This window comes from Somniosus microcephalus, unplaced genomic scaffold (assembly GCF_052327205.1).
Source record: "Somniosus microcephalus isolate GS21.2 unplaced genomic scaffold, FLI_Smic_1.0 scaffold443, whole genome shotgun sequence".
Taxonomy (NCBI): domain Eukaryota; kingdom Metazoa; phylum Chordata; class Chondrichthyes; order Squaliformes; family Somniosidae; genus Somniosus; species Somniosus microcephalus.
Genome location: NW_028225630.1, coordinates 8,722 through 80,810, shown reverse-complemented (window position 1 = coordinate 80,810; position 72,089 = coordinate 8,722). Strand labels below are relative to the sequence as shown.

The 72,089-nt window shown below is 47.8% G+C and overlaps 1 protein-coding gene across 1 annotated transcript; it reads left to right on the top strand.

Moving 5' to 3' along the window:
• The first annotated feature begins 54,518 nt into the window (after nucleotides 1-54,518).
• On the top strand, nucleotides 54,519-69,368 carry LOC147081747 (uncharacterized). The gene is made up of 3 exons (XM_085980724.1): nucleotides 54,519-55,003; nucleotides 65,648-65,827; nucleotides 68,899-69,368. Exons 1-3 carry the CDS (start codon nucleotides 54,577-54,579, stop codon nucleotides 69,036-69,038), a joined length of 747 nt encoding a protein of 248 aa, XP_085836850.1. The 5' UTR covers nucleotides 54,519-54,576; the 3' UTR covers nucleotides 69,039-69,368.
• The last annotated feature ends 2,721 nt before the right edge of the window (nucleotides 69,369-72,089 follow it).

Sequence of the window (72,089 nt, the reverse complement as noted above, 5' to 3'; positions counted from 1 at the left end):
GGCTAGTGGGGATGGGTGCTTTCGATGGTCCTGTGGGGGAGTAAAGGAAAGAATTAGAGATGTGAGGTCAAGGTTACATGCACACTGAATAGTGCAGATGATAAGTCAATCTGTTAGAGCATCAGATTCATTATCAGTGACTCATGCAATGTCAATGAGAGAGATGCCAAACTATTCTGTCATCAGCTTGCTGCGATGCGCCCGTCTGCCCGTGCCTCACTTGGGAATCCTCCTCGAGCCTGGCGATTTCCAGGGCCGCTTCCTCCCAGGGGTGAGCTGGGCTAATGAGGGTGGCCCTCCTCCTGTCATGGCTCTTTCCCTCTTATTGTGGGCTTTATTTTCCTGCAATAAGGGACACAAGTGGAGTTTGAGTGAGAATGGAGGACTGAGTGTAGAGAATCCATAGCATAGGTGCTTAGAAGGAGACAAAGGGCTCTGCTTGTGTGTTGTAAGTTGTTGTTGTTGTTACATCACAGTGATAGGGAGTGTGAGGGCTACATGGTCAAATAGTTAAGTGAATGTGACCATAGAGAGAGAGGCAATGGGTAAGGGTGCAGGGATGTAAGTGTCAAGTGGGATGTGGAGGAAGAGGTTAGCAAAGCAGAGTGCTGGTGGGGAGAGGCAATGGGGATCAGATTGAGGGAGATGGGAAAGTCATACTCAGTTTTCCTGTGCGGAGAAGGTCATGAAACCTCTTCCTGCATTGCAGCCAGGTTCTGGGGCTCATCGATATGGAGTTGACCACCTGGGCCACTTGCAGCCACACAGCTGGGGTGGCTTTTTTCTCCCTGAGGAAGAGACGAGCACCTCCTTATTGGATCTTGCTCCCTCCGCCAGAGCTTGGAGGGAGGGCTCATTGAAGCGTGGAGCACACTTTTGCCTGCTGGTGGACATAGTCGATCAATGAATTCCTTACTACAATCACCATAAAGTTTGCAGTCTCCAGAAGAAGCAAGGCTGCTTGCAGGCCTTAAATCCAGCAGCATTGATGATGTCATCGGAGGCGACTTTCTGTATGAAAAGACTCATTAGGCCAGGGGTCCCCACACGCTGGATATCAATTTCCCAATTAGGGGACAATCACACTTTTTCCCCACTTCACTTCAGAGTCGGGGTCCTGACACGAATGCCACCTGACACGCCCCAGCCCGCCCACACTAGCAAAATCGAGCCCTAAATGTCTTACAAAGCATTTTGCTCTCTTCCTCTACTGCTGCTCAGCCATCTCTTCCTAGTTGGCTGTGCTTCCAAGTGACAGTCCAAATGGAATGACAATGAACTGCTATTGCATCAATGCACCTGCCCTTTAAGTAGTGCAGAAAGTCTAGGCCAAAGATGACTTGGAATTAGACTGCACCCGATATTGGCCCACCTGTTGAGCGGTATGCCAATCAGTATCAGTTTTAGCACTGAGATCAGAACCATAATCATGCAAATGAGCACTGAATTTTAGAAGCATAGAAACATAGAAGATAGGAGCAGGAGTAGGCCATTCGGCCCCTCGAGTCTGTTCTGTCAGTTAATGAGATCATGGCTGATCATCCAAATTCAGTACCCGGTCCCTGCTTTCTCCCCATATTCCTTGAGCCCTTTAGCCTTAAGAAAAATATCTAACTCCTTCTTGAATACATTTAATAAGTTGGCCTCAACTGCCTTCTGTGGTAGAGAATTCCACAGGTTCACCACTCTCTGGGTGAAGAAATTCCTCCTCATCTCAGTCCTAAATGGCTTACCCCTTATTCTTAGACAGTGACCCCTGGTTCTGGACTCCCCCGCCATCGGGAACATCCTTCCTGCATCTAGTCTGTCTAGTCCTGTTACAATTTTATAAGTTTCAATGAGATCCCCTCTCATTCTTCTAAACTCCAGCGAATATAAGCCTAATCGACCCAATCTCTCTTCATACGTCATTCCTGCCATCCCAGGTATCAGTCTGGTGAATCTTCGCTGCACTCCCTCCATGGCAAGAACATCCTTTCTCAGATAAGGCAACCAAAACTGCACACAATACTCAAGGTGTGGTCTCACCAAGGTCCTGTACAACTGCAGCAAGACATCTTTGCTGCTGTACTCGAATCCTCTCGCTATGAAGGCCAACATACCATTTGCCTTCTTAACCGCCTGCTGCACCTGCATGCTTACCTTCAGCGACTGGTGCACAGGTACACCCAGGTCTCGTTGCACTTCCCCTTTTCCCAATCTATTGCGGTTCAGATAATAAACTGTCTTCCTGTTTTTGCCACCAAAGTGGATAACCTTGCATTTATTCACATTTTACTGCATCTGCCATGCATCTGACCAATCACCCAACCTGTCCAAATCATACTGGTGTTTCTCTGCATCCTCCTCACAGCACACATGCCCACCCAGCTTTGTGTCATCTGCAAACTTGGAGATATTACATCTAGTTCCCTTGTCTAGATCATTAATATATATTGTGAATAGCTGGGGTCCTAGCACTGCTCCCTGCGGTACCCCACTAGTCACTGCCTGCCACTCGGAAAAAGACCCGTTTATTCCAACTCTTTGCTTCCTGTCTGCCAACCAGTTCTCTATCCAAGTCAGTACCTTACCCCCAATCCCATGTGCTTTAACTTTACACGCTAATCTCCTATGCCGGACCTTATCGAAAGCCTTCTGAAAGTCCAAATACACCACATCCACTCGTTCTCCCTTATCTATTCTACCAGTTACATCCTCAAAAAATACCAGTAGATTAGTCAAGCATGATTTACCTTTTGTAAATCCATGTTGACTTTGTCCAATCCTGTCACTGTTTTCCAAGTGCTCTGCTATTACATCTATAATGGGCTCTAGCATTTACCCCACTACCGATGTCAGGCTTACTGGTCTATAATTCAGTTTTCTCTCTACCACCTTTTTTAAATAGTGGGGTTACATTAGCTACCCTGCAATCCATGGGAACTATTCCAGAGTCTATAGAATTTTGGAAGATGACCAGCAATGCAGCTACTGTATCTAGGGCCACTTCCTTAAGTACCCTAGGATGTAGATTATCAGGCCCTGGGGATTTATTGGCCTTCAATGCCGCCAATTTCCCTAACACCATTTTCCTACAAATACTGATTTCATTCAATTTCCCTCTCATTAGACCCTATGTTCACCAACATATCTGGAACGTTATTTTTGTCCTCCTTTGTGAAGACAGAACTAAAGTACGTATTTAATTGGTCTGCCATTTCTTTGTTCCCCATTATAAATTGCCCTCAATCTGAGGGCAAGGGACCTATGCTTGACTTCACCAAGCTTCTTCTTCTCTTCAGATATCTATAGAAGCTTTTACAGTCAATTTTTTTGTTCTCTGAAAGCTTACTCTCATATTCTATTTCCCCCCTCTTAATTAAGCCCTTTGTCCTCCTTTTCTGAATCCTAAACTGCTCCCAATCCTCAGGTTTGCTGCTTTTTCTGGCCAATTTATATGTCCTCTCCTCGGATCTTATGCTATCCCTAATTTCCCTTGTTAGCCACGGTTGAGTCACCTTTTTTGTTTTATTTTTATGCCAAACAGTGATGAACAAATTCTGTAGTTCCTCAATGCGATCTTTAAATGTTTGCCATTGCCTATCCACCATCAACCCTTTAAGTAACGTTCCCCAATCCATCCTAGCCAACTCGCACCTCATACCATCGTAGTTTCCTTTATTTAAATTCAGGACCCTCGTCTCTGAGTCAACGACTTCACTCTCCATCTTAATGAAGAATTCTATCATATTATGATTGCTCTTCCCCAAGGGGCCTCGCACAACAACATTGCTAATTAATCCTTTCTCATTACATAATACCCAGTCTAAGATGGCCGGATCTCCAGTTGGTTCCTCGACATATTGGTCCAGGAAACCATCCCATATACATTCTAAGAATTCCTCCTCCACTGTATTGTTACTAATTTGGTTAGCCCAATCTATATGTAGATTAAAGTCACCCATGATATCTGCTGTGCCCTCATTGCATACGTCTCTAATTTCCCATTTAATGCCAACCCCAAACTCAGCATTACTGTTTGGGGGTCTGTATACAACTCCCAATAACATTTTCTGCCCCTTGGTATTGCTCAGCTCTACCCTTACAGATTCCACATCATCAGAGCTAATATCCTTCCTTACTATTGTGTTAATCTCCTCTTTAACCAGCAATGCTACCCCACCTCCTTTTCCTTTTTGCTTGTCCTTCCTGAATATTGAATACCCCTGGATGTTGAATTCCCAGCCTTGGTCACCCTGGAGCCATGTCTCCATAATTCCAATTATATCTTATCCGTTTACATCTATTTGTGCCGTTAATTCATCCACCTTATTACGAATGCTCCTCGCATTAAGACACAAAGCCTTCAGGCTTGTTTTTTTAACACTCTTAATCCTTTTAGAATTATAATTTCTGTACCCTGTTTGATTTACACCCTTGATTTCTCTGCCTTCCACTTCTGCTTTTCTCCTTCCTGTCTTTTGTTTCTATCTTTGCTTCCATTTCCTCTGTCTCGCTGCACAGGTTCCCAACCCCCTGCCATTTCAGTTTAAACCCTCCCCAACAGCACTAGCAAACACTCCCCCTAGGACATCAGTCCCGGTCCCGCCCAGGTGCAAACCGTCCAGTTTGTACTGGTCCCACCTCCCCCAGAACCGGTTCCAATATCCCAGGAATTTGAATCCCTCCCCCTTGCACCATTCCTCTAGCCACGTATTCATCTGAAATATCCTTCTATTTCTACTCTGACTATCATGTGACACTGGTAGCAATCCTGAGATTACTACCTTTGAGGTCCTATTTTTTAATTTACCTCCTAACTCCCTATATTCAGCTTTTAGGACCTCATCCCAATTGTTACCTATATCGTTGGTACCTATATGCACCACGACAACTGGTTGTTCACCCTCCCCCTCCAGAACGCCCTGCAGCCGCCCCGAGACATCCTTGACCCTTGCACCAGGGAGGCAACATACCATCCTGGAGTCTCGTTTGCGGCCGCAGAAACACCTATCTATTCCCCTTACAATAGAATCCCCTAGCACTATAGCTCTCCCACTCTTTTTCCTCCCGTCCTGTGCAGCAGAACCACCCATGGTGCCAGGAAGTTGGCTGCTGCTGCCTTCCCCTGATAAGCCATCTCCCTCAACAATATCCAAAGTAGTATATCTGTTTGAGAGGGGATGGCCACAGGGGACCCCTGCACTACCTGCCTGCACCTGCTACTCTGCCTGGCATTCACCCATTCCCTTCCTGCCTGTGCTGCCTTTACCTGCGGTGTGACCAACTCCCTTAATGTGCTATCCACAATGTCCTCAGCATCACGAATGCTCCAGTATATATCCATTCATAGCTCCCGCGCCGCAATGCGGTCTGTCTGTAGCTGCAGCTGGATACACTTCCTGCACACATGGTTGTCAGGGACACAGTAAGTGTGATTTCCCACATAGCGCAGGAGGAGCATGCCACAGGGCCAAGCTGTCCTACCATGAATTACCCTTTAATTAATTTAAATTAAATTAAATCAAATCAATACCACTAATTACACTACAATTAAATGATATACTCAAGGGCCCTTGGTTACTAGCACTCCCCGATACACAACAGAGATCTTAGAAACTATAACCACAAAAATTAAAACCTTCTAACTTTTATAAACTATTAATCTTAACTGTCAAACTGTAGAGTAGTGTAACTACTCAACTGGCCGTACTCACCCAATCAGCTGCTTCCTCTTGCCCGCGTCACTTTTTGAATCGTGACGTGGCTCCGGAATGCGGCCGCCGGTCTGTGAGATTGGTAAGCCTCTGTAAAAAAGCCCGCGCAAGTGAGTTTAAGTACTCACTGTAACGCCGCTCTCTGCTCCTCCTGACACTCGCCTCTGAAAGAAAGCCTGCGAAAGTGAGTTTAAGTACTCACTGTACCGCCGCTCTCTGCTCCTCCTGACACTGGCCTCTGAAAGAAAGCCCGTGAAAGTGAGTTTAAGAATTTTGCGTGCTACCTGGACCACATTGACCCGGTGCTGGGCTATGACACCGCCCGTTTTGGGGCCTTATCCAATTTCTAGGTCTTAATTATTTGAAGCAAAGCTTGATGACAAATTTTATAAACTGTATGCAGGTAAACTTTATGTAGATTTTTTTAAATGGAGAGACTGTAAGAGAATGTGAAGCACAAAAGAAATTTGCTGATTATACACCTGTTGCAGCTTTTCATAGAATCATAGAAACTTACAGCACAGAAGGAGGCCATTCAGCCTCTCGTATCTTTGCTGGCTTTTTGGAAGATCAGTCGTGCTTAGTCCCACACTCATGCTTTTTGTCTATAACCCTGTAAGTTCCTCATCCTCAAGTACCTGTGTAACTCCCTTTTGAAATTATTTATGAAATCAGCTTCCACCACCTTGTCAGGTGGAGTGTTCCAGATCCCGACAACTCTCTGAGTGAAAACATTTCTCCTCCTCTCCCCTCTAGATCTTTTGCCAATGATTATAAATCTATGACCTCTGGTTATTGACCCACTTGCCAGAGGGAATAGTTTTTTTCTGTGTACTCAATCAAAACTATCATCACCTTGAAAACCTCTATTAGGTCACCCCTTAACCTTCTATGTTCCAAGGGGAACAGTCCTAACTTTTCCAACTTCAAATAACTGAAGTCCCTCATCCCTGGTAACATTCAGGTAAACCTCCTCTGTACCATTTCATATCATAGAATCACAGAAAGTTTCAGCACAGTTGGAGGTCATTCAGCCCATCGTGTCTGTGCCGGACGAAAAGAGCTATCCAGCTTAATCCCACTTTCCTGCTCTTGGTCCGTAGTCCTGTAGGTTACGGCACTTCAAGTGCATATCCAAGTACTTCTTAAATGTGATGAGGGTTTCTGCCTCTACCACCAGTTGGCATTGAGTTCCAGACCCCCACCACCCTCTGGGTGAAAAGAGTTCTTCTCAACTCCCCTCTAATCCTTCGTCCAATTACTTTAAATCTATGCCCCCCTGGTTATTGACCTCTTGCTAAGGGAAATCGGTCCTTCCTATCCACTCTATCTAGGCTCTTCATAATTTTATACACCTCAATTAAATCTCCCCTCAGCCTCCTCTGTTCCAAAGAAAACCACCCCAGCCTATCCAATCTTTCCTTATAGCTAAAATTCTCCAGTCCAAGCAACTTCCTCATGAATCTCCTTTGTACCCTTTCTAGCACAATCACATCTTTCCTGTAATGTAGTGGCCAGAACTGTATGCAGTACTCTAGCTGTGGTCTAACTAGTGTTTTATACAGTTCAACCATAACCTCCCTGCTCTTATATTCTATGCCTCGGCTAAGAAAGGAAAGTAACCTCTATGCCTTTCTAACCACTTTTATCTACCTGTCCTGCTACTTTCAGGGATCTCTGGACATGCACTCCAAGGTTCCTCTGTTCCTCTACACGTCTCAATATCCTACCATTTATTGTGTATTCCCTTGCCTTGTTAGCCTTCCCCAAATGCATTACCTCACACTTCTCTGGATTGAATTCCATTCGCCACCTTTGTGCCCACCTGACCAGTCCATTGATATCTTCCTGGAGTCTACAGCTATCTTCCTCACTATCAACCACATGGCCAAATTTTGTATCATCTGCAAATTGATATATACCACAAAAAGCAAGGGGCCTAGTACTGAGCCCTGCGGAACCCCACTGGAAACAGCCTTCCATTCACAAAAACACCCATTGACCATTATCCTTTGCTTCCTGCCACTGAGCCAATTTTAGATCCAGCTTGCCACTTTCACTTGGATTCCATGAGCTTTTACTTTTCTGACCAGTCTGCCATGTGGGGCCTTGTCAAAAGCCTTGCTAATATCCTTGTAGACTACATCAAATGTGCTACCCTCATCAACCCTCCTTGGTACCGCCTCTCAAAATTCAATCAAGTTAGTCAGATATGACCTTCCCTTAACAAATCCATGCTGACTATCCTTGATTAATCCATGCCTTTCTAAATGATGATTAATACTGTCCCTCAGAATTTTTTCCAATAATTTTCCCACCACCGAGGTTAGGCTGACTAACCTGTAATTACTTGGTCTATCCCTTCACAGGCTAAGGCCTTCACACGTTTGCTGAAGTGTGGTGCCCAGAATTGTCCATAATACTCGAGCTGAAGCCTAACCAGTGACTTATAAAGTTCTAGCATGATCTCTTTGCTTTTATATTCTATGCCTCTATTTATAAACCCAAGTACCCATATGTTTTTTAACCACCTTATAAACTTGCCCTGCCACCTTTAAGGATTTGTTTATATGGACACCAAGGTCTCTCTGCTCATCTACACTTTTGAAAATTGTGCCATTTATAGTGTACTGTCCTTCCTTATTAGTTCTCCCAAAGAGCATCACTTCACACTTCTCCGCATTTGAACTCCAGCTTTTATGTTCTATGAACTTCAGAAACTGAGAGAAATATCAGTGGGATGAATCTTTCTTCATGATAATATGTTTAATTTTTTATTTGAATGTTGACGTCAGTAAACTATCCGCCTGTAATTTCTGACTAAAGATGAATACTAATGGACTACACTAATGAGACAGAGGCTTTCCTCATTCTAATTGGTGTCTGCTTTCCCTGTTACATCACGCCATGCCATCCACCACCTTCCACCCAAAAGAAGAAAAAGACAAAAAAGCAAAAAGATGAGTTAGGGAGAGAGAACGGACAACAAAGAGAGGTAAGAAACCATGGCCCCAATTTTTACAGCCACTGCCTGGCCTGAATAGGGCAACTGCGGCCAAAATGGCAGTGCACCAATTACTGCCCTGATCCCATTAACAGCTGGCCTGCTGTGATTTTGCAGTTGGCTGGAACACGGGAAAATTGTCCTCCTGGCCAAACAGGTGGGAGCCTACTTACAATTTGCAAACCGGGGTCCTACAATGGTTGTAGGACTTTGATGCAATTTTAAGGTACCAATGTAAGGAAATAAATATTTAGGAGGGTATTTGGAGGGATTTGGCTCAAAAGGGTTTCATAATTAAAGCTTTGGCAGGAACTGTTGTTCTGTAAAATAAACTGTTTCTTGACTAATTGTTGCAGGAGCAGGATAGCAAATGACTAAAACTGATATAAAAGTTGTAACACCCTGAGCGTGGATGCTCAAGGCCAAGTAAGCAGAATTCTGTGGCTGGATCTGCTCAAACAAACAAGCCTGGACAGACTCTGAGCACATCTGGCTTAGGAGAATAATGGTACTGGTGTATTCTGTTATTACAAACCAAAGGAGGTACATGTTGAGATTTGAAGCTGTCAATATTATTATCTCCACTCCTTTAGTCATGGTCATGCGTAGTAGGCTGTTGTAACTAAGCAGACAGAACCTTCAATCATGAAGTGTCCTTTGTCCTCATTGGATCAAGGAAGGAGTGATCTGATAGGCTGTAGGGACCAGCAGGAAAAAAAGTTAGAGAACAAAGGGGATTGTCAGTGATTGGTGAAGATCTGTCACAAGGCAGAGATAGAAAGAAGAAATGGAGGAATATATTATGGAGAAATAAATGGAGAAAGACCAGTAGACAGGTGTGTAGAGGATTCAACCGATGGCACCAGGTGGGTGAATGAGGACGAGAGTAGAGGGAAAGGTGAATGGAATCACAGCTTCTACTCAAAGGACAATGGGGTAATATAATTCTCAATTGTACTTTGTAAGCTACTGGTGCCAAATAAAGTCACAACTATTACCAATATGGTGTCAGCATCGAACAATTGAACAGAGAGTCAAAGTGGACTACAAATTGTCGATGACGACAGGACATTGGCAAGTGGTTATTGGCATATTTGGTGTAAGTAACATCCTAGGACTAATGTAACTAATCGCCTAGTTGGTTAAGGAAGGGAACCTTCGGGGGCGTATGGACACTTGAGACCTACCAGTAGTATAGTGACAGTTCATTAACAATGGCGAACTCAAGTAATGTTGAGAAAGTCCGAGATAAAAAGGATGAAAAATTATGTGTAACAGATTTAGTGCATTTATGACCAGTCCAGAAGGGGACTCATATCAAAAGATGGCAAAATGGATTCAGAGTCAAGTGACACAGAAAAAGATTAAGTTAGACAAGAGTAGACAGCTGTTGGTCTATGCTGCTCACTTCTGTGTGAAAAGAACCACAAATGATATGGTTAAGTTATGTTTACATATGGGAAAATTCCCATTGGAGAATGAGATAGTCTGGAGCTGAGTAAAATCCTGTTGCTACGAGGTGGGTCAGATGCAGTCAATGGCAACCACTGGCTCTGAGGATTTAAAAAAAAGATTGTGCAGGAGGACATAGAGTTAATATCAGTAGTTAATATCAGCCTTTCACAGCATACAAATGTCGTAAAAGAGTTCCTCATGGGCTAGAAATTTGTGTTTAGTGCCACATATTAGTGCCATGAGATGGCGCTAAAATGTTGTTCAGAGCTCTACTGCCAGCTGATGGCAGTTCAAGTGCCGCACGTCATATCCGTCTTGCCGGTAGCACTGCCAGTAAATTTGGGACATCACAGTCACGGAGATCATAATGTCAGTGAGTGTGCAACGCTCACTTGACGCCTGATTTCCCAACTTAGTTTTGGCCATTGAACTTACCGGCTGGAGAAAGCAACAACAGGTTGAGGTGGCATGCAGCAGCAGGATGCCGGCCCCAGTGACGCTGTTTAAATGAATCACTCGGACCTGACAGGTTTTTGAAGTTTGAGTGGCTGTGTGCTACTTCCTGCTACTGGAAGAGATTTCTTTATTCATTTCAAGGTTCTTTGGTATCAGGGAGTGTTGTGGCATGTACAAAACTCCGCAAGTATTTCTGAAAAGCTCCAACCTACAACACTTGCTAAAGGTCATGGGGGCTGTACTGGCAGTGGACCTCGCCCTCCAGAATCTATGGCGGAGGGAGCGGAGGCAGTTAGACAACCGGCCTTCCAGATGGGCTATCCTTGACTGGCTCATCAGACTCTGATTCGCATGACTGAAACCCCAGATCCTCATAGCTCACCACATCCCCATCATACAATCCCTGTCTCATGTCATATCACAGCGTCCTCCTGGGCGCAAAGGTGAAATGAGAGAGACCACAAAATATTCCAAACACAATTAATGAATTTATCTATAAATGTATCACACATATCACATGAATTCTAATAAGTAATGACCCTTCCTGTACCTGCCACAGTTGAATAGCTGTCTTTGTGTGCAAGGTGTGAGATGTGGGTGTGAGTGTTGTTAGGTAGAGATTGTTGGTGGGTGAGTGCTGGGGGTGTGGTACATTGAGCAGTGTGTGAAGCTTGTGGTACAGATGGTGGTACGTAGCATTTGTTGAAGCCTTCACTCACACTGCCCACCCTTGTGAGCTTGTTAAAGTTATTCCTGCACTGGGTATGGATCCTGAGGACCACAGTGCTGCCCGTGACACGGTGCGCCACCTCCCTCCACATAGTGCGTCAGACTTGTGGTGAGGGCCTCCTGCCAGTTGGTGGGTACAGGACTGCCCGCCTTCTCTCCCCCACTAAAACCAATGCCTCCAAAGCTTCATCCGAAAACCTGCGAGCTCTCTCCCTGGGGTGGCGATCTGCCATCAGGATTTGTAAATAAGTGCTCCTTCTCCTTGTCCTTCTTCTTATGGTTGTTGAGGCAGCTGCACAGCCAACAATGCTGAGAATGAGGTTTTGCAGCATCAATGGTCCTCCCCTTTAAGCAGTGAAAAAAGCCTGTGGCAATCATTACTTGCGTTTAGACTACACCTGATATTGGTCCACCTTTTCAGTGCAATGCCAATGAGCTTGGGTTTTTAGACTAGATTTATGGCTCCAATCATTTTAAGGAGGAGTGAGGACGAATTTTGCATGCAGTCTGGATGATTTTCACCTAGCGATAATTCACCATTTTTAATCTAAACACTGTCCATTCCTTGGCTATAATGAATTTCTAGCCGATAGTCTTGTTTCAAATCAGTTTGAACGTTTACAAGCATTTTTTTCTTAATTTGGTTACTGCAAGTTCGAGACCTGCTATTGTGATTGACTCCTCCGCCACCCTCTAAGGTTTTGACAAGTAAGAAATAATCAGAAATTGCAAAGAAGTAATCAGAAACTGGGCATCCATGAGGCACTGTGGGCCTTCAATAGCAGCAGAATTGTATACCACCACAATCTGTAACCTCATGGCCCGGCACATCCCTCACTCTACCATTACCAACAAGCCAGGGGACCAACCCTGGTTCAATAAGGAGTGTAGAAGAGCATGCCAGGAGCAGCACCAGACGGACCTTAAAATGAGGTGACAAACTGGTGAAGTTACAACACAGGACTACATGCATGCTAAACAGCGGAAGCAGCTTGCTATAGACCGGTGGTTCTCAAATTTTTTGGTTGAAGGACCCCTTTTCAAATGGTTTAGTAATCACGGACCCCCCCCATCTAATTTATTATTACTCCTTGTATTGATAATGTACCAGGATCATCCGACAATGAATTGCAATATAGCGATGGTGACATTTACAAAATGGGAATCTGAAGTATATATATGTATAAAATGATAGTGATTTTAAAGCATTGATTTTTTAAAATTACAAATGTATTGGTTATTCAGTGTATTCAATTACTGCCAGGATTATTATGTCAGATTTGCTCTTTGGCCAGCCCTCGACTGAGGATTACCTAGTTCTTTAACATAAAAATTAATTCACAGAGTTATGAAAGGAAAAGTGTTGGTGCAGGCAGAGATCCAGTGATGTTAAGAATTTAGAGAGAAAGCGATAGACCGAGTAATTACAGAACAGTCAGCCTAACCTCGGTGGTGGGAAAATTATTGGAAAAAATTCTAAGAGACAGGATAAATCTTCATTTAGAAAGACACGGATTAATCAGGAACAGTCAGCATGAATTTATTAAGGGAAGATTGTGTCTGACTAACTTGAATGAATTTTTTGAGGAGGTAACAAGTAGGGTCAATGAGGGTAATGTTTTTGATGTAGTGTATATGGATTTTAGCAAGGCTTTTGATAGGATCCCACATGGCAGACTGGTCACGAAAGTAAAAGCCCATGGAATCCAAGGCAAAGTGACAAGTTGGATCCAAAATTGTCTCAGAGGCAGGAAACAAAGGGTAATGGTCGAAGGGTGTTTTTGTGAATGGAAGGCTGTTTCCAGTGGGTTTCCGCAGGGCTCAGTACTGGGTCCTTTGCCTTTTGTGGTATATATCAATGATTTAGACATGAATGTAGGAAGTAAGATTAAGAAGTTTGCAGATGATACAAAAATTGGCCGTGTGGTTGATAGGGGTATTCAATATTCAGGAAAGATAGGCAAAAAGGAAAAGGAGGTGGGGCAGCATTGCTGGTTAAAGAGGGGATTAACACAATTGAAAGGAAGGATATTAGCTCTGATGATATGGAATCTGTATGGGTAGATGTGAGAAATACCAAGGGGCAGAAAATGTAAGTGGGAGTGGTATATAGACCTCCAAACAGTAATGTGGAGGTCAGGGATGGCATTAAACGGGAAATTAGAGAAGCGTGCAATAAGGGCACAGCAGTTATCATGGGTGACTTTAATCTACATATAGATTGGGCTAACCAAATTAGTAACAATACTGTGGAGGAGGAATTCCTGGAGTGTATACGGGATGGTTTCCTGGGTCAATATGTTGAGGAACCAACTAGAGATCAGGCCATCTTAGACTGGGTATTATGTAATGAGAAAGGATTAATTAGCAATCTTGTTGTGCGAGGCCCCTTGGGTCAGAGTGATCATAATATGATAGAATTCTTCATTAAGATGGAGAGTGAAATAGTTGACTCAGAGACGAGGGTCCTGAATTTAAATAAAGGAGACTACGATGGTATGAGGTGCGAGTTGGGTAGGATTGATTGGGGAATGTCACTCAAAGGGTTGACGGTGGATGGGCAATGGCAAACATTCAAAGATCGCATGGATGAACTACAGAATTTGTTCATCCCAGTTTGGCATAAAAATAATACAAAAAAGGTGACTCAACCGTGGCTAACAAGAGAAATTAGGGATAGCATAAGATCCAAGGAGAGGACATATAAATTGGCCAGAAAAAGCAGTAAACCTGAGGATTGGGAGCAGTTTAGGATTCAATAAAGGAGGACAAAGGGATTAATTAAGAGGGGGGAAAATAGAGTATGAGAGTAAGCTTTGCAGGGAACATAAAAACAGACCGTAAAAGCTCTTATAGATATGTGAAGAGAAAAAGATTGGTGAAGTCAAGCGTAGGTCCCTTGCAGTCAGAATCAGGGGAATTTATAATGGGGAACAAAGAAATGGCAGACCAATTAAATACATACTTTGGTTCTGATTTCACAAAGGAAGACACAAATAACCTCCCAAAGATGTCGGGGAACATAGGGTCTAATGAAAGGGAGGAACTGATAGAAATCAGTATTTGTAGGGAAATGGTGTTAGGGAAATTGATGGGATTGAGGGCCGATAAATCCCCAGGGCCTGATAATCTACATCCTAGGGTACTTAAGGAAGTGGCCCTAGAAATAGTAGATGCATTGCTGGTCATCTTCCAAAATTCGATAGACTCTGGAACAGTACCCATGGATTGGCGGGTAGCTAATGTTACTCCACTGTTCAAAAAGGGTGGAAGAGAGAAAACGGGGAATTACAGACCGGTAAGCCTGACATCGGTAGTGGGGAAAATGCTAGAGTCCATTATAAACGATGTAATAGCAGAGCACTTGGAAAAAAGTGACCAGATCGGACAAAGCCAACATGGATTTACAAAAGGTAAATCGTGCTTGACTAATCTACTGGAATTTTTTGAGGATGTAACTTGTAAAATAGATAAGGGAGAACCAGTGGATGTGGTGTATTTGGATATTCAAAAGGCTTTCGATAAGGTCCCGCATAAGAGATTAGCATGTAAAATTAAGGCACATGGGATTGGGGGCAAGGTATTGACTTGGATAGAGAACTGGTTGGCAGACAGAAAGCAAAGAGTTGGAATAAATGGCTCTTTTTCCGAGTGGCAGGCAGTGACTAGTGGGGTACCGCAGGGATCGGTCCTTGCACCCCAGCTATTCACAATATATATTAATGATCTGGACGAGGGAACTAGATGTAATATCTCCAAGTTTGCAGACAACACAAAGCTGGGTGGGTGTGTGTGCTGTGAGGAGGATGCAGAGAAACTCCAGTATGATTTGGACAGGTTGGGTGATTGGGCAGAAGCATGGCAGATGCAATATAACGTGGATAAATGCGAGGTTATCCACTTTGGTGTCAAAAACAGGAAGGCATCCTTGTGCACCAGTCGCTGAAGGTAAGCATGCAGGTGCAGCAGGCGGTTAAGAAGGCAAATGGTATGTTGGCCTTCGTAGCGAGAGGGTTTGAGTACAGGAACAAGGATGTCTTGCTGCAGTTGTACAGGGCCTTGGTGAGACCACATCTGGAGTATTGTGTGCAGTTTTGGTCGCCTTATCTGAGGAAGGATGTTCTTGCCATGGAGGGAGTGCAGCGAAGATTCACCAGGCTGATACCTGGGATGGCAGGAATGACGTATGAGGAGAGATTGGGTCGATTGGGCTTGTACTCGCTGGAGTTTAGAAGAATGAGAGGGGATCTCATCGAAACTTATAAAATTCTAACAGGACTAGACAGACTAGATGCTGGAAGGATGTTCCCGATGGTCGGGGAGTCCAGAACCAGGGGTCACTGTCTAAGGATAAGGGGTGAGCCATTTAGGACGGAGATGAGGAGGAATTTCTTCACCCAGAGAGTGGAATTTTCTGCCAAAGAAGGCAGTAGAGACCAATTCATTAAATATATTCAAGAAGGAGTTGGATATATTTCTTAAGGCTAAAGGGATCAAGGGATATGGAGAGAAGGCAGGAACAGGGTATTGAATTTGGAGGATCAGCCATGATCTCATGGAATGGCAGAGCAGGCTCGACAGGCCGAATGGCCTACTCCTGCTCCTATCTTCTATGTTTCTATTGTAACCCCTTCACGGTTCTCTAGATATATGTGAGATGTGGTCTCTGTTGTAGACAGTATTCTATAGTCCAGTAAGGAGATCACTACTACAATGGCTTAATTCTAATTATCTTACTTTATAGTTTTAACGTCAGACAGTATAAGAAGATTACGGCCTAGAAATTGAGTTTTGGCTTAGCCAGGGCTTTAGCGCCGGAAGTTAGTGCCGGCGCTAAGTCCCCCTGCGCGCGCCAAAAATTCAGCAGGGCCGCGCCCAAACGGCTGCCGGCGCTACTGAAGGGTCTTTGCGGCGGTAAATCGGTGCTAACTGCCGTTTCGCGCCGCAATTCCGGCGCTGCGGCACCCGATGCGGTGCGGCAGGCTCGGGAAGTGCAGGCCTCCTCCTTCCCTTAAGGAGGAGCTGCCTGCACCCGATCGCGGCCCGCGAAAATCTTTCAAAAAATGAGCCCGGCACCTCGGACAAGTGCCGGGATTGCTTCTGTTCCGGGGGGGGGGGGGGGGGGGAAGTCCGGGGAGGGAGCTGCGGCCAGGCGGCCGGCGGGAAAGCGGCCGGCCGCCGCGGGGCCTTTAATGCGCCGGCGCAAAGACTCGTAAGACTCTGTTGCCAGAGTCTTAGTTGCGGCTGTCACGGGCGAGGCGGCCGCAACTGAATTTCGGCGCTGGGGCCCGTCGGCATGGCAACCGGGACGCTGCGCACACCGATGACGTCATCGGTGCCGGCGCAGCGCTACCGGTCTACCGCGGCGTAAGGGCCCCAGGCAATTTCGGCGCCGGCGCCAAATGCAGCGCTAGGCCCTCTAGCGCCGCAAAATCGGCGCTAAGGGCACTCAATTTCTAGGCCTATGGGTCAATGACCTAAATTAGACATTTGCATACATTAGAATGAATCTAGGCATAATAAACATACATTCTCCATTTATATGGATTCAAAGGAGAATCTGTCCCTGTGTCCAAATTCGAGTGCACTCTTTCGTTGGCGCGCTTAAGTTGGAGCTCATGGTATGTATAATGTCTGCAAGACTTACGACTCCGAACCCCTTCGTTGAATTCTCTTCACGATCACTGAATCCCACTTTGAGTTCTGGATGCAGAGCTACTAATACGAAGGGCGGCGGCCGAGTTTGGAAGCCCGGGACGGGATGCGGCAGCCATTTGCCTCCTGAGCCCTCTTTTCAGAGCTCCTGCCCTCTTTTCTTCCAGTCGCTCGCGTTTCCCGCTCGAAAAACCCGACTCCACCCCTTCCTCCTGGGGTTTCTGCCTGGAGACTGCGCAGCCTCACTGTCTGCAACAGTTGATACTGGTGCAGAATTATGGAAAGTCTGCTCTTAGTCACATTGTGTCCGTAAAAGTTCTTGCCGTACCTTCACATGGGCAACTTTAACCCAGGGATTTATAACAATGATAATACAGTGTCTAAGTTAAAGATTGATAACCATACTTAGCGTACATAACATTTCCAGTGGGTATTACACTCCCCCCCTACCAAATATAGGCATGTCCCCATGACTAATGAACTTTACACATAAGTGGTTGCATGCTTCCCAACCATGTATAAAGGGAGGTAACATATCGAACTGTAGGGGCTATCATTACACTTGGCACTCCTAGTGTACTGTATGTCAATCTTTCAGGAACCTTCTTAACTCGCTGTGAGCTCCTTATTTTGGATACCCGGTCTTCAGTTCCTTCAACTACGTTGGAGGCGTTGGTTCCTTTGTTATCATGCCTTTCAGTCTCTTTTATCTCCTTCTCGGAAGCATCTGGTTCTTCCCAGACCATGTCCAAGTCTGAGCTAAATGGTTCAGACAATTCATCCAGATTCTGTCTTATGCGTCTTTCTGGGAGGTCGTACCATAGATCCCATTCTTCATCTTCCGACTCATCAGGTTCCTCATGATCCACACACTGTGTCATGGGTTTTCTGTCTTCTGGAACAAAGTTTTCCTGGTTTCTCGTTTTTTTCCTTCTTCTCTGCAGGGTTCTCCTACTAGGTGTCGACTCATTATCCGCTGGCGGATCCAGACGCACTTGCTGTCCCAATGGCAGGATATGGTTCCGGTGCAGTATTTTTATGGGTCCATTCCCACCTGCAGGTTTTAGCCGAAACACAGGTAGTTGTGACATTTGACTTTCAACAATGTAAGGTGTAGAAGCCCAGCGGTCTGCTAACTTATGTTTCCCTTGAAGTCCTAGGTTCCGTATGAGAACTCGGTCACCAGGCATGAGTTGGGAAAAACGGATCTTCTGGTCATACCTCTGCTTATTTCCTTTATTCTGTTTGGCAGAAACAGACTCAGCAAGTTCATAAGCAGCTTGCAATTCCTTTCTCATGTCAGATACATACTTGAGGTAAGTTCTCTGTGATGTGCCATCACTGGATACTCCGAAACAGAAATCCACCGGCATCCTCGCTTCACGTCCAAACATGAGGTAGTACGGTGAAAAACCAGTAGCGTCATTTCGGGTACAATTATAAGAATGAACAAGATGTCCAATGTGCCGACTCCACTTGTTCTTTCGCTTTGAATCCAGCGTGCCAAGCATGTCTAACAAAGTACGGTTAAACCGCTCAGGTTGAGGATCTCCCTGAGGATGGTATGGAGTTGTCCTTGACTTCTCAATCCCGAGCATGGACAACAACTCATGTATAAGTCTACTTTCAAAGTCTCTACCTTGATCACTGTGTATTCGCTTTGGCAGTCCATAGTGGATGAAGTATTTCTCCCACAACACTTTGGCAACGGTGGATGCTTTCTGATCCTTTGTGGGAAAAGCTTGGGCATAGCGAGTATAATGATCTGTAATGACCAAGACATTTGCGGTATTGCTGGAATCGGGTTCGATGGACAGAAAATCCATACAGACAAGGTCTAGAGGTCCATCACTTTGCATGTGAAACAGAGGAGCAACTCTTTTAGGTAAAGTCTTTCTCTGGACACAGCGTGCACAGGACTTGCAGAACTCCTCAACCGCAGACTTCATACGCGGCCAATAGAATCTGTCCTTGACCAACCCATAGGCCTTATCTACTCCCAGATGACCTGCGTCATCATGCAAAGACTTCATCACTATTTCCCTGTACTTTTCAGGCAGGACCAACTGTGAATGACATGGTTTAGTGGGTGGGTGAGTGATTCTAAACAACACTCCCTCTTTAATTTCCAAGTGGTCCCATTCTCTTAGGAGCAGACGACAGTCAGGATGTTTTGATTTGTCGATCTGTGTAATATCACCCAGACGGAGAGCTGAAAACACCTCATGAATACAGGGATCCTCCTGTTGTGCTTTGGATATTTCAGATGAACACAACATGGGTAAGTTTTGTACATCCAAACTGGAAAGGTTGCAAAATGCCTGGGGAACAGCATGCATTGACGCTCCCAAGTGGTCAATCTCTCGGGCATGAAATGAATTCTTTGGTCCAGATACCACGGACATCTGACACATTACTTTCACATCTGCTGAAGCAACATCTTTCCACTCTGGTTTCTGGTAGTGTGGGCAACGAGACAGAGCATCTGCGTCAATGTTCTGGTTCCCAGGTGTGTACCTGAGACTAAAGTCGTAAGCAGATAGTGCAGCAAGCCAGCGGTGGCCGGTGGCATCAAGTTTTGCCGAAGTCAACACATAGGTTAATGGATTATTGTCTGCCCTCACTTCAAACTTCGCTCCATACAGATAATCCTGCAGCTTATCCACCACCCCCCACTTCAACGCCAAGAATTCTAGCTTATGAGCTGGGTAGTTATGCTCTGATGGCATAAGACTGCGACTGATGAACGCTACAGGTCTCAGTCCTGCTCCTTGGTCCTGATACAACACACCACCCAACCCTTCTTGACTGGCATCCATGTGTAGCACATATGGCAGCTGTGGGTTTGCAAAAGCCAACACGGGGGCTTGAGTAAGACTTTGCTTTAAGGTGTGGAAGGCCTCTTCGCATTTCTCATCCCATCTAACACCAAAAGGCTCAGAGGGTTTGAAGTAGTCCTTGTTCTCTTTACCTTTAGCCTTTTTCTTCCTCTCGGCTGGTGGGAGGTAACCAGCCAGCAGCTGATTCAGAGGATGGGCCACTTTGGAGTAATCCTGCACAAAGCGCCTGTAATATCCGCAGAACCCAAGAAATGACCGCAAGGCAGTCACTGTGTTCGGTTTGGGCCACGTGGTAACAGCTTCGATCTTGGATGGATCTGTGGCTACTCCATCCTGTGATACAATATGCCCCACGTAGGACACGGATGTTTGGCAAAACTGACACTTGTCCAATGATAGCTTGAGACCTTCATCCTCCAGGCGACCAACCACTTTCAGCAACCGAGCTTCGTGTTCTTCAAGGGTTGCCCCAAACACAATGATATCATCAAAGTACACCAATACTTCGAGCAAGTTCATGTCCCCAACTGTTTGTTCCATTATTCTTTGAAAAGTTGCTGGAGCGCCTGAAACTCCCTGTGGCATCCTTTCAAATTGGTAGAACCCAACTGGACATATAAAGGCTGTCTTTTCTTTGTCCGATTCACTCATCGGTATTTGGTAGTAGCCACTTCTGAGATCCAACACACTGAACCACTTGCTTCCATTAAGACAAGCCAGTGCATCCTCAATTCTTGGAACGGTGTATTGGTCGGGAATAGTACGTCTGTTAAGCGTCCTAAAGTCCACACACATCGGAATCTTTCCGTTCTTTTTCCTCACCACCACTATAGGAGATGCATAAGGACTCCTGGACTCGGTAATGATCTCAGCTTCTTTTAACTGCGACAGGTGCTGTCTCACTGCTTCGATGTCAGCTGGTGCCAGCCGTCGAGACCTCTCCCGAAAGGGTTTATCCTCGGTAATTCTGATAGAATGGCGAGTACTCTTACTACAACCAACATTAAACTCATGAGTAGAGAAAACTCCTCTCCGCTCCATCATCTTCCTGACTAATCGGTCCTTCCATTCTTTAGGAACGAATGAATCTCCAAAGTTGAAGGAGGAGGGTGTCAGATCTCCGGTTGAGTTAACTTTGGACTCTTCCTTCACATGTGACGACAGTACATTTACAGGAAACAGATGCGCAATCGGCATTCCTTTCCTCAATGTGATTCCTTTGCCTGACATATTCCTCACGGTCACCGTAACTCTCCTTGACATCACAGCTGTCGGGGTCTGCAACTCTGGTCTCACCAGAAGCTCATTTGGAAACCGTGACTCTTCTGCAGGATCATCAGGTGACTCTATCAGAATGGCTTCAGTACCTGGCGTTCCAGGGAATTTTGGTATCCCAGGGATTCTAGCCACTCCTCCAGGACGCAGGGTGATAGGTTTGGCTCGAACGTACCACACAGTTCCTCTTTTGCTATCATCTATGTCGGAAGAAAGTTCGGGCAGTTTCTCAAAAGCCTTTTTGAAAACAGGGTGAATGTGTCTGGTGCTCAAGAAGTTTTCACCTCCCTGCTCTTTGCAGCTTGTCAGGAGTCGTCTCACTATGGGTGTATTACTGCCAACCAGTATGGAAACCTCACCTTTCACCATGGGGTCAGGGCAAACCAACACAAGTGCATCAATGGTCTCAGTGGTCCCTACATCAGCTTCCAAGAACTCCAACCTCATCGACAAATAGCCATCATATGGGTAATCAGCAGGACTAAGGCCCCAGATCTGCAGAAGACTGATTGGGGTTAACGGCAAATGCGTCAGGTATCGGTCATAGAAGGATCTGTACAGTATGGTAACCTGAGAACCTGTGTCGAGGATAGCTTTAGTATAAATGCCTTCAATCTGTATTGATACAGCAGAACTCGGCCCTACTAAACCTTCAGGTATGATGTCTTTCATATCCCCTCGTCTATTATTGCACTTAGCGGAACGTGTCTTAACTACAGGGACAGCAGGCCGTTCCGTTACTGTGCCCCTTTGTAGTTTCCCGACTTCTTGGTAAGTTTTATGAGACGGTCATTTACTTTTTTTAGATTTTCCTCACCTCTACATTCTCGCTTGAAATGTCCATCCTTTCCACAGTTATAACAAAAGACTCCAGGTCTATCTCCTTCATGGGGATATCCTTTAGAGGAATCATTCATTTTGCTGTTAGACTTCGCAGGGTGTTCAACCTTTTGCACCCGTGCGTCATCCCTTTCTGTGTTGGGCTTAGACCGAAAATATGCCATCTCGGCTCTCATGACATTTATTTCCTTCTTCAGCTGTTCCATCTCAGGGTTGACATCACCCTTAGGAGTAGGAACTGTAACAGGAGTCACAAGCTTGGACATCACAGCACTCTTTGCTACATTCCGGACCTGAAGCATATCCTCCTCCTCTCTGACTTCCCTTAGCAGCTCAGTGAAGGTAGGTGGATCTCGCAACTTATGGGTCATGCGTATGCGAAGAGCAGTCACGCCTTCGAGCAATGCACCTCGCACAACCTGTTCAATGCGGAACCGATTCATTTCAGGCAACTCAATCCCTCTTTTCCGTAACATACAATGCAGCAGTTTGTCTATTCTCAGCAGATAACTGGACAGCTTCTCTCCCTCACACTGGAACGTGCTTCTGAATCTGACCATCAAATCTGAAATGGTTTCAGTAGTTCCAAAGGCAGTTTCTAGAGCCTGCATGTAGTCAAAGGAAGTAGCAGAGGTGTTCTGCGCCTTTAAGAATCTTACTATGTCAGCAGCAGGACCCTTAAGGCTTTCTACTATTCTCTGCCTCTTCACATTGTCACTGCACTGCCATTCCTCTAGCAGAGGCAGGGTCTGCTCAGCCCAGGCGTCGTACTCCTCTTCCCCACTGGGAGTTGGTCTCACTCCTGAGAACATACGGAGCTTACGGTATCCCTGAGCCTCGAAGGGCAGATTGGTGCATTTATCCACCAGAGAACTAATGGCACTGACCAACTGAGTGTTCATATCCAGGGCCGAAGGACCTATCAGACCTTTGACATCAGCAACAGTCTTTCCTTCTTGTCTCAAGAATGACAACAACTTGGTCTGAAACCCTTCTTCTTCCTTAGTAGTAATAGGGACAAACTGAACTGGCCAGGGACCAGCCTCTTCAGAAAGCCCAACTGCCTCAGGTAAACCATGACCTCTCAGGTTCTCTGATGTCTGGATCAACACAAACTGCTTCTTGGTAGCTGTATCCAAGCAGCGCTCAACTATCCTAACCTTTCCAAAGGCTTTGACACAATTCAGAGCCCTTAGCAAGACATCATCAGGGTCATAGTTAGCAACACCATTCAGCACAATGGCATGGGTAGTAGCTATCTGCTTCCGTTTGCACCAAGCTTCAACCTCAATAACATCCATCTTTTATGCTCAAACAGCCCAGTAGAAACCACAAACCACTCTCTTAGCAATGAGCATTCAATACTGTTAGTTTACTGACATAAATAGACCACAATCCCGGACGAGCCCCCAAAATGTAACCCCTTCACGGTTCTCTAGATATATGTGAGATGTGGTCTCTGTTGTAGACAGTATTCTATAGTCCAGTAAGGAGATCACTACTACAATGGCTTAATTCTAATTATCTTACTTTATAGTTTTAACGTCAGACAGTATAAGAAGATTACGGGTCAATGACCTAAATTAGACATTTGCATACATTAGAATGAATCTAGGCATAATAAACATACATTCTCCATTTATATGGATTCAAAGGAGAATCTGTCCCTGTGTCCAAATTCGAGTGCACTCTTTCGTTGGCGCGCTTAAGTTGGAGCTCATGGTATGTATAATGTCTGCAAGACTTACGACTCCGAACCCCTTCGTTGAATTCTCTTCACGATCACTGAATCCCACTTTGAGTTCTGGATGCAGAGCTACTAATACGAAGGGCGGCGGCCGAGTTTGGAAGCCCGGGACGGGATGCGGCAGCCATTTGCCTCCTGAGCCCTCTTTTCAGAGCTCCTGCCCTCTTTTCTTCCAGTCGCTCGCGTTTCCCGCTCGAAAAATCTGACTCCACCCCTTCCTCCTGGGGTTTCTGCCTGGAGACTGCGCAGCCTCACTGTCTGCAACAGTTGATACTGGTGCAGAATTATGGAAAGTCTGCTCTTAGTCACATTGTGTCCTTAAAAGTTCTTGCCGTACCTTCACATGGGCAACTTTAACCCAGGGATTTATAACAATGATAATACAGTGTCTAAGTTAAAGATTGATAACCATACTTAGCGTACATAACATTTCCAGTGGGTATTACACTATAATGAGGAAGAAAGCTGTAGACTGCAGGAAGATAGCAATGGACTGGTCAGGTGGGCAGGAGAGTGGCAAATGGAATTCAGTCTGGAGAATTGCGAGGTAATGCATTTGGGGAGGGCTAACCAGGCACGGGAATATACAATAAATGGTAGGATACTGAGAAGTGCAGAGGATCAGAGGGACCTTGGAGTGCATGTCTATAGGTCCCTGAAGGCAGCAGGACAGGTAGATAAGGTGGTTAAGAAGGCATACAGGACACTTGCCTTTATTAGCCGAGGCATAGAATATAAGAGCATGGAGGTTATGCTTGAACTGTATAAAACACTAGTTAGGCCGCAGCTAGAATACTGCGTGCAGTTCTGGTCACCACATTACAGGAAGGATGTGATTGCACTAGAGAGGGTGCAGAGGAGGTTTACAAGGATGTTGCCTGGGCTGGGGAATTTTAGCTTTGAGGAAAGATTGGATAGGCTGGGGTTGTTTTCTTTGGAACAGAGGAGACTGAGGGGAGACCTAATTGAGTTTTATAAAATTATGAGGGGCCTAGATAGAGTGGATAGGAAGGACCTATTTCCCATAGCAGAGGGGTCAATAACCAAGTGGCATAGATTTAAAGTAATTGGTCGGAGGTTTAGAGGGGATTTGAGGAGAAATGTTTTCACCCAGAGGGTGGTGGGGGTCTGGAACTCACTGCCTGAAAGGGTGGTAGAGGCAGAGACCCTCATCACATTTAAAAAGCACTTGGATATGCACTTGAAGTGCCATAACCTTCAAGGCTACGGACCAATTGCTGGAAAGTGGGATTAGGGTGGATAGCTCTTTGTCGGCCGGCACGGACAAGATGTCAGCCTCTTTCTGGGCTGTAAATTTCTATGATTCTATGGGGGAAAAATAGGGGGGCGCTAACGGGGCGCAAATACCCTAGTACCTGGGCACGGCACCGCTACGCCTCCCGCAAAATTCAGCAGGAGGTTAGCGGCAGTGGCAACCGGTAGCGCCCCGTGGTGCTGCGCCTCCGGCAATTACATCATTGCCGAGCGACGCGACCCTTTTGCGGCAGAAATTCGTCTGCGCTGCTACTGTGGGCGATGTCAGCAACAGCCTTTTGGGTCACGAACTGTGCCGACCTCCGCTCCCGAGGCAGGAATTAAAGGGGAAGCCCGGCTGCACCCCACACCGCCATTTCACTGTTTGGCCAACCTCCAGGTCGGTCCTTCATGGCGGCCCTTGGCGTGGACCACGGCTGCCAGCGCGCATTCCGCACCGCGTCTCGGAGCCGGGCTGCGGCCACGGCACCACGCCGCCCTGGTGGGCTAGTGGAGGTCGTCACATGGCCTGCAGAGTGCGCAGCGTCCCTCCCCTTTAATGGAAGAGGAAGGGCGATGAAACGCGTCAGTGCTACGCGGAGCAGCCGTGTAATTCTCCGGTGCTACCGCGCATTGCGCCCCAGACACCGCCCCGAGACAAAGTGGAGCACCTGAGATAGCGCTCTGCTTCCTTGCCGGGGCGGTAAGCCCAATTTAGCAGCCAGGGTGGTACACCAGCGCCAGGTGCTAAAAGGCTGGCACTAATTCGGTTACCGGCCCCAAATGGGGCGTAACCGAATTTCTCCCCCTGTGAATTTAAGAACTTATCTGCAGACATCATCAGATATCAAATGTCACAGCGTGCTGATGATTTGGACTAAGACATTCAAGGTCATTTGTTATCTTTTTTTAAATTTGTTTATGGGATGTTCATGTAAGTTAGGAACATTAGTGGTCCCAGTACCAAGCCCTGAAGCACCCCACTCAGTACTACTACTTTCTCCCTGCCCCGCCCTCCACTTATTCTGACATAACTCTTTTAATAAAGAATTGGCTGAAAAGTAGGAAACAAGTACTTATCTATTCCCAGGGTTTACCCTGAATCCACACAGCTTTGATTTTTTAAAATTCGTTTATGGGATGTGGGCATTGCTGGCAAGGCCAGCATTTATTGCCCATCCCTAATTGCCCTTGAGAAGGTGGTGGTGGACCGCCTTCTTGAACCGCTGCAGTCTGTGTGGTGAAGATACTCCCACCGTGCTGTTAGGTAGGGAGTTCCAGGATTTGGACCCAGCGACGATGAAGGATCAGCGATATACTTCTAAGTCAGGATGGTGTGTGACTTGGAGGGGAACTTGGAGGTGGTGGTGTTCCCATGCGCCTGCTGCCCTTGTCCTTCTAGGTGGAAGAGGTCGCGGGTTTGGGAGGGGCTGCTGAAGAAGCCTTGGCGAGTTGCAGCAGTGCATCTTGTAGATGGTATACACTACAGCCACGGTACGCCGGTGGTGGAGGGAGTGAATGTTTAAGGTGGTGGATGGAGTGCCAATCAAGTGGGCTGCTTTGTCCTGGATGGTGTCGAGCTTCTTGAGTGTTGTTGGAGCTGCACTCATCCAGGCAAGTGGAGAGTATTCCATCACACTCCTTACCTGTGCCTTGTAGATGGTAGAATGGATTTGGGGAGTCAGGAGGTGAGACACGCGCTTCAGAATGCCTAGCCTCTGACCTGCTCTTGTTGCCGCAGTATTTATGTGGCTGGTCCAATAAAGTTTCTGGTCAATGATGGCCCCCAGGGTGTTGATGGTGGGGGATTCAGTGATGGTAATGCTGTTGAATGTCAAGGGAAGGTGCTTAGACTCTCACTTGTTGGGGATAGTCATTGCCTGGCACTTATGTGGCGAGAATAGTACCTGCCAATTATCAGCCCAAGCCTGAATGTCATCCAGGTCTTGTTGCATGTGGGCATGGAATGCTTCATTATCTGAGGAGTTGCTAATGGCACTGAACACTGTGCAGTCATCAGTGAACATCCCTACTTCTGACCTTATGATGGAGGGAAGGTCATTGATGAAGCAGCTGAAGATGGTTGGGCCTAGGATACTGCCCTGAGGAACTCCTGCAGTGATGTTCTGGAGCTGTGATGATTGACCACCAACCACCACAACCATCTTCCTTTGTGCTAGGTATGACTCCAGCTAGTGGAGAGCTTTCCCCCAATTCCCATTGACTTCAGTTTTACTCAGGCTCCTTGATGCCACACTCAGTCATATGCTGCCTTGATGTCAAGGCAGTCACTCTCACCTCACCTTAGGAAATTGGGACAATTGAATGCTAGGGAGAAATAATACTTAGCAATAATTATCCACAAGATGGACATGGGCAAATGGAGAGCTGAAGAATCTTTTACGTCCATGATTTCTTGATAATATGGTACAGTGTAGCTTTCTGCTACTATGCTTTTCTTTGTCTGTATCATGATGTGTCATATTAACCAAATGAAACTTAGAGGCTGGAAGTTTATGTATCTGGGTGGGTCAGGTTTGGGCGGTCGGCGTGGCGGGTCGCAACCTCGTTGTTGCTTCCACCCCGCTGCAGAACTCGACTTTGCGCTAATGGGGCCTATTAAGCCTGCCCTGTGCATTACTCAGCCCTAATAAATGTCGCAGGTCTGATGACATCATCGATGACGCGTTTTCAGACGGGATATTTAAAGGAGCCATGGCCACACTGCATTTGAAGGTTCATCTAGGATTGTGTCGGCAGCACACTGGAGGTTCTGACTGCTCCAAACAGCTGGAGAGATGGCTGCACAGAGGCAGAGGGCTGCACCCAGGTTCTCCGATGACTCCCTCCATATGCTTGTGGACGGAGTCAGAGTACGCAGGGGGATCCTCTTCCCTTCCAATGGGCAGAGGAGACCTCTCCAGGATACAAAAAGAGCCTGGCTCCAAATTGCAGAGGAGGTCAGTGGTAGGGATTTGTTCAGGAGGACCTGGGTGCAGTGCCGGAAACGTTCCAATGATTTCATTAGATCTGGAAAGGTGAGTGTAAAGTGCACTCAGCTTCATCCTGCTGTGCCTCTCATCACATCCTCATCACTCTGCCTTCCCAACCCTACTCCTGCACATCTTTACTTAGACCAACATACCTTGCAAGTCCACCCATCCCTCTCTCTTTTTCTACATTATCACATCCCCATCTTACTAGCCAACCCTTGTAAGATTCTCAAAATTCACAGATCCCCCAAAACTCAGAGAAAAACCTTAAAGAAAAGAACTTTGGACTCTTTTCTAAACACTTCAGGGTGATAAAATGTATTGGGCCTAACAGAGGGAGATTCAAGGTCAAAAACCAAGATTTGGTATTTTAAAAAGGCATGTTTGGGCTTGTAAAGGAAAAGGCTGCAACAGGAGATGGGATCAACCTCTGTAATGGACAGTTTGAGTATTGGAGTTAATCAAACTGTCTGGGGAACTGTCTAACGTCACTCAGCCCCCATCAGGCAATTTACATTCTAACAATAGACCCATGGAAGAGCAGTCTCCACCCAAATTACAGGACCCATCCAAAACATGCATAAAACAAATCACCTCGCCCAACTCCATAGAAATCGCAGGCCCAGTCAGGAAACTCGAAACCTGAGCACAATGACTACAATCAAGTAAAAGCTCAACAGCTCATGGAACCATCCTGAAACCACTTCACACATTCATAAACAAGTTATTATTAACGAGCCCGCCAAAATCTTACAATAAACCGGGACTGATTTGGCGCGCAGATTAGGAGGCCCCAATTAGTATAATTGAAGGCCTGTTTTCTCAAGAAGACAGTTCAGCAGTTACACAGTTACAACAAGTTCTCTACAAGCTCTACAGTTCTCGGCAGTTCTCAGGAGTTCATCGAGTTCGAAGAAGTTCACAGTTCTGGAAGCAGGTCAACACACAAGAAGAAACCAGAGCAACAGTTCCAGTGACCATCAGACACCTCACGGCAACCAGGGCCTTACGAAACAACCAACCGAATATTACCACCAACCAACTGGGTAATATTGGGCCACCGCGACCAAAGAAAACCAACTCGGGAGAAAACCGAAGATTCGCAAGTTTTCCACTCTGCAATCTATTCCTGACTTACCCCTGGGTAAGATTTTTACTTAAAAAGACTCTAAAACCTATCTCTAATAGAAGAAAAGTGGGTACTCATCCGATAAATCCAATACGCACCCTACCGCATTAGCGGACTCGCGAAGACTGACGAGACACGCAGTCGAAGTCCTCTACCGCGTCCGGTGTACGGCAGGCACCAACCAACACATCCAGCGAACCCCGAAACCGTGAACCAGCTCAACTGTCAAGGATTCGTTTGGTGCGCGTTATCCCTGGTCCTCTAGAGCCCAACTTAGCTACTAAAGTGGGATTGGGAGGGGTGAGGTATTTTTCTACTGTAATTTCCCTCGTGTGTATCGAAGTGTTCCCCATTTTATTAGAGTGTTAAGATTGTTGTGTTATATTTTCTCTCTTGAATAAAGATCAAAGTTTCTTGCACCAAAACCAGTTGTCTACTGCACTTTTGTCACAACCCCCAAATAAGTCCAAGGTCTAGAACCAAGGGAGTGGGAGCGATTCGAACCGCTCATAAGTCAGAGGTGAAGCTGACACACACCACCACCCCCTACATAATTGCGACCGCAGCAGGAGCTTGGCAAAAGGGATGTGATACAATGGACACTGTTTTTGAGGAGAGAACTAAGATGGAAGAGAGGATTTCGAGAAAGTAAATATAACAAAGAAATGGGTGCTCAGTCAGTTGCGCGCTGAGCGTCCAATGGATGCTGCAGCCGTGGACTGAGAGCAAGGACCACAAGAAATCTGTGGAGAAAGCCATCTGGTTGGTATGCTCCCAGCGACAGATCCAGCTTTTAGACAAACGTGTTGAGGCACTGGCAGAAGAGCTGTGGGAATCAGCTCAACTGTCTCACTCAAGGGCTGGAGCAGGGGAAAAATTATGGGCAGAACTAACCGCCCAAAATCAGGAAAAAATGCAGAAAGTAGAGAAACATAGAAACAGACAGGAATACTTTCGGTGTCAGGTCACCGAAGCTAAAAACAGTGAACTAGTGTTACGGGAAGAGAACGCCCGCCTTGCCAAGCAAGTAAGAGAGGAGGAGGAGAGGTTGAGAGATGTCCAGGCAGCTTACAAGATAGCAAGCACTAGGGGGTATCAGGTGGGAGATCACAGCACCTGCCAGAAACAAATCGAGAGTTTGAACCTTGCTCTGTCCAGGGCCAAAGGCATGGTATGCCTAATAAGCCAGGGTGCGGCCTGGGTGGACCTGGAAGTACAAGGGGAAACTATTCGGACGCCACCTGTGGCACAGGGGTATGACCCGGTTTGGCAGCAGGAGGGATGGACGATTTGTGAGGCCGGCAGGGAGTGCACACCACCACCACCTGTGGTGCCGGGTTTTAACTCGGTTTGGCAGCAGGGAGGGGTGGGCGAACCAATGCAGGAAAGGTAAGAGCCAGGGCCGATGTGCCCGGTCCGGCAGCAAAAGTTTGGCCTGCCCAGCGGTGGTGGGGGTCAAGGACCCCTTGAAAGCCAATTCGTGGCTCCCCATGGCACCCAACAGCTTAGGCCTATGATAAGCCACCTGAGTAAGCTCACCCAAAAGGGGGACCCCTCGGTCCACTTCATGGAAGTGGAACAGGCAGCGGGCATCAACGACTGCGATGACTCCGAGATGGCAAAAATACTCCTTTTCTCCCTGGATGGCAAACTCTACCAGTCCCTCTCTGCGGAGAGCATAAAAGGGCAGGGCGGGTACGCTGCTACCCGGGAGGAAGTTCTGGAGGCCATGGGTATGAATGATGGTAGTCCCTTCTCCTGGGTGGAGAGGACAACACAGCTAGCAGGGGAGACCCCACAGGCTTTTGCAGACCGACTGTGGCCTGTGTACAAGAGTGCCTGTAATGGGGTTCTCGACTGGGCTCACCTGAATCAGGATGAGCTGATCCACTGGCTCCGAAGCCTGGTGGCAAACAGCTTGCCACGGATCAGAGCCAAGGCTGGGCTGTGGTTTGACCCGAAAGACCCCCGAGTCACCGAGGAGACAGTGGTCAGACAACTGACCCTGGCTCACCGGAACGGTAGAGGGACAGAAGAGCACCCACCAAAAGGAAAAGTACATGAAATGAAACCTAGTAATAAGAAAGAGTGGCACCAGGAAGGGGGTAACCCTTCCGACACGAAGAGTAATTGCTTCAGGTGCGGGAAGAATGGGCATTGGAGAAGGGACTGTAGGAATCCGTGGAAGGATAACATAGGAAAGAACTCCCCAGCTCCTGCCCCAAGAACCGAAACACCGACCTCTCCCCCACGTTAGACTCAGTCGTAGCTGCGATCCAAGCTTTATTAAATGGCCCAGAGAAGGTAGCCACCGTCACTGATGCTTTAACCCCATCTGCCCCACTCAACACAGACCTATGACTAGAACCAGCGCAGCCTGTCTACCTGTGTCCCCTGGAATACGATGCATGGAAGAGCCCGTATGTTAAGATGGTGGTGGAGAAGGTGTTAGATAGTGGAGCATCGAGCACCATCGTCTATTCAGCTAACCCCGCCGCCTCACCTCTGTCTAATGGGGTCCTGTACAGCTTAGTGGGGCTTACAGGTAATGAGCAGGCTGGCTCATTCTCCATCCCGCTGTCCATTCATTTAGGAGCACTCCACACCAAGTGGACCTGTGTCTTAATGAAATGGGAGCAGGAAGGGAAGGGGATCCTGGGGGCCAATTTTATCATAGGCCACAGGATTCTAGTGGATCTTAGGAACCACTGTCTGTGGGGAGCATGTACCGGCAAAGAAAGTGAAGTGGCAATCATCCCAGAGAAACAGGGCAAGGGGACCTTGTGCACCCTGAAACCAAAGGAGGGTTACGACCTCGAACAAATGGTCAGTAACACTCCGGTGGCATACCAGGCATTTGTGCGAGCTCACCTCGCCGCATTTGCCACTCATAAGCACGATTGTGGGAGGGTAAACGGGGTCAAGGTTAGTGTGAGTGGGGACCCCATGACCCGACCTCAGAAGCAACACAATTTTCCCAGGGAGGCGGAGGCAGACATGGAAATTGTTAGATCCGTGATTCTGAGAATATGATGTTTTCAAATAACTACACGGATGCTGTAACTTAACAATCAACAGGTGTTTAATGGAGTAGGGTAGTCTCAAGACTGGGGGTACAGAGGCATGCTCAAGGCTTATATACAGGTGTGGTCACTGCCGGTACTACAGTATACAGGAGCTGTAAAAGTAGTTCTCTCTTAAAGGTACATACACTACAATTCCTCCCCTTTTAGATTAGCAGTACCCAAAATATTTAAATAACAATTAACACTTTAACATGCACATTAAACAAAAATAGTCCATTTATGGATTCAGTCTTTGGGGCGGCTTCCTGATCCTTTCTGGGTAGCGCCTTTCCTGAGGTTCTTGTTCTTGGTGCGGAGGCGATTCTGGCCCCTTTTCGTTGGTTAGTTCATCAGTTTCCACTGCTACTGGTTCTGAGGTAGATGCTACCGGTATGTCGGGTTCATCCCCAGGTACTCGAGACATGGGGTTGACTCGTTCCTGTGACGCTAAGATCTGATCGACGTGGCGTCTCACAATGTTCTCCCCGACATCCACTGTGTACATTAATGGCCCCTGCCTTGTGCATATCGTATCGTTCCGGGTTGCCATTTCTCTTTTCGGTAGTCACGGGCCAAGACTGGTTGTCCTACATTGAAGCTCCTTGTCGGCTTCTCATTGATGTGCTGGAATTGTTTATCCTCAACATTTCTTCGCACATTTGGTCTGAGCAAATCCAGACGAGATCTCAACCTTCGGTTAAAGAACATCATGGCCGGGGTCTGGTTGGTAACTGCATGTGTCGCATTTCTGTAAGCTAATAGGAAATTGTCCACCTTATGCTGTAGTGGAATTTCATCATCGCACATGGCCTTTATCGCCTTTTTAAAGGTTTGTACGAACCTCTCAGCCAATCCATTTGTGGCTGGATGATACGAGGCGGCTGTGTAATGCCTTACCCCATTCCTTCTCATAAATTTCCCAAACTCTTCGGACACAAACTGTGGTCCATTATCAGAGCAAATCTGCTCTGGCAAGCCGTTCCTGGCAAATATGGTCCGTAGGACTGCAATCGTTTTCTCTGTAGTGGTTGAGGACATTTTTATCACCTCAGGCCATTTCAAGTGAGCATCCACTGCTATTAAGAACATTGAGTCCATGAATGGACCAGCAAAATCAATATGCACCCGTTGCCATGGAGAGGAGGGCCACTCCCATGGGTGTAGAGGGGCATGTGGTGGTGCATTTTGGACCTTCTGGCATCCTGAGCAGCTCTTGGTTAGGTCCTCGATTTGTTGATCGATCCCCGGCCACCACACATAAGCCCTAGCAAGGCTTTTCATTTTCACCCCTCCCAGATGACCTTCATGAAGCTCATTTAGCACTCTCTCCCTTAACTTGGGTGGAATCACCACTCGGGATCCACACATCACTGTCCCCTGGCATACTGACAGCTGTTCCCTTCTGGATGAGAATGCTGGCAACAGTGAGTCGCCATGTGTTGGCCATCCCCTCACCGTCAAATCATATACCCGAGACAGTGTCGGATCATTGCGGGTCTCCTTCTCTATATCCGTGTTAGTTACTGGCAATCGTTCAATTATTGACGAATAAAATATCGCGATAGGGTCCACTGCTGGTGCTTCTTCCACAGTAGGCAGTGGCAAGCGTGATAGCCCATCAGCGTTTCCATGATGTTTCGTGCCTTTATATTCTATTTCATATTGGTTCGCCCCTAGAAAAAGGGACCATCTTTGAAACCGTTGTGCAGTCATCACCGGAACGCCCTTCTTTGGATTAAAGATGGAGATACGAGGTTGGTGGTCAGTCAGCAAGGTGAACTTCTGCCCATGCAGATAGTGGTTGAATTTTTTTACTCCCCATACTAGGCTGAGGGCCTCCTTGACAATCTGGGCGTAGTTGCGCTCGGCTGAGGTTAGTGACCGAGACGCAAAGGCTACTGGCCTCTCTAGCCTGTCTGGGAATTTGTGCGACAGCACCGCTCCAATACCGTAGGGTGATGCATCACATGCCAAATGAATTGGTCGTGCTGGGTTGAAATGGGCCAACACCTCTTTTGATGTGATCAATTCTTTGCACTTCTGGAAAGCTCGTTTACGTTCGTCATTCCACTTCCATGGTACCCCTGTTTGCAGTAGGGTGTTCAGTGGGTGTAATACCGTAGACAAATTTGGCAAGAACTTATGGTAGTAGTTTACCAGCCCGAGGAACGACCTCAGTTGTGACACATTTTCCGGTGCTGGAGCCTTGACTACTGCCTCAATCTTTTCAGGTGACTTATGTAACCCCTCTTCATCGATAACGTGGCCACAATACGAGATCTGCTTCTGGAAAAACTCGCACTTGTGGCGATTAGCTCATAGCCCATATTCCTTTAATCTAGTGAGCACCTTCTCCAGGTTGGCGAGGTGATCACTGTCATTTTCGCCCGTGACCAGGATGTCGTCCAAATAACACTGGGTCCCTGGAATCCCTTGCAGGACTTGATCCATCGCCCTTTGCCAAATAGCCGGAGCCGATGCTACCCCGAACACCAGCCAGTTGTATTGGTAGAGACCTTTATGAGTGTTGATCGTGAGGTATTGTTTCGAGGCTTCTTCTACCTCCATTTGCAAGTACGCCTGGGCTAGATCAATTTTGGTGAAGCGTTTACCTCCAGATAGCGAGGCGAAAATATCCTCAATTCGTGGAAGCGGATATTGTACCGTGTGAAGGATTGGGTTCACTGTCACCTTAAAATCCCCACAGATGCGGACCTTCTTTGGTTCCTGTAGTGTATGTACCTTGAAGAAGGAACTATATTCTGCAGCCCCTGTATACTGCAGTACCAGTAGTGACCACCCCTGTATATAAGCCTGTGTAGTAACTTTGTATAGTAGTTCCAGTTTTGTCTCCATTCAGTAAACACCTTTTATAACCAACTTCTGCAGTCCGTGTCTCAATTACACACGGACATTACAGTTCCCCAGGCGTATTACTCAACGACCTCTTCATTACAGGAACGATGGGTGTAGCCCACTCGCTCCAGTCTACTTTGGACAGTGATCCTGAACATTCCAACCCTTCCAGCTCTGCTTCGACGGCTGGTCTGATCGCATAAGGCACTGGTCTGGCCTTAAGAAACTTTGGGCTTGCATTTTCCTCTATTTTAATCGTTGCTGTTATGCTTTTTAGTGTTCCGAGTCCCTCCTGGAACACTTCTTTTGCGTCAGTTAGAATTTTTCACAGTCGGCCAGGTGTAACGTCGTCATCCTTTTTGGCCTCAACCTTCAGTGCCTGTATGGAATGCCAATCTAATTGTATCTTCCGGATCCATTCACGTCCTAGTAGTGGTGGTCCTCCATCTGGCAATACATATAGGTCCATTTTAGGTATTTCCTGGCCTTTGTATATCACTTTCACCCTTATTTTTCCTTTGGGGTAGACTTTTTGCCCCGTGTACATCTTCAAGACAATCTCTGTAGCTTTCAAGGGTATGTGTGAAAATAGCCGCCTATAGTCCCTTTGGTTTATGGCTGTTAGGGCTGATCCTGTGTCCAATTCCATTTTCACTTGGACTCCGTCTATCTTGAGTGTGACCCAGATAGTCTGGTGATCCTCCATTTTGGTTACCTTATGTAGTTTCAGACAACCCAGCTCCTTGCTTCCGGAGTCTGTATCACTTTTCTGTTCGTCTGAACTACTGTCCATCACCTTATGTACCTTTTTGTACTTCTCCTGTGGAGATTTCTTGCTGTTGGTTTTCTTCCCTGACCTGCAGACTCTTGCTATGTGTCCTGCTTTTCCACACTGTCTGCACACTTGGTCCTTGAACCAACAATCCTTCTGGTCGTGTGTTGTTCTGCCGCAGCGATAACACTTCCCTGTTCCATATGACATTTCGTTGGTGCCATATTCTTGTGGTCTCCGTTGTATCTCTGCAGCGCCCCTTGAGGCTGCTTCGTGTGATACTGCCATGCTGAAAGCCTTGTCCAGCGTAAGATCCTTTTCTGATAGAAGCCGTTTCTGGGTTCCTTCACTTTGAAGCCCACACACAAACTTGTCCCTTAACGTATCTGCTAGTCCCACTCCAAACTGGCAGTGTTTCGATAGCTTGCGCAGTTCCGTTAAGTACTCAGCATTACTTTCGTCTTTATGCTGGTTCCTTTTGTGGAACTTAAATCTTTCTGCTATCAGCAGCGGTGTGGGGTTTAAGTGGTCCTGTAGGATTTCTACTATGCTTTCGAAATTCTTATTCACGGGCTTCTCTGGGGTTATTAGGTTTCGCAGTAAGCCATAAGTTTTTGCACCCATGGAATTTAACAAAACCAGTGCTTTCCTAGCATCTGGCACTTCATTCGCCCTGCAGTACACCTCAATACATTCCACATATGTCGCCCAATCTTCGACTTCATTGTCGAACGTAGAGGTACTGCCACTCTTCGGCATCCCTGGGTGTGATTTAACTGTCAACAATGGCGTCTCCCGCGCTCTCCCTTCTTCTCCACTGGCACAAAATGGCATCTCCCGCGCTTCCCTTTCTTCACGCGCTCACCCTTCTTCTCCGCTGCAGCTTCTAAAAATGGCATCTCCCACGCTCTTCCTTCTCCGCGGCTCAGTGGCGTCTCCCGCGCTCTCCCTTCTTCTCCCCGTGGACACTGTTCAGCCCTTGAGCCCTGGCTGTGCTCTGCGTGTTTTTTTTTTTTTTTGTGCGCCTTCCCCGCTTCCGCCGCTCGGTCCTGAACCCAGCTGCTGCTTTACCCTCTTTATCTCCATTTTGTTTTTCCTCGATGCCGCTCGGTTTTCAACCCCCGGCTGCGCCCTGTGCGCTTCACCCTCTCTCTTACCCCGTCGACACTGCTCGGCTTTTTCTCTGCCGTCGGTCGGCTCCAGCCGCCGCTGTCTGGGAAGGGTCTGCACTGTACCTGTTGTCAGTCTGTTGCTGGATCGTCGTGGCTGGGGAACCAAGCCCGGCTCTCAACAGCCTCCCCTGCGATGTTCACTCTGTGCCGGATGACTGGGCGGTTGCTTGTGGTCGACACCCGTGCTTCTGGCCTCGACTTTCTTCCACCGCCCTCCCGGAGCGAATCCTTGAAGGGAAATGCAGAATTGCAGGTAGATTCGAATCGACACTCGTCGCCACTGTTAGATCCATGATTCTGAGAGTATGATGTTTTCAAATTACTACACGGATGCTGTAACTTAACAATCAACAGGTGTTTACTGGAGTAGGGTAGTCTCAAGACTGGGGGTACAGAGGCATGCTCAAGGCTTATATACAGGTATGGTCACTGCCGGTACTACAGTATACAGGAGCTGTAAAAGTAGTTCTCTCTTAAAGGTACATACACTACACTACCCACTGCCCAGGGAGGCTACAAGTACTGCCTAGTCCTGGTGGATGTGTTCTCAAAGTGGGTGGAAGCTTTCCATGCCGAACTGCTATCGCATTGGGTACGGCTAAGATCCTGGTCAGGGAAGTGTTCTCATGATGGGGACTACCGCAGTATGTGGAGTCCGACCAAGGGAGTCACTTTACCGGACAGGTCATGCAAGAGACCCTCATGGTACTCGGCATTATGGGGAAATGGCACGTCGCCTACAACCCGCAGTCATCGGGTCCTGTGGAGCGTTTAAATTGTACCATTAAAGAAAGGCTGCGGAAGGAGACGGGAGACTCACCCAAGAAGTGGGTAGAAGTCTTACCGTTGGTCCTAATGGGGATCTGAGCCAGCCAGTCAAAAAGCACGGGGTATTCCCCACACGAGCTCATGACTGGCAGGGTTATGCGGACCCCCACCCATGTGCTAGCACCGGTGCTCACTGAGGGTCAGCTCAGAGAGGTGAACCGGGACAGCTTCGTCAGGAATTTGTTTGAACACCTTAAACAGATTCACTGGCAGGCTGCTAGCAACATGGGAAAGCAGCATCGGAGTAACCGACTGCTGCTGGAACCCCGCAAGCACCACGAGTGGGAGATAGGAGATCAGGTCATGGTTAGGAATTTTGCCTGGGTAGGGAGTTTTGAACCACTGTACATGGGGCCATACAACATTGTCGACAAGGCAAGCCCCATGGTCTATGCCATAAAGATACCCCACCGCACGAAGTGGCTCCACATTAACCAGTGTAAACTGTACAAATCCGAGAAAGGGGAACGGCCAGCAAGGGTGAACTACCCTAAAGATAGAGATCCTCAGCCAGCAGCTGTGACAGACTCACAGACCGCACCGGTGGGGGCAGTGGCTTGTGTCAAATATTATTTGGGACTCGGACACACCCCCGGTAGCCGGAGCCTTAAGAAGAAGGTCTCCTTGCATGCCACAGCCTAAACTACCGTGGTTACCAGCGCATCAGTTTCAATGGTTCAGCCCTGGAAGGGCCGCAACCCATAAAAGAATGCCCAAGGTCAGGGATCGTTCTAGGAATAGGGATCCCCAGCCTGCAGCCTCCAATGGTGAGGGACTCACAGGAGAGGTAGCAGTGGGCAAAGAGAACGAGAGGGGTCCCCAGCCTGCGGCCTCAGGCTGCGAGGAGCCCACAGGACAGGACAGGGACTCAGCAGCCACACCGAAGGGGGCAGTGTATTGTAGTGCAGGAGGGGACACTTCCCCGATCATCTGGGATTCAGGGAAACCCCCAGTTGTTTTAAGAAGGACTCTCCGGGTCCTGCGGTACAGGCCACCTTATGCCCAGGCGTACAAGCTGCCCAGAAGCCGCAGAAGACAGAGGCCGAACAGGAATTAGCCTGGCTGCCCGGAGATGGGCAGCAGATGTACATAGCATTTCTGATGTATTTAGGTGTGTTTTAACAGTTTTGGTAGCTTTAGGTTTATTATTGAATTATCTTCAAAGTAAGTTTAAGTTTCGAAACTCAATCACGTTGTCAAGCCAGAGAACCTGTTGGGACATGGCTATCTGTTTTGTGTGTCCCTACAGAGAGGAAATCGGCATGAGAAAGGTTCTGCTCCTGCTCGCCCTGGTAGGGGTGAGCATCGGTGACTGAGGTGACGTGGAGGACGCCCACATTTATGGGTGCTCAGGAGAGAGAGCGTCGATCGTTACCGCTGGGGGTGGCAAAACGGGTGTGGAGGAGCTCGCTATTTACTTCCATGAGGGAAGGTGGCCAGGGTGGCTGGGGTCTAACTCGAATCAGTACTCCAGCCAGACCGGGTTCACCTACGGGGAGGCCTCCATCCTGTGCCCCAGGGTACAGGTCGTTGCTACAAGGGCCAGCGTCACTGAGGAGAAATGTGTGTGCCTCACATGTAAAGGACAGATTCCCCTGGATAGGTGGTGGTGGCTCAGGAAGCTGAGCAGGGACATAGGGGACCATACAGCCAACTGGAAACGACTGGGGAACAACACCCACCGGACGATCACAGGGACCCAAGGGGGAGTGAGTGTGTGTTGGGATAAGTGGTGGGAGTCGGAACAGGGAATCTATATCTGCATGTGGGGATCCGAGAGAGCCTGCCCCACAGGCATATCCATCATCTTCTCCAGACAATGGCAAGATACCAGGAAGGGGTGGGATTCTAGCCTGCATGCGTGCGCGCTCCCACACTCCCCGATCTCAGTTAACGCCACCGAACTCGTAGCACGCACCCGAAAGCCCCTGCCCATGACCCCGACATCATGGACAGTAACAGAGAGGTGTCCTACCGCCACCAAGGGACCAGGGAATGGGTTAGTGCTAGTGCCGACCGAAGAGGTACTATACCAGGGGGTACACTACGCAGTAGCTTCAGTTATCCTAAACCTTACCGAAGTTCACTTACCTGAATGGAGCCCTAAGGAGACAGAACAGCTATACCAGGCCCTACTAAAAGAAATGTTTAGGAAATTCTACGAATTCGACTTTGCTAACATAGACAAAGCAGAGCTGTACACATTACATGCTGAGCACACTATGGGCACAGGGAGACAAAGAAGGGGGACCTGGAATGATATTTTCACAACCTACAATACAGGATCCTCCATAATAAATAGCCTGGACGATATAGAACTGCAAACACAAATAAATGGTCTAAAAACCCAACTACGAAAGATCCTAATGGAAGAAAACACAGTGGTAGGCTCAAAGCTACACGAGGACCAAGCTATGATGGTCCATTTAAAGGAGATCATTGCTGAGCTAGAAAGACACGCAAAAACAGTAAATGCACTCATACGGGAGGATAAGAATGCTTCGGATCAGGCTGCACAGAATGAGGTGTGTGTGCTATACGGGGCATGGTTGCTGGGCGAGCGCCGCAGCAACCTGGAGGATTTAAAACAAGGTTTAGTCCCCTCCTGGGTTAGCAACAAGCACCTCGCAGCCCTCCATCCATTTAGCAATTCGCTGAGCCCGTGTCAGCTCCGCCTAGCCTCTGAAGCCTACCCTGTCCCAGTAGATTGCGGGCGTTCCAATCACACCAAGCTCGACCCGCACCGGTATACAGGGTGGAGAATATTGGGATCATTCAGGGAGGTGCACGCGTCCATTTCGCAGCAGTCCCACCTTATGTCATAAAGTGGGAGCACGCTATGACAGGTACTGACCTCTCCGGGTGCCGGAGCCGGGGAGCACACATAATCCTGTGTCCCCAGCACTTGAACGCCTATTCTAGACCACAGTGCGGGTTTAAAGCTGCTGGCGCACGACCTATTAACTGTACCACGGAGGCAATGGCACAAGGCCATGTTCCCCCACAGGTAGCATTCATAGGGGGTGGGACATATTGTGTCACCACAAGTGCGCCCCACTACCAGCATGGACAACACATCTGGTGTCCGGTGAGTGACAGCAGTTTCTGCTTTAAACCCGAGGCAGAAGTTCAAGTGACCCAGGAATGGATTGTCCCCATTCCTGAACCCTCCACTGTTCACCTCACTGTCAGGGAAAACATAACCAACTTACAAGACTATGTCACATTCTTTGGCTATAAAATTCCCCCTCTACCCGAACATCTTACCGCCCTACTCAAAGCCGTAGAAGTATCACAAAAACATTTCTATACTCTAGAACAAAAGAGAGTCGAGATCGGGGCCGAGATTTTGGATATCATAGTTCCACCCTGGTGGGATATTTTCAAAAATATAGAGGTCCCTTCCTGGATCAGAATGGCTTCCCATATTTTAGTGGTCAGCCAGCTCGGTATAGTCTTCTACTTACTGTGCACAAAGTGCAAGGGGAGGGACAGAATGCTCCGATCCCGACATGAGAGAGCATGGGACAAGCATTACAATAAAGTCCATGACCAGGTATGGGACGAGCCTTAATCGTTATTAAGATAAAGTTTTGTGACCATGCATTATTTTTCTATGTATGTACCATATTTTCCAAGTGGTGCGGGGGTGTTGGACCCCCTCCATGCTTGGATATGAATGTAACTGAATTCTTACCTGTGTATGCATCTGAACACTACATTTAAAGGGGAATGTATATTTGGGTCTTAGATAGGTAAACTACAGGGGAAGGTTGGCTCTCGAGGATCAATAATTTTGCTCACCCAGTATGATACTCTAGCAAGTAAAGTATCACAGGAGGGACAGTAAGATTCTCAAAATTCACAGATCCCCCAAAACTTGGAGAAAAACCTTAAAGAAAAGGACTTTGGACTCTTTTCTAACCACTTCAGGGTGATAAAATGTATTGGGCCTAACAGAGGGAGATTCAAGGTCAAAAACCAAGATTTGGTATTTTAAAAAGGCATGTTTGGGCTTGTAAAGGAAAAGGCTGCAACAGGAGATGGGATCAACCTCTGTAATAGACAGTTTGAGTATTGGAGTTAATCAAACTGTCTGGGGAACTGTCTAACGTCACTCAGCCCCCATCAGGCAATTTACATTCTAACAATAGACCCATGGAAGAGCAGTCTCCACCCAAATTACAGGACCATCCAAAACATGCATAAAACAAATCACCTTGCCCAACTCCATAGAAATCTCAGGCCCAGTCAGGAAACTCGAAACCTGAGCACAATGACTACAATCAAGTAAAAGCTCAACAGCTCATGGAACCATCCCGAAACCACTTCACACATTCATAAACAAGTTACTATTAACGAGCCCGCCAAAATCAACAATAAACCGAGACTGATTTGGTGCGCAGATTAGGAGGCCCCAATTAGTATAATTGAAGGCCTGTTTTCTCAAGAAGACAGTTCAGCAGTTACACAGTTACAACAAGTTCTCTACAAGCTCTACAGTTCTCGGCAGTTCTCAGGAGTTCATCGAGTTCGAAGAAGTTCACAGTTCTGGAAGCAGGTCAACACACAAGAAGAAACCAGAGCAACAGTTCCAGTGACCATCAGACACCTCACGGCAACCAGGGCCTTATGAAACAACCAACCGAATATTACCACCAACCAACTGGGTAATATTGGGCCACCGCGACCAAAGAAAACCAACTCGGGAGAAAACCGAAGATTCGCAAGTTTTCCACTCTGCAATCTATTCCTGACTTACCCCTGGGTAAGATTTTTACTTAAAAAGACTCTAAAACCTATCTCTAATAGAAGAAAAGTGGGTACTCATCCGATAAATCCAATACGCACCCTACCGCATTAGCGGACTCGCGAAGACTGACGAGACACGCAGTCAAAGTCCTCTACCGCGTCCGGTGTACGGCAGGCACCAACCAACACATCCAGCGAACCCCGAAACCGCAAACCAGCTCAACTGTCAAGGATTCGTTTGGTGCGCGTTATCCCTGGTCCTCTAGAGCCCAACTTAGCTACTAAAGTGGGATTGGGAGGGGTGAGGTATTTTTCTACTGTAATTTCCCTCGTGTGTATCGAAGTGTTCCCCATTTTATTAGAGTGTTAAGATTGTTGTGTTATATTTTCTCTCTTGAATAAAGATCAAAGTTTCTTGCACCAAAACCAGTTGTCCGCTGCACTTTTGTCACAACCCCCAAATAAGTCCAAGGTCTAGAACCAAGGGAGTGGGAGCGATTCGAACCGCTCATAAGTCAGAGGTGAAGCTGACACACGCCACCACCCCCTACACCTTCACACTCACCCTCATCCTAATGCAATCATACCAACTGACAACATACAAGGAGGCCACTTGGCATTGCAACCCCACTCCATCATATTCTCCCTCTAAAGATGTAACCCATCCATTCCTTACACTCATTCCATCACTCTCATTCAACCTTCTTGTCTTTCCCTCCTTGCAGGAGAAGAAAGCACACAATAAGAGGGGGAGGCAGAGAACTGGAGGTGGAACGCCATCATTGGCCACCCTCACAACTGCAGAGGAGGCTGCGTTGGTCGTATTGGAATTGGCTGAGCAGCTAGAAGTGGGAGACAGAGAGAGAGGGACATCTCAGCAACCTGGTGACAGAATTACATATCATACATGGCATAGATCAGTCACCCATATGGGGACTGATGTCATCAGCCACTGAATGGTCATCATGTGCATAATGGTATGTGTACCCATTCTTCATATGGCACATCTAACTCATCTCTTTACTCTCCCACTGGTCCATCAAGAGCACCGCCAACCCACCCACCCCCCCGCCACGCCCACTGTCCAGGAATAATTGGAAGATGACTCCTCAGAGGAGCCTCTAGCCTCTGAGGGTGCAGCGCTACCAGACATGAACGCACCCAGAACCAGTGCAGAGACACACACCTCGGTGGGTCCCACACGAGATAGAGTAGTGTTCTCACCGGGTCTGTCACAAGTCACAAGTCACAAGTGAGCAAGAGCAGATGATGGAGACAAGGACAGCAGTGGAGACTCCTCACCAGCTCTGCTCAGCTGCATGCAGGCGCTGAACCTCGGGGACCATCCAGAAAGAGGACGATCCTGGAGGTGCAGGAAGAAGTGCAGGAGGCTCTGACAGGTTTTGCGAGCATGATGTCTGCAAATGTTCAGAGAATGGAGGAGTCCATCTCCAACATGAGCACCACCATGTCGTAGGCGATGGTGACTGTAGGGTCTTCCATGGGTAGGATGGCCACCTGCAGGGAGCAGCTAATGTGCCACTCACAGGATCACATGGTCTCTAGGGAGAATAGATGGCTATCTTTGGAGAATAGATGGCAGAGGCTCATTGACCTCGTGTCCTGGAGGGATGTCAGCGTAGACCCCACTGATGTGCAGCAAGGTGTTCTCCAGCTCCTTGCTAGCAGGGAATTGCGGGTGGCCCGTGAGAGGGATGCTGCTGAGAGGGGAGAGGGAAGTGTGGGCTCCTCTCAAAGCACTCACACTTCTCCCCCGTTGCCTCCCCCTCAGTCAGAGCCCCAGATGGCTGGTCGGATCACGATGGCTGAGTCTGCCCCTGCACAGTCACAGGAGGAGCAGGCTTTGGCGGGGCCATCACAGGCTCCAAAACCCAGAGGATGTCCACCAAGAGTGTCTAAGCAGTCGCATCAGGGAAGTGAGCAGGCTGCCTCTACCTCTGCTGAAGCCATAGGGGTAGCACCTCGTAGAAGCACGTGGAAGGGAAAGATGACACACAAGTAGATTCACAAGGGTAGCCACTTGAATGTTTTAGCCAATGTTAATGTCAAGTTTCCGTTAATGTATTGTCAACCATTAAAATCTTTATTTTCACCACTTTCCCATCTTGGAGACATTTTTGTGCACCTTTGGAAGTGGCTTAGTGAGTTGGAGTGAATGGTGAGACATAACGTTAGCTCCAGCAATGGTGGTCAGTGTGAAAGGAATGTCTTGGTTATTGTAGGGATCCTTTATGGTGTAGCTGTGGGGTGGTGCCAACCTGGCGCAGCATGTGGCAGCCATACTGCGTAAAGTTAAGTAAATCTGGGCCTAATGAGGCCATCCCTGGCCTCCCAGGCAGCAATGTACTCGGGAGCTGGTGGGATCTGGACTGCAGATTCCTCCAGCTCCTGTTCCTCCTCATCTTCCAGCTGTTGCTCCTCCTCCTCCTGCTCCACCTCCTCTGAAGAGGCTGTGCACTCAGTGCCTTGCTCCTCATGCGGTGCTAATCCTCGCTGCTGCGCTATGTTTTGCAGGACGCAGCAGACCAAGACGATTCTGGAGACCCTGGCTGGTGCGTACTGAAGGGCTCCTCCATATCTGTCTAGGCACCTGAAGTGCACTTTGAGCATGCCTATTGTCTGCTCTATGACACATCCGGTGGAAATATGGTTTTCATTCTATCTCTCCTGGGCCTCAGTACTTGGCCTCCTCAAGAGTATCATGAGCCACGTCTTCAGTGGATAGCCCTTGTCTCCAAGCAGTCAGCAGAAATGTCTGTTTGGAGGAGTGAAGAGCTGAGGGAGGGTGGACTGATGAAGGACGAGAGAGTCATGGCAACTGCCATGGAATTTAGCACACACATGCATAATGATCTTCCTATGGTTGCAGACCAGCTGCACATTGAGGGAGTTTAAGCCCTTGCAGTTGACAAAGACTCCTGGGTAATGATGGGGTGCCATGGTGGCCACGTGTGTGCAGTCGATGACGCCCTGCACCCATGGTAAGCCAGCCAGTGTGGCAAAGTCAAGCACCCTGCTCAGTTTAACTGGCAAAGTTGATATAATTGGCTGACTTGCCAAACACGGCATTGGTGACCTGTGTGATGCATCTGTGGGCGGTCGACTGCGAGATGCCGCAAATGTCTGCTTCAGATCTCTGGAAGGAGCCTGAGGTGAAGAATTTGAGGGCACTGGTGACTTTGACAGCCACTGTTAAGGCATGGCCACCCGCTCATCTGGTCTGCAGGTCTTGTTCAAGCAATGTGCAAATGTCTGCGACGACCTGGCGTGATAGCCTGAGCCTTCTTTGGCACTGGTGCTCAGTCATATTGAGAAAGCTCATCCTCTGCCTGTGTACCCTGTGTTAAGGGTATCGCCTCTGGTGTGGTGCAGCCCTGCGCTGATGCCCTCTGTCCTATGCAGCATCAGGTGGTTGAGGAGAAGGTTGGTGGTGTTGTTTTTGGTGCTGATGGTGTGCCTGATGCTGCTGGTGTTGGGGCTCATTGTGGTCCAATTCTGAGGACCAAGGTGAGACAGTATAAATGACACCCATGCTGATGGAATAGATGGCAGGTCAAGTAGAGGTCAGAGGAGCAAGCTGTCAATGGTGTGATAGGTTGTAACAATGAGGTGAGACTGGATGGCGACTTTGCTGGAAGCACTTGCAGCCTGTAGAAAGCTAAATGTGTGCTGGGAATGCAGCCAGCAACAGCTGTGAGTTGTGAGGTTTTATAGTACATTTCATGCTGTCATCTAATCAGCTGGAGCAATGGCCACTCAGCTCCCACCTTAGGCTGACAGATGTGGTTCCCGAGCTGCGTGAATCCTGTGGGCAGCCAGGGAAATTCGAAAGGTAGGCTGAAAAAGGCTCTTAAGTGTCTGACAACTACCTGTTAATGATTTGAATTTGGTCACCCGCCTCTGCCGGTGGGGTCGCTGCCGCATCAAGGAAGGAGTGACCTGATAGGCTGTAGGGACCAGTGGGAAGAAAAGTTAGAGAACAAAGGAGACTGTTAGTGATTGGTGAAGATTTGCCACAAGAAGGTGGAGATAGAAAGAAGAAATGGAGGAATATATAAGGGAAAGACCAGTAAGGAGCTTTATAGAGGATTCAACCGACGGCACCAAGTGGGTGAATGAGGACAAGAGTAGAGGAAATGATGAATGGAATCACAGCTTCTACCCAAAGGACAACGAGGTAATATAATTCTCAATTGTACTTTGTAAGCTACTGCTTAAATACTGTAATGTATTAATTCTTGCTGGTGCCAAATAAAGTCATAACTATTACCAATATGGTGTCAGCATTGAACAATTGAACAGAGAGTGAAATTGGACTACATCAATAAATGAACAAATAATCTGTTTCAGTGATGTTGGTTGAGGAATACATGTTTACCAGGAGATGAGGATAATTTCCCTGCTCTTCTTTGAAGCATGTCATGGGATCTTTTACATCCACCTGAAAGGCAGTTGATTTAACGTCTCATCTGAAAGACAGCACCTGTGACAGTGCAGCAGTCCCCTAGTACTGCACTTAAGTATCAACTGAGATTATGTGCTCAAATCTCTGGAGCAGGGTTTTAATCAATGTCCTCTGACTCAAGGGGCAAGGGTGCTACCACTGAACCATGGCTGACATGTCAACTGAATTGAAGCACCCTGAACTAGTCGGATAGGAATTCCTCTTGCCTTGAGGGAGCAGAAGAATGAGGAGGAGTTCCACAAGAATAAGCAAAAGCAGTTTTGTCTGCCCCTGAGCCAGTCTGCACATTCCACTGTTTTCTAACAAAGTGAATTTCAGGATCCTGCCAATTAGTTGGATATTTCTGTGGTGACTTGCCTATGCTTCACTACAAAAGCAGTTTCAGAAGGTGCACACAGTTATGTACAGTGCCTATGTATGTCTCAACCATGGGGGAAAAATTCTTGCCCCGAGTGACAGGTCTATCCTTTCATCAAAGAGCCAGTCTGGCTGATCAATCATTAACAACAGCTTGGCCAACTGTGGACCTGCCTGGTTTAGATATTTCAATGCTTTGTTACCAGTGTGAACTGGCCTCAGGGGCCAGAGTGAATCGTAGCAAAAGTGAAATGATGTTCTTTGGGAATTGGACTTACTGATCCTTCATCCTCTTCACGGACAGGCCTGATTACCTGAAGGCCTGGGCATCTGGTTCGGAGGACCTGGACCGTGCAGCAAGAACTGGGAGGAAAATGAAAGCTGGTATTGTGTGTGCAGCACTTCCTCTTGATCATGAGTAAGAATCTAATCTAATCAGTGTTGCTGTTTGTGGCACAAGTCTGGCCCATACTCTGTGCCTGAGCTGCGGTGATCATCTTACTACCTTCCACTTTATCTGGAGATTGTGAATGGACTATTTCCGCCAGCACATAATGTACAGATCTACAGATAAAGGCGGAAAGAACGTACCCAATGTTACTGTCATCCTGATGGTGACCTTTGTGTGCAGCTGAATCAAGCTGTGCAGAGACTCTCGGTATGCAAACACCAAGTGTCACTATATGCTGAGGTTCTCTCTGCTCCCGATGTTGTGAAGGATGGGTCAGACCACACTGCCATGGGATGCTCCATCATTTGCACTGTATTGTACCACCTGTACCTTGTGGAAAAGCTTTTCAGAAGAACAAGTTTTACCACAAATTGATCAGACAGTGTGGATGTGGAACATCCTCAATCTCCAGCAGAAAAAGGAGATGGTGGATCCTGTCAGAAGGTCTCACCCAGCAGACTGGCAAAGTTATTTGTCAGAATGCCTCATCATCAGGGCAGCAAGGGAAGGGCTCTTCCCGCCAGATCTTTTATGCACAACTGGAGTCTCAGCCACTGAATGCAGTCCTCAGGACGGTTGTGGTAGGGAAGAAAATATTGCCCATTCCCTTCCAGAATGTGCATTTGCAAAGAAAGTCTGGAGAGAGCACCTGGGATGTTTTATTAAAGGCGCTATAAAAATGCAAGTTGTTGTTGCTGAAAGATAGAATGGTCACAGCACAGAAGGAGGTCATTCGGCACCTCAAATAGAATATGAGAGAACCAACTAGGGAACAGGATATTTTAGATCTAGTATTGTGCAACGAGAAAGGGTTAATTAATAACCTTGTAGTAAAGGGGCCTTTAGGGAAGAGTGACCATAATATGATAGAATTTTATATTGAGTTTGAAAATGATTTAGTTAAATCCGAAACTAGGGACTTAAATCTAAACAAAGCAAACTACGTAGATATGAGGGGCGAGTTGACTAAGCTAGATTAGGAAACTACATTAAAAGGTATGATGGTAGAGAAGCAATGGCTAGCATTTAAAGAATTAATACATAATTTACAACAAATATACATTCCTTTAAGGCACAAAATTCCCACAGGAAAAGTGGTCTGCCCGTAGCTAACAAAAGAAGTTAGATCAAAGGAGGAGGCTTATAATGTTGCCAAAAAGACTAGTAAGCCTGAGGATTGGGAGGATTTTAGAATTTAGCACAGGAGGACCAAGAAATTGATAAAGAAAGGGAATATAGAATATGAGAGTAAACTAGCGAGAGACATAAAAACAGACTGTTAAAGCTTCTATAGGTATGTAAAAAGGAAAAGATTAGCGAAAGTAAATGTAGGTCCCTTACAGGCTGAGACAGGAGAAATTATAAAGGGGAATAAGGAAATGGCAGAGAAATTAAACAAATATTTTGAGTCTGTCTTCACGGAAGAAGGAGCAAAAAACTTCCCGGAAATAGTGGACAACCAAGGATCTAGTGAAAATGAGGAACTGAAAGAAAGTAGTATTAGTAAAAAAAAGTACTGGAGAAATTAATGGGACTGAAAGCCGATAAATCCCCTGGACCTGATGGCCCGCAGCCTAGGGTTTTGAAAGAGTTGGCTAAAGATATAGTGGATGCATTGGTTGTCATTTTTCAAAATTCCATAGATTCTAGAACGGTTCCTGGGGATTTGAAGATAGCAAATGTAACCCCACTATTTATGAAAGGAGGGAGAGAGAAAATGGGGAACTACAGACCAGTTAGCCTGACATCAGTAGTAGGGAAAATGCTAGAATCTATTAATAGGGACATGGTAACAGGGCACTTAGGATTGGGCAGAGTCAACAGATTTATGAAAGGGAAATCGTGTTTGACAAATCTATTCGAGTTTTTTGAGGTTGTAACTAGCAGAATAGATAAGGGGGAACCAGTGGATGTGGTGTATTTGGATTTTCAGAAGGAACTCAATAAGGTGCCACACAAGAGGTTATTAAACAAAATTAGGGCTCATGGGATTGGGGGTAATATACTAGCATGGATTGAGGATTGGTTAACAGACAGAAAACAGAGAGTAGGAATAAACGGGTTATTTTCGGGTTGGCAGGTTGTAAATAGTGGGGTACCACGAGGATCAGTGCTTGGGCCTCAGCTATTCACAATCTACATCAATGATTTTGATGAGGGGACCAAATGTAATATATCCAAGTTTGTTGATGATACAAAGCTGGGTGGGAATGTAAGTTGTGAGGAGGGTGCAAGGAGGCTTCAAGGGGATATAGGCAGGCCAAGTGAGTGGGCAAGAACATGGCAAAAGGAATATAATGTGGAAAAATGTGGTTATCCACTTTGGTAGGAAAAATAGAAAAGCAGAGTATTTTTTAAATGGTGAGAGATTGGGAAATGTTGGTGTTCAGAGGGACCTGGGTGTCCTTGTACACCTATCAGTGAAAGTTAACATACAGGTACAGCAAGCAATTAGGAAAGCAAATGGTATGTTGGCTTTTACTACAAGAGGATTTGAGTATAAGAGTAAAAATGTCTTACTGCAATTATATAGGGCCCTGGTGAGACCACACCTGGAGTATTGTGTACAGTTTTTGTCTCCTTACCTAAGGAAGGATATACTTGCCATAGAGGGAGTGCAACAAAGGTTCACCAGACTGATTCCTGGGATGGGGGGATTCTCCTATGAGGAGAGATTGAGTAGACTAGGCCTACATTCTCTAGAGTTTAGAAGAATGAGAGATAATCTCATTGAAACATACAAAATTCTTAAAGGGCTTGACAGGGTAGATGCAGGGAGGATGTTTCCCCTGGCTGGGGAGTCTAGATCAAGGGGTCACAGTCTCAGAATACGGGGTCGGCCATTTAGGACTGAGATGAGGAGAAATTTCTTCACTCAGAGGGTGGTGAATCTTTGGAATTCTCTACCCCAGAGGGCTGTGTAGGCTCAGTCATTGAGTATATTCGAGACAGAGATCGATAGATTTTTGAATATTAAAGGAATCAAGGGATATGGGGATAGTGCAGGAGAGTGGAGCTGAGGTAGAAGACCAGCCATGTTCATACTGAATGGCGGAGCAGGCTCGAAGGGCCAAATGACCTACTCCTGCTCCTATTTCTTATGTTCTTATGTTCTTGTGTTATGTCGAGCCTGTGCCGGCTCCCTGAAAGAGCACTTCAGCTCGTCCCAGTCTCCCACCCTTTCCCTGTAGTCCTACAAATTTTTTTCCTTCAGGTACTTATCCAATTGCCTTTTGAAAGCCACAATTGAATCTGCCTCCACCACCCTTTCAGGCAATGCATTCCAGATCTTAACCACTAGCTGCGTAAAAAAGTTTTTCCTCATGTCGCCTTTGGTTCTTTTGCCAATCACCTTAAATCTGTGTCCTCTGGTTCTCGACCCTTCCGCCAATGTGAACAGTTTCTCTCTATCTACACTGTCTAGACCCCTCATGATTTTGAACACCTCTATCAAATCTCCTCTCAACATTCTTTGCTCCAAGGAAATCAACCCCAGCTTCTCTAGTCTATCCACATAACTGAAGTCCCTCATCCCTGGAACCATTCTCGTCAATCTTTTCTGCACCCTCTCCAAGGCCTTCACATCCTTCCTAAAGTGCGGTGCACAGAATTGGACCCAATACTCCAGCTGAGGCCAAACCAGTGTTTTAAAAAGTTTCATCATAACTTCCTTGCTTTTGTACTCTATGGGCAGGATTTTCATTGGGCCGTGGAGGCGGGATTGGAGGCGTGTGTGGGGTTAAAATCCCGAAATTGGGGGTCCCGAACCCATCCCGCCCCCAACCCGCCTCCATGCCAGTTTCAAAGGAGGCGGGTACCCGCCCCGCACTGGGACCCGCCTCCCCGAGGCGGGAAGGGGATTAGTGCCAATTAACTGCCTGTTAACAGGTAGTTAACAGGCAGTTTTTAGCCTAATCCCTATTTTTAATGTTGAAGTGTGGGTTTCCCAACGGCTCCAAACCACGCCAAGTTAGAGGAGGCGGACCGTCGGGATGAAGGGCTTGGAGGGGTCGAGATGTCCGGTGTTCAGGTGAGTGATGGGTGCATGAGTGCAAAGGTAAGTGTGTTTGGTGTGTGTAAAGTGTTTAAATAAGTTTTACATACCTTTACTTACCTTTACAGCCTTCCTTCCTTCAGGTCTCGGGAGTCCCTCATCTCACCGGCACAGAAAGCAGAATGGCTGCGAGTTGTCAAAAATTGCAGCATTCAGCTTTCTGTTCCGGGGAAATCTCTAAGTCATCCTGAGAGGAAGGAATTAACTTAGAATACAGATTGTCAGTGTTTGACAGCTTCAAACAGCTGTGAAACGCTGATATTTCATCTGTCAAAAGGTCTTGACAGATGAAATATCAATCTGTGACGTCACCTGTCGCCGGGTGGCTCCTAATTGGCCTGCTGAGCCCGCTGAGCGGGCTCAACAAGGTGAATCAAGTCAAAATCGCGTGGGTTGGCTGGAACTCGATGGAGGCAGGACTACAACCCTGAAAGTTGTAGTCCCGCCTCCTACCCAACTCCTCAATGAAAATCCAGCCCTATGCCTCTATTTATGAAGCCCAGGATCCCATGTGCTTTTTTAACGGCTGTCTCACCTGCCCTGCCACCTTCAACGATTTGTGAACAAACACCCCCAGGTCTCTCTGTTCAAGTACCCCCTTTAGGATTGTACTCTTTAGCTTATTTTGCCTCTCCTCATTCTTCCTACCAAAATGTATCACTTCGCACTATTCTGCATTAAATTTCATCTGCCACGTGTCTGCCCATTCCACCAACCTGTCTATGTCCTCTTGAAGTCTATCACTATCCTCCTCACTCTTCACTATACTTCCAAGTTTTGTGACACCTGCAAATTTTGAAATTGTACCCTCTATACCCAAGTCATACTCATTAATATATATCAAGAAAAGCAGCGGCCCTAGTCCCGACCCCTGGGGAACACCACTGTGTACCTTCTTCCAGTCTGAAAAACAACCATTCACCATTACTCTCTGTTTCCTGTCATAGTGGTTTAGTGAAGATTCACCTCGAGCAGCTCAAGAACATAAGACTCTGTGCTCTACGGACTGCTCCCAAGGACACACACCAAGACAAAATCAATTGCTGCTGGAGGGCCATCAACTTGGTGAAAGACGTCCTTAGGTCTGCCCAAAGCTTGCTGGTTTTCCAGAGCATGGAGCTATCTGAGACCGAGTGTTGCAGACTGGCACATTTCATGGTCCAGGAATACGTGCTGAGGGAGGAACTAAACTTGGTGCAGCAGCCGCAAAAGCTAAGTGGGGAATGGTCACTATCAATGGCTCTTGCGCCGTTTTGTTTATTTTTGTGTACAGAGAGGCTGAATGCTACGCAACATTCTCTCGGCCTTAATGTTTTCAAAGAACCAAATGGCCCGGAGTTTGCTGTATGACTAACAGTGAGGCTAGAAGCATTCACCATTATTAAGGAGTAAATTAGTAAGGATTCTTCAATCTGATTGGTTTAAGAGACACACCATTGTTCACACGGGTCCCAGGTCCCCAGTAGAGGGCGCTGCGCTGTATTACTTTCCAATCACCACAAGTTGCAGTGCCAAATCCCACAGAACGTCTGTGGGCAAGTGGAAGTATTGGCCCTGAAATTAGATCGGGGGCTTGCCGCACGTGCAAGCCCCCAATCTGCACTCACCCTGCGCGCCGACATCTGAAGCCCGGGCCTGCTTGCATTTCCTTTCACAGGCCCGGTTCAGCTGTCGGCGCGCTGTGCTAACCTGATCCAGCGGCGTAGTTAGTGCGATGTGCTGGCTGGGATCAGGTGAGCACTGTGCAGCCAATCAGGGGAGGGGAAACTCATTCATGAGTTTGACAGTAAGAGCTGTCAAACTCATGAAAACTACGGGGGCCCAAAACACTATTTAAACTTTAAATGAAAATTTAAAAAACATCCCAATCATTAAATTAAGTATAAATAAGTTAAAAAAAATAATTTAAACAATAATTTTTTTTTTGAAAAAAATAAATTTTTAATAAAAAGGGTCTAAAACTAAACTTACCTTATTGTAGATTCTTTAAAATAATAAACCTGTGGAAAAAACATTTCTAAATTGCACTAAAACACCACTTAAATACTTACGTGTGCTTTTTACAAGCGCAAAGACCGGAGGCCTTTAGACATGCGCAAATCCCCCAAACCAGAGGAAATCCAAGACGCACGCGCTGCCCCCTACAGCGCACGCGCTAGCCTCTTCACCTCTTGGGTTAGAGGAGAGGAAATGCCAGTTTTCAGCACATGCGCTGTGCATGCTGAAAACCGGCATTTCCTCCGGCCAGACGCGTGAGTACTCACGTGTTTGGGGAGGAATTACTGCCCCATTGAATGGCTAGTGCCATTCGTTTGCCGCTGACCGTAAAATCTGGGCCGATATCTCCTTATGTGGCTGGTGTCAAATTTTGTTTGATAACTACATTAAGGCAGTATATAAATGCAAGTTGTTGTTGTACAGAAATGTTTTTGAGGGGATTGTACATGTTTATATTTTGGTTTTTCGTGAATAAAGTTTTGGCAAAAAAATCCATGGCTCTGGTGCTGTCTATTTGGTGATGTTACCAAGGTAAATATTTGCTGAATCACCCTGAAATGAAGTGTGGCGGCAAAACCACTTCCTGCATCGCAGTGACTGAATCAGGAAATAGTCTCTTGGGTTGGGAGAAAGGCAGAGTGTAAATTGATTGTTGAGTTCCGACAGTAAATCACCAATCTTGATCTCTGCTCGATTGTATTGGGTGACGATGGCGGGTTCAGCTTCACCACCTGCCAGAAGAGCACAGCTCGGCGAGGACGCACATTCTACCGTTAGAATTAATAGGATGTATATCAGAATCAGCGATTGCTTCACTCGGACTGTTGGCGGGATAATCCGCCCATTTGCTCTTGCAGGGGCGAGTATTCTTGTTCTGAGGGAATTGCAATTAATGGCTTTATCCGGCGTCCTCGCAAAAGTGGCTGAACCTTTTGATCTGTTCTTGAGGGCAATAAAACCAGGGAGCATCGTAGTTGAGTTTGAGGAAAGAAACCCACTGAGCGAAGACACATTAAATCTATTCCTCCAAAAACTCAAGGCCAGGCTGCAGGAACTGATGCCCTCTGGTAACTTCTGGATCGAGAGAGTTGAAGACCCTGCGAATGCCGGAGCCCCACTGGAGCCGCTGATCTCAGGTAACTCGTTCATATTCACAAGGAGGGGGCTGAACATTGACCCGGATTTTATGGGGCTATGACCGGGTAATGAAGGGGGGTGGGAGGATTCAGGAAAGAGTAAATTTAAAAGCAGCGAGAGAAATGTCAAGGCTCTAGAGCAGAGTAGAGTTTTAGGTAAAAATAAGCAGAGTGGGTCAGGAAGGGACAAAGAGAGTAACAAAAGTAATAAGGCATCAGTGACTAAGGTGACATCAGGGGAAAATAGAAATAAGTCAAAGCTAAAGGCACTGGTCTAGAAATTCAGCTGTTTGCGCCAGCCGTTAGCGCCAGATTTCCGGCGCTATCCACTTAGCGCCCGGGCACCGCCGGATCTGCGCCTACGCCGAAATTCAGCTGGGCTTTAGCGCCGGCGCAAAGTGTTAGCGCCCGGTCAGCTGCGCGCGCATCTTATGACGTCATTCCGTCGTGCAACGCCGTTTGTGCGCCCCAAACCGGAAATTCAGTGGCGCCCGGCCGATGTTGGCGTGGCGCTGCTAAGAACTGTGAAATGGAACTCAACAGAGGCCCTGTGGGATTCGGGGAGTGCTAATTAAAGGGCACATCCACTCACCCATAAAAGCTAGGCATTTCGCTGCAATGACTTGACTGGTTTGGATTTCTGCACAGAGAGCAAGGCACAGAGATTACTGATTTCGGACACCATAGGAGAGGTATTTTTGGCTTCTAGCCAGTGCTTTGACATTTGCATCCTTGTGATTTTGCTGTTTGGAACTTTGTAATGGGGGCTGCATGGGGGGCCAACCCTCATTTCCTACATTTTGTGCGAAGGGCTGGCAGACGCTTTGAGACAGGCCCAGGCATGCCTAGACGCAGAGGGGCCATTAGGCGTCGCCAACGTAGGCCTTACCCAGTCAGGCAATACCGGGAGCAGGTCTCATATCTCACCATGACTGCGGCGCATTTTGTTAAGAGGCTGCGCTTCAGAAGGGAGGTGGTTGAAGAGATCTGCCAGCTGCTTCATGCAGATTTGCAGCCACAGCTCATGTCCAGGGCGTCTCTCTCGGTGGAAGTGAAGGTCACGGTGGCTCTCAGCTTTTATGCAAGCGGCTCCTTCCAAGCCGCTGCTGGGGACATCGCGACCATCTCCCAGTTCGCCACGCATCGCTGCATCCGACAGGTCACCGAAGCACTTTTCGCGAGGAGGCACCAATTCATCTCCTTCCCCATGACCCAACACAAGCAGGAGCAGCGTGCATTCGGATTTGCCAGGATCGCGGCCTTCCCCATGGTGCAGGGCGCCATTGACTGCACGCATGTGGCTATGCGGGCACCTATCCACAATGCCGAGCAATACCGCAACCGGAAGGGCTACCATTCCCTAAATGTGCAGCTGGTGTGTGACCACAGGCAGCGCATCCTAGCTGTCAATGCCCGCTTCCCAGGAAGCATCCACGATGCCTTTATCCTGCGACAGACTACTGTGGCTGACATGTTCCAGGCACAGCCTCAACCAAGGGGATGGCTTCTCGGGGACAAGGGCACCCTTTGTGCACATGGCTCATGACCCCGCTCCGCGCGCCCAGGACCCCAGCGGAGCTGGCATACAACGAAAGCCATCAAGCCACAAGGAACCTAATAGAGCAAACGATAGGCGTCCTCAAGCAACGGTTCCGTTGCCTGGATCGTTCGGCCGGGTCTCTTCAGTATTCGCCGGATAGAGTCTCCCAGTTCGTCGTGGTCTGCTGCATGCTCCACAACCTGGCTATCCGCAGGACTCAGGCACTGCCACCTGACATTGCCCCACCACCTCAGGAGGACGAGCAGGAGGACCCTGAGGAGGAGCAGCACCAGGCCAGGAGGGAGCGACAAGGTCCAAGGGCCGTCCGCCGGGGGCTTATTGCTCGACACTTCTAGGCCCCCTGTCAGGGAATGGCCTGGCCCACTGGACGCAGCCGCTTCGCAAGCCCTCAGCTGGTTAACCCAACAACCACTTGAAACATGACACCTGCACATGGTGAATAAATAAACATCTTTATTTGAAAACCTCAGGGCCCTTCCCACATGGAAGAGCAAAACAGAGAAGACCCCCAAAAAACAGTAACAAACTTCTGTCACTCCCAAAACCTGGGGAGGACTAACATAACATCAGCATCCAAATGGCCTCGTCACTGGCCTAACAAAAACAAGCCCCCGCAACAACACAAAGACCCCCATAAAACAAAAACACATAATGCCCCCCAGAACAGAAGCCCCCGCATCACCCAAACCCTCGCTCAACACACTCTATTGGGTGTGGCGAGAGGGCGAGTCTGTCGACAGGCGTCTTTTGCCCCGGCCCGTCCTGCTGCTGCGCCTCAAGCTGGGCCGTGAGGCTGTGCCGAGGCTGGGGGAAGGATCCTCAGGGCGACAAGGCGTCTCGCCAGATGCCCTTGGGGGTCGGCCTACACGAGGGCGGGCCCGGGAGGGGCCGGCTGGTGGCTGCTGCAGCTGTGGGTGGCCCTCTTCAGTGGCTGCAGTAGCTCCTTGCACCCTGGCTGGGGGAGTGGCAGGCTCGCCTGCACCAATGGGGACAAGGTGGGTGATGCCAGGCGCGCGCTGGTCGCCAGACACACGTGCACTCGGGCGGCCTGGCCGGGGAGCAAGCGCGCCAAACTGTTGGTCGCCAGACCGGTGTGCGGCAGCAGGGCGGCGGCTGGCCTGGCGACGCCTCCGCGCCAGTGCGAGGGTCGCAGAAGTCAGTGCCCCAACTGCGCCGGCATGTCCCCGCATCTGCAGTCCCATTGTCTGCACAGCACCTCTCAGCTGGCGACTGGCGTGCTGCGCTGCCTCGAGTTGGTCGACCCCCCTCTCATGCGCTGCCACAAGGAGCTCCACCCCCCTGGCGTGCGCTGCAGCGAAAAGCTCTAGGCCCCTGGCCTGGGCTTGGCCGAAAGCCACCACACTTTGAGCGAGGCTTTCGATTGCCTGAGGCATCTGTGCCAGCACCTCCATGATTTCCACGTGGCGGCGCTCCGACGCCGCCGACATCTCGTCCAGGAGGCGCACCTCCTGGGCGACGTCTGAGTCCGGACTGGAGGGCGCCTCCACCCTCTGGCCAGAAGGCTGGCGTGCCGCCGGAGCGCTGCCGCGTGCGGCCACGCCACTGTCACCAGGTTCTGCCCTCCCCTCCACCGCCTCCCCCCTCTGGGCAGAAGGGTCGCGTGCCGCCGGAGCCTTGCCGCGGGCGTCCATGCCACTGGGACCAGGTTCGGGGCTCCCGTCCCCCGCCTCCCCCTGGCTCTCCGGCACGCCAGACGTCTCCCCTTCATTGGCATCTCCTGGAGCGGAGGAGGGTTCCCCCGAGGTGGCGCCTTCCTGCTGCTCCTCGACGTCCTCCTCCTCCGAGGGCCTGGCTGTGTGGGCTTCAGGGAGCACCTCCTCCTCACCAGCTGAAAGCAGGAAGGCACAAGTGTAGCTTTAGAGTGAGGACAGGCCGACAGCGAGGGAGGCCGCACTGGTGCATTATGCGCATTTATCGGCCAGTGGGGAAGGATGTAGATCTGATGCGCGAGGGCAAGGATAGAGGTGCAGCCGGTCCTGTCCTTACCAGTGGGCTCCAGTATAGGGTCGGCGTCGCCGATCGCCACAGGCCCAATCACCGGGTGCCGCAGCAGTCGGGCCACCCTCTCTTCCAGAGGCGTTAGCTCCTGGAAATCGCGAGGGCCTCCACCAGTGACACGGAGGCTCCTGGCGTTCCTCGCCAGCTTGGCCTGCAAGAGAAAGGAGGGCGTCTAAGTACAGTGTGGTGCCCCGTTGCTGTGTGTGAGGCCTGCCATGGTGGAATAGCTTGCACAGTGTGGTGCCCTGTAGCTGTGTGTGAGGCCTCCCATGGTGGAATAGTAAGTACAGTGTGGTGCCCCGTTGCTGTGTGTGAGGCCTCCCATGGTGGAATAGTAAGTACAGTGTGGTGCCCCGTTGCTGTGTGTGAGGCCTCCCATGGTGGAATAGCTTGCACAGTGTGGTGCCCTGTAGCTGTGTGTGAGGCCTCCCATGGTGGAATAGCTTGCACAGTGTGGTGCCCTGTAGCTGTGTGTGAGGCCTCCCATGGTGGAATAGTAAGTACAGTGTGGTGCCCCGTTGCTGTGTGTGAGGCCTCCCATGGTGGAATAGTAAGTACAGTGTGGTGCCCCGTTGCTGTGTGTGAGGCCTCCCATGGTGGAATAGCTTGCACAGTGTTGTGCCCTGTAGCTGTGTGTGAGGCCTCCCATGGTGGAATAGCTTGCACAGTGTGGTGCCCTGTAGCTGTGTGTGAGGCCTCCCATGGTGGAATAGTAAGTACAGTGTGGTGCCCCGTAGCTGTGTGTGAGGCCTCCCATGGTGGAATAGCTTGCACAGTGTGGTAAGTGCAGAAAGAGCTCTTGATTAACATGCAAGTGCCATTGCAGCGGCAGCAGGGCTGGGCATTAGACCTTGGATGTCCCTTTGGCCCTAATGGGAGGTGCACATGCAAGGATGAGGGGGACATTGGAAAGGGTACTCACCTTGACCAGCCGACATAGGTCGTTGTATTTCTTGCGGCACTGGTCCGCACTCCTGGGAACATCTGAGTTGGAGGAGACCCTCCGGGCAATTTTGGTCCACGCCTCCCTGAACTGGCTCCTGGGAGCCTTCCTGCCACTAGCCGGGCAAACGACCCGTCTTCTTTTGCGCACCCCATGAAGGAGCACACCCAGCGCATGCTCAGAGAAGCGCTCGGCTCTTTCACGGGCCCTCTCCATGACCTCCAGGCGTTGATATGCCACACAACCAGTCCTGAGGCCTAGTTGCAGGGCTACAGCATGCAGGGCGTGGCTGCAGTCAAAGTTGACCCTTCCCCCTTTAAGAGCTGGCCGGCGTCAGGGTGTCTGCTGACACTCACCACATGATCGCACCTGCGCTGCGCCCGGAATCGGCGTTATTAGGCTGCATCGCCGGATTAGCGCCTGAACACAGGGTTCCAACGCCTTTTGCAGCGCTCGGCCAAAAAGTTGGCCAAATCTACTGAATTTCGGCGAGCTCGCCTGCACTTTCCGGCGGGCGCTAAATTTGACGAGCGCCCGACTTTAGCGCCGCAATAGCGTCCGAACTGAATTTCTAGGCCACTATATCTGAATGTGTGAAGCATTCGCAACAAAATAGATGAATTAATCGCGCAGATAGAAATGAACAGGTTTGATCTAATAGCCATAACGGAGACGTGGTTGTAAAGTGGCCAAGGTTGGGAACTAAATATTCTAGGATACATATCTTTTAGAAGGGATAGGCAAAATGGAAAAGGAGGCGGGGTAGCCCTGATAATAAAGGATAGGATAAAGACAGTAGAGAGAAAGGATCTTAGCTCTGAAAATCAAGAAGTAGAATCGGTTTGGGTGGAACTAAGAAACAGCAAGGGGCAGAAAATATTTACAATTTCAAAACCTAGCTCATTAGCATTTTAATCAACTTTCATCTCAGTGCCTTTTTTAAACACGTGAATACATTTTGCTTTAAAATGCACCCTTAAATACAAGTGTTTTTTTCCAAATCCTGTTTGCGGAAGATGTTCAAAAATCTTGAAATATGACACTCTGCCATTCTTACATGCAAATCTCAATACCTCACACTTGGCTGCATTAAAATACAAGAGGTAGAATTTCCATTGGCTCACGCTATGTTTCTGCTTTGAACTACATTGGATTACACTACATTTCTACATTGGATTACACTACATTTCTACATTGGATTACACTTGCCGTGTCTCTATCGCTGAAAAGGTAAAAAGATTTTTACCTTTAAACTTCCGGCTATGTGTCTGCTGAACTGGTTCTACTCGTTTTTCAACGCTGCTGGCTTGTAGGTAGCAGCTCCACTTGCTGTCCAGTGACTCGTTTTACCGGTTTTCAGCTTTGCTGGTCGCTGCCTTGTGATTTTACCTATTTTCCACCGCTTTGATCTACGGTGACCTCCAACTTGCATCAATTTCGCCATCATCTTTCTGCACCGCTACCGACTCTCATTCCTACAGCAACTACCTCCAACCTCGAACTCTCTACCCTTCAAATAGCTTCTGGACTTCACTCGCCTGCATTGGACAGCGGTTCATCGATGTTCCATACCGGCCCCATCCTGCTTACGTTGGCTTTGTCCTTCCTTGGGACCTCTGACTCTGACCCTGGCTTCCCTACTATTGTCTCCAACCTATTCCCTGCTACCAGGAAATATGTATTCCATTAATTATTACATTTAAACAGGCCTATGTGACCTGAGCTTTTCCCATGTCCATTCGTGTGTGCACTTTGGCTACCGCTCCGCACCCGAGCCATTCCACTTTTTCCCCCTACTTTCCTTTTCTCTCGATCCCTCCCTGACTGCTCTCTCCTGTCGGCATGCCTCCTTTCATCTCTCCTCTCTCGGATATACTGCCCTCCCAAATCGCTACCCCAATCCTTCATTACTCTTCGACCATCCTACTCTCCTGCCACCGTTCTCGGCTTCGCTGCCTCTTAGATAAGCCTACAGCTTCCCTCTGTGCCTCTCTTGGCATCCTACGAAGGGCCCATCGAGGCACTCGTCGCTGCCGCCTTACGAGCAGCAATCACAACTGTCCCATCCTACTCTCTCGCCGACCTTCCGCCCAGCGCGCCCACAGGGGGCAAATCTTGCCAATCTCCTTCCCATCCAACTCATCCCCCCCCCAGCGCTGACCCTGTGGATGCTGGCAGTGGGGCAGCCATCACCGACCCTCTCTGCATCTCCCTCCAGAATGTCCGTTCACTTGCAAACAAGGCCCCTTGCCATCCATGAGCTTATCGTGGATCATTGCATCGACATCATGGCCCTGACAGAAACTTGGTTGAGGGGTGATGACACCTTGCCCTTAAATGAAGCTTCCCCGCCTGGCTATACCTTCCACCACTTGCCCCGCTCAGACCGTTGTGGTGGCGGTGTGGCTCTCATTACCAAATCACACCTTGGTCTCCCTATTCCTCTGGCAGCTTCTCTTCCTTTGAGCATTTCACCTTATTCCAGCCCTCCCACCTCTCATTTAAAATTCTTGTTCTCTACCCAAGTACCAAAAATGTTTTATTACTGAGATATCTTCGCTGTTCTCCTCCCTCAGCCTCTGCACCGAACGACTTCTCATCCTCGGTGATTTCAACCTCCATCTCAATTCGTCATGCTCTCTCTCCTCTGAGTTCACTAGCCTCCAAACCTCCCTTAATCGCTCCCTCCATGTAAACTCCCCAACCCATATTCACGGCCACCCCCTCAATCTTGCTATCTCTCATGGCCTCACTACTCCCATCATGTCAATCGCCGATAAGGCCATCTCTGACCATTTCTTCATATAGCCCTCCACCCACATGCCCCTTCCACCCACCCCCCCAACCCTACTTCCTTCTGTGTCCGCCCCTGAAAAAAACTCTCTCCTAACTCTCTTTCAACTGCATTTATGAAATCCCAACTGTCCAGCCTCTGGCCCGCCATTCACCATGACATTTCTGCAGCTACCGATCTGCTCAACCACACCCTCACCACTATCTTTGGTGCCCTAGTCCCATCTAATTACCCTCTCTCACCCTGGCCGTTTCCCCTGGTACGGCGCTCATCTTCGCTCCCTTAAATCCGAGGGATGCAGACTTGAACAGATATGGCGGACAACTGGTTTAGCCATTCACCACCAGATCTGGCTGGACCACATAACGCATTATCGGGTCCTGCTCTCGTCTGCCAAAATTCCTCACTATTCCAGAATCATTCTGGAATGCAAAGATAAACCCCGGCTCCTATTCTCTACTGCTAACTGTCTTCTTAAACCCCTCTCTCCTGTCTCCTTCACCCTCACTTCCGATAACAAATGTGAGGAGCTCATAGACTTCTCTCTTGTCTCTAAGATTGAGACCATCCATTCAGCTGCCTCTGCCACTTCCCTTCCTTCCCCTAGCCCACCGGGCCAAACTTCCTCTAAGGTTCCCCCCCTGCCCTAGCCCTGAACTCACATCTATCTCTAGTTTCTCTCCGATCTCCCCTCATGACCTCTCCGTGCTCATCTTGTCCATGAGACCCATTTCCTGCTCCCTCGACCCTATTCCCACCAAACTGCTGACCACCCAACTTCCTTTTCTGGCTCCCATGTTAGCTGATATTGTTAACGGTTCTCTCTCCTCAGGTACTGTCCCCCTCTCCCTCAAATCTGTTGTCATTACCCCTCTCAAAGAACCAAACCTTGATCCCTCCGTCCTTGCAAACTACCGCCCCATCTCCAACCTCCCTTTCCTCACCAAAGTCCTTGAACGTGTTGTTGCCTCCCAAATCCGTGCCCATCTTTCCCGCAATTCCATGTTTGAATCCCTCCAATCAGGTTTCCGCCCTTGCCACAGTGCCGAAACGGCTCTCATCAAAATCACAAATGACATCCTTTGTGACTGTGACAAAGGTAAACTATCCCTCCTCATCCTTCTTGGCTTGTCTGCAGCCTTTGACACAGTTGACTACTTCATCCTTCTCCAATGCCTCTCCACCGTCGTCCAGCTGGGTGGGACTGCACTCGCCTGGTTCCATTCTTATCTATCTAATCGTAACCAGTGAATCACCTGCAACGGCTTCTCTTCCCGCTCCCGCATCATTACCTCTGGTGTCCCCCAAGGATCGATGCTTGGCCCCCTCCTATTTCTCATCTACATGTTGCCCCTTGGCGATATCATCCAAAAACACAGTGTCAGTTTCCACATGTACGCTGACGACACCCAGCTCTACCTCACTACCACTTCTCTCGACCCCGCCACGGTGTCTGAATTGTCAGACTGCTTGTCCGACATCCAGTTCTCCAATTAAGTATTGGGAAAACCGAAGCCATTGTTTTTGGTCCCCGCCACAAACTCCGTTCCCTAGGCACTGATTCCATCCCTCTCCCTAAACATCTGTCTGAGGCTGAACCACACTGTTCGCAACCTTGGTGTCATATTTGACCCTGAAATGAGCTTCCGACCAGATATCCGCAGCATAGCAAAGACTGTCATAACACCGTCCCTCTCCGCCCTTGCCTCAGCTCATCTGCTGCTGAAACCCTCATCCATGCCTTTGTTACCTCTAGACTTGACTATTCCAACGCACTCCTGGCTGGCCTCCCACATTCCACCCTACGTAAACTTGAGGTCATCCAAAACTTGTCTGCCTGTGTTCTAACTTGCACCAAGTCCCATTCGCCCATCACCCCTATGCTCGCTGACATACATTGGCTCCCGGTTAAGCAGCGCCTCAATTTCAAAATTCTCGTCCTTGTTTTCAAATCCCTCCATGGCCTCGCCCCTCCCTATCTCTGTAATCTCCTTCAGCCCCACAACCCCCGAGATATCTTTGCTCCTCTAATTCTGCCCTCTTGAGCATCCCTGATTATAATGGCTCAACCTTTGGTGGCCGTGCCTTCTGTTGCTTTGGCCCTAAGCTCTGGAATTCCCTGCCTAAACCTGTCTGCCTCGCTACCTCTCTTTCCTCCTTTAAGATGCTTCTTAAAACCTACCTCTTTGATGAAACTTTTGGTCACCTGCCCTAATTTATCCTTATGTGGATCGTGTCAAATTTTTTGTCTTAAAATACTCCTGTGCAGTGCCTTGGGACATTTTAGTATGTTAAAGGCGCTATATAAATACAAGTTGCTGTTGTTGTTGTAATGTTGAGCTGTGTCATTCAATTCCTCAGGCTTGAAACAGGGATTAGGAGCGCGATCTTGCCAGCCCTGGGGAGGCGGGTATGGAGGCGGGATTGCCGGGAAAATGGCAGAATTTGGGGGTGGGTGCCCAACCCGCCTCCAAGCCATGTTGCCAGGAGGTGGGTAGCCGTCCCGTGCCGGGTCCCGTCTCCTTGGAGGCGGGAAGGGATTACAGCCACTTAACTGCCTGTTAACAGGTAGTTAACAGGCAGAAAATAGGCTTATCACCGTTTTGCCCACACAAGTGCGGGCTTCCCGAAGGCTCCAAACCCGCCAGGGTCACTGAGGCGAGTAGTGGATCTGCAAAAGTGTGTTGTGAAGGTAAGTGATGGGTGCAAGTGTGGAGAGGTGAGTATCTGAGGTAAGTGGCAAGTGTTAGAAAAAGTGTACTTACCTTTGTTTCTTCCTGCAGGCTTCAGTCGGTGGGTATGCGGAGAGTCTCGCACCTCCACGGTAGAGATGACAGATGGCCGTTGCATTCTCCAATGCAACAACCATCTCATTTTTGCAAAAGAAAGAGGTTTGATGAGGTCTTGAATTCAAGACCTCATCAAACTACAGGGAATGTCAGTGTTTGACAGCATCACAGAGCTGTCAAACGATGACAATTCATCTGTCAAAATCTGCAACCGGCTTTCCCTTAATTGACCGGCTAAGCCCGCTGGTCAATCAAGGGAAATAGCGTGGGTTGGCCAGAAGTTGATGGAGGCGGGACTGTAACCCGAGAAGTGGGAGTCCCGCCTCCAAAAGCTCTCCATTGGCAAAATCACCCCCTAGGTGTTCATTGTCCCACCACTGTGCAGTTGGCTACCTCGACTGGACTGCAAAATCAGCTCTTAATTGCTTAAATCTTTTGCAGATTGTGGTGATCATTAACTTTTAATATTATGTGTGAGTTTAGGAGGACGTGGAATAAGATTGGATCCGTTCAAATCTATGTTCACCTTTTTTTGTAGAGGTGGATTTTGCACAGCATATTCTGAAAACTGTTTGTAATGAACTTGAAGATAAAGTGAAAGTCCTATCAAGCGAAACAGTGGATTGGCTTGGCATCAGATATACTATAGGGAACATCAACTGCCTTATTAAGAAATTTGAAGAAAAACGTACTAAGATTTCCATGCTGTCACAAAATGGTAAATAAAATTCAAATCAAATGTTCAAATGTTCTCAGTATCTTTTACACCTGAAACAACCAGTATTTTGTGATAAAGGAATATGCATGTAGTGCAAAATCTAAAATGTTGAAATTATTTGGCAAAATAAATCTTAAAATAAAGCAAGGATTGTTACAAAACAAACTTGAAATTGAGAAAATAAGGAACTTGTACATACAGTTCAAAAATACTTCATTGGCTGTAAAGCGCTTTGGAACTTCTTGAGGTTATGAAAGGTGCTGTCGAAATGCAAGTTGTTTGTTTGTTTCTTTCTTTCCTTCCATTCGCTTTAATTTATTTAATCTCCAAATGGAGTTGGATGTATATAAATATATATATATGGAAAAGAGAAATGGCCCAAAAACTTCTCATGACAGGGAAATTAATATTATTTGCAACGTTTACACATCTGGTCAACATAAAAATACATGTAGCATTCCATTACATTCACATTTTACCAATCTAGGTTAACCATGATATATATAAGGTTACATTCCCCGAGACATCATGCCATCAGTGCATCTGTGATTTTCTGATAAGCCTCCTGCTGTGTGCGAGACATGGTTGGTGATGTGGGGTCAAAGAAGATTTTGCCCAGAAGATCACAGGGCACTCCGAAAGTCACAAACGAATGTTACTCAGCATATAGACGGTTGGGTGAAATTAAGATAGCACTATGTATTAGCAGACACGAGGACTCTTTTTGGCAGTTGGAGAATGGTCACTGTGATCGATAGGCGAGGCTGGCATAAAGGTAGTTTGGAGTTTGCTGTAAGGACTCTATTCCATTCTCCCAGTTTCTCTGTCTCCGCCGCATCTGCTCTGATGATGCCACCTTCCATATGAGTGCTTCCGACATGTCTTCCTTTTCCTCAACCAAGGATTCCCCTCTACTGTGGTTGACACGGACCTTGACCGTGTCCGTTTCATTTCCCGCACTTCTGCTCTCACCCTTTCCCCTCCCTCCCGGAACCACAATAGGGTTCCCCTTGTCCTCACCTTTCACCCCAACAGACTCCACATTCAACGGATCATCCTCCGCCATTTCCGCCACCTCCAGTGTGATCCCACCACCAAACACATCTTCCCCTCACTTCCCCTTTCAGCATTCCGAAGGGACCGCTCCCTCCGCGACACCCTGGTCCACTCCTCTATCACCCCCAACACCCCTTCCCCTTCGCCTGGCACCTTCACAGGCAAGCACAGGAGATGCAACACATGCCCTTTTACCTCCTCCCTTCCCACTGTCCAGGGCCCCAAACACTCCTTCCAGGTGAAACAGCGATTTACTTGTACTTCTAGCAATTTAGTATACTGTATTCACTGCTCACAATGCAGTCTCCTCTACATTAGGGAGACCAAACGCAGATTGGGTGACCCCGAGCTTCTGGTCGCCTGTCACTTTTAATTCTCCGCTCCACTCCCACTCTGACCTCTCCATCCTGGGCCTCTTACACTGTTCCAATGAAGCTCAACGTAAGCTCGAAGAACAGCACCTCATCTTTCAATTAGGCACTTTACAGCCTTCTGGACTCAACATCGAGTTCAACAATTTCAGACCATAACCTCTGCCCCTATCATTTTATTTTCTTCTCTCACATGGCAGCTGTTGATGATTCTGCCAGTGCCATTTACACTTCATCTAGAGTCATCTTTTGTTTCTTAACTTGTCCCATTACCTTCTCCTTTTGCCTTGCACCATCATCCCTTTTGTCTCTTAATCTCTCCTGCCTTCCATCCTATCACAGACCTTCCCTTTTGTCTTTCCTCCCCTTCCCCTCTCCCTGCCCCTACACTTGTTAAAAACCTGTTACATCTGCAACTTTTTCCAGTTCTGACGAAGGGTCATCGACCTGAAACGTTAACTCTGTTTCTCGCTCTACAGATGCTGCCTGACCTGCTGAGTATTTCCAGCATTTTCTGTTTTTATTGGAGTTTGCTGTAGTGTTTGAGCAGGTAGTCAGGGACTGTGGCTTTTGGTCTTCCTGGGATGGGAGGAGTGGCTGGGGATAGGGTGGGGTGGGATAATGGGGTGTGTTTGCAGAACTGGGCTCACAGCTTTAGGCACTTTTCTAGCCTTAGACACACTCTCTGTTCTTTCAAAATTTCTTTATGTAATAATCTTTTTTTTTTCATTCCCTCCCACGGTACTGAAATAATGGCCTAGAAATTCAGTTGCCTTAGCGCCGCTTTTGAGGTGCTAGAGGGACTAGCGCCAGAGTTATGGCCAGTTTAGAAATTCCCTGGGGCCCTAAATCGGCGTTGCACCGGTAGCGCTGCGCCGGCACCGATGACGTCATCGGTGTGCGCAGCGTCCCGGTTGCCGTGGTAACCCGCCCGAACTCCGAAATTGAGTTGCGGCCGCCTCGCCCGTGGCAGCCGCAAACAACGTTCTGTCAGAGGTGCCTTACTCCAGTTTGCGCCGGCGCATTAAAGGCCCCGCGGCGGCCGGCCACTTTCCCGCCGGCCGCCTGCCCGCAGCTCCCTCCCTGGACTTCTCCCCCGCCCCCCCCCCCGGAACAGATGCAAGCCCGGCACTTGTCCGAGCTGCCGGGCTCATTTTTAAGCTGATTTGCGTGGGCCGCGGCCGGGTGCAGGCAGCTCCTCCTTAACGGGAGGAGGAGGCCTGCACGTCCCCAGCCTGCCGCACCGCATCGGGTGCCGCAGTGCCGGAATTGCGGCGCGAAACGGCAGTTAGCGCCGATGTACTGCCGCAAAGACCCTTCAGTAGCGCCGGCAGCCGTTTGGGCGCGGCACTACTGAATTTTTGGCGCGCGCAGGGGGACTTAGCGCCGGCACTAACTTCCGGCGCTAAAGCCCTGCCTACGCCAGAACCCAATTTCTAGGCCAATGTTTCTTGCGATTCTATTTGCTTACCATGAGTAACAGTAGAACAGCCGTTAATCCATTTCTTATTGGAATGTCTTGTTGGTTGTGAGTGTAGTAAACATCAAAGGCATGGTTAGATATGTTAGTGCATAGATGACACTGCCTGTTAGATATGTAAACCGCTTCATTAAACATTCTAAATCAATTATTTTGTTTAACAGGAAAAGGAAAAAGTTTCATACTGAATCTTCTTCTGTGTATGACATCTGACAGTGAAGAGGAATACAAGCAAAACAATATGAACCTGAAGGTAGTGGTCACTTTTTTAATGTGTAGGCAAAAAATTGTGATTACATTGTAAAAAGACAATTTAAAAATGTAACTTAATAATTTTGTTTTGATGTGTGTGCATGTGTATATGTGTGACGTGGGATAAAAATAACAGATCCTAAACATCACATGTAGGTGCTCCCCTACATTAGATATAGAATGATGCAATTTGACACTTACCCCAGAGGACAGAAAGTCTCATTCCCGGCTTCATATGCTGTTATTGCGAGATTCTTTGTTCTTGCTCAAGTTTCTAGATGGTGCACTGCATGCTTAGGATAAACTTTCAGAACCAATCTCAACATGCAATTGCTTTTTGTCAGGTCATCATAGAACATCACTGTATTAAATCTAATCATTCTGCATAACATTAAAATATGATGGTCTGAGGCGCGAGTTGGGTAGGATTGATTGGGGAATGTCACTCAAAGGGTTAACGGTGGATAGGCACTGGCAAACATTCAAAGACCGCATGGATGAACTACAGAATTTGTTCATCCCAGTTTGGCATAAAAATAAAACAAAAAAGGTGACTCAACCGTGGCTAACGAGGGAAATTAGGGATAGCATAAGATCCAAGGAGAGGACATATAAATTGGCCAGAAAAAGCAGTAATCCAGAGGATTGGGAGCAGTTTAGGATTCAACAAAGGAGGACAAAGGGATTCATTAAGAAAGGGAAAATAGAATATGAGAGTAAGCTTTCAGGGAACATAAAAACTGACTGTAAAAGCTTTTATAGATATGTGAAGAGAAAAAGATTGGTGAAGTTAAGCGTAGGTCCCTTGCAGTCAGAATCAGGGGAATTTATAATGGGGAACAAAGAAATGGCAGACCAATTAAATACATATTTTGGTTCTGTCTTCACAAAGGAGGACACAAATAACCTCCCAGAGATGTCGGGGAACATAGGGTCTAATGAGAGGGAGGAACTGAAAGAAATCAGTATTTGTAGGGAAATGGTGTTAGGGAAATTGATGGGATTGAAGGCAGATAAATCCCCAGGGCCTGATAATTTACATCCTAGGGTACTTAAGGAAGTGGCCTTAGAAATAATAGATGCATTGCTGATCATCTTCCAACATTCGATGGAATCTGGAACAGTACCCATGGATTGGAGGGTAGCTAATGTTACCCCACTATTCAAAAAAGGTGGTAGAGAGAAAACAGGGAATTACAGACCAGTAAGCCTGACATCGGTAGTGGGGAAAATGCTAGAGTCCATTATAAAAGATGTAATAGCAGAGCACTTGGAAAACAGTGACAGGATCGGACAAAGTCAACATGGAAATACAAAAGGTAAATCGTGCTTGACTAATCTACTGGAATTTTTTGAGGATGTAACTAGTAAAACAGATAAGGGAGAACCAGTGGATGTGGTGTATTTGGACTTTCAGAAGACTTTTGATAAGGTCCCACATAAGAGATTAGCATGTAAAGTTAAGGCACATGGGATTGGGGGCAAGGTATTGACTTGGATAGAGAACTGGTTGGCAGATAGAAAGCAAAGAGTTGGAATAAACGGGTCTTTTTCCGAGTGGCAGGCAGTGACTAGTGGGGTACCGCAGAGATCGGTCCTTGGACCCCAGCTATTCACAATATATATTAATGATCTAGACAAGGGAACTAGATGTAATATCTCCAAATTTGCAGACGACACAAAGCTGGGTGGTCGTGTGTGCTGTGAGGAGGATGCCGAGAAACTACAGGATGATTTGGACAGGTTGGGTGATTGGGCAGGAGCATGGCAGATACAATATAACGTGGATAAATATGAGGTTATCTACTTTGGTGGCAAAAACAGGAAGGCAGATTATTATCTGAATGGCAATAGATTGGGAGAAGGGGAAGTGCAACGAGACCTGGGTGTCCTTGTGCACCAGTCGCTGAAGGTAAGCATGCAGGTGCAGCAGGCGGTTAAGAAGGGAAATGGTATGTTGGCCTTCATAGCGAGAGGGTTTGAGTACAGGAACAAGGATGTCTTGCTGCAGTTATACAGGGCCTTGGTGAGACCACACCTTGAGTATTGTGTGCAGTTTTGGTCGCCTTATCTGAGGAAGGATATTCTTGCCATGGAAGGAGTTCAGCGAAGATTCACCAGGCTGATACCTGGGATGGCAGGAATTACGTATGAGGAGAGATTGGGACGATTGGGCTTGTACTCGCTGGAGTTTAGAAGAATGTGAGGGATCTCATTGAAACTTATAAAATTCTGGCAGGACTAGACAGACTAGATGCAGGGAGGATGTTCCCGATGGTCGGGTAGTCCAGAACCAGGGGTCACAGTCTAAGGATAAGGGGTAAGCCTTTTAGGACAGAAATGAGGAGGAATTTCTTCACCCAGAGAGTGGTGAACCTGTGGAATTCTCTACCACAGAAGGCAGTAGCGGCCAATTCATTAAATATATTGAAGAAGGAGTTGGATATATTTCTTAAGGCTAAAGGGATCAAGGGGTATGGGGTGAAAGCAGGGACCGGGTACTGAACTTGGATGATCAGCCATGATCGCATTGAATGGTGGAGCAGGCTCGAGGGGCCGAATGGCCTACTCCTGCTCCTATCTTCTATGTTTCTATGTTTCTATATGAGACTCTGCCACTATTCTATACAGACTTCACTTATAAACTAACTGTCCCTAAACTGCCCCACTCCAGAGAGTTGTCTTTTGGATGAGATTTTAAACTGAGGGCCTGTCTGCCCTCTCAGGTGAATGTAAAATATCCCATGGGACTATTCAAAGAAGAGCAGGGATGTTATCCCAGTATCCTCGCCAACATTTATCCCTCAACAAACACCAATAATAAATAGATTATCCGTTCGTTTCTCTGATTGGCGTTTGTGGGGCCTTACTGTGCACAAGTTGGCTGCTGTGTTTCCTTATATTACAACAGCAACTGCACTTCAAAAAGTACTTCTGGCTGTGAAGTGCTTTAGGATATCCTGAGGCTGTAAAAGGCGCTATATTAATGCAAGTTCTTTCTTTAACTGATAATCTCTTTAGACTACAGGCATATGGGTTCACTGCCACCTTGAGCCTGTGTGTGTGTTTATGACTAAATCACACTATCTCGGATTGTCTCTTC

Bases quoted from the DNA above. Each gene is read 5' to 3' on its own strand.
- LOC147081747 (XM_085980724.1), top strand. From the start codon at position 54,577: ATGGCGGGTTCAGCTTCACCACCTGCCAGAAGAGCACAGCTCGGCGAG. The intron at 55,004-65,647 runs GTAACTCGTTCA...CTTTTTTTGTAG, and splicing joins ACTGGAGCCGCTGATCTCAG to AGGTGGATTTTGCACAGCAT. The intron at 65,828-68,898 runs GTAAATAAAATT...TTTGTTTAACAG, and splicing joins TTCCATGCTGTCACAAAATG to GAAAAGGAAAAAGTTTCATA.